Source organism: Ciconia boyciana, chromosome 1 (genome assembly GCF_034638445.1).
Source record: "Ciconia boyciana chromosome 1, ASM3463844v1, whole genome shotgun sequence".
NCBI classification, from domain to species: Eukaryota; Metazoa; Chordata; class Aves; order Ciconiiformes; family Ciconiidae; genus Ciconia; species Ciconia boyciana.
Genome location: NC_132934.1, coordinates 85,197,145 through 85,267,588, shown reverse-complemented (window position 1 = coordinate 85,267,588; position 70,444 = coordinate 85,197,145). Strand labels below are relative to the sequence as shown.

Sequence of the window (70,444 nt, the reverse complement as noted above, 5' to 3'; positions counted from 1 at the left end):
GGACACTGCGGAGGCATAGCATGGCTTGTGGTTCATCATCCCCTTATGTTGCCTGGCATGGAAGGGCAAGGTGGTGCAAGAAGGGCACAAGGGAAGGGGGTTGTACTGTCCCTGGTGCCAGTGCAAAGGGCTGCAGGAGGTGCTGGGGTGATTGCGAAGGTCTGGGAGCCAAAGGTGATGTGTTCCCTGCTCCCAGGCTCTCAGAACTGGGTGCTCCTGGGAAGGTTTTGGAGTGTAGCCATAATGATCACATATCTGATGTGTGATCTTTGGGTGTGAGCACTTTGGTCACACACATAGAGTATGCTTGATTCTCCCCAGGCGTGTAATGAAAATGTGCAAAGTGTCCACACAGCCAGCCAGCTCTAGGGAGGCCTGCTGAGACCTGTGATCACAGCTTACAGATCTGCATCCTCCTTTCTCCTGCAGGGGATAGTAAGGCAAAAGCTGAATCACTGTAATCATACAGCCATGCACACATGCCCAGCTTTGCAGCAGAGAGAATCAAGGTTTTTGCCCAGCTCCAGTGATGACCTAGCCCAGACACCACACCCTGGGGGTCTCTGTGGCAAGGGGGCCACAAAATTGCTGCCGAGCCTGCGGTTCACCTCTGATGTACGTGGTGACTTGCAGGAAGAGTGCAATGCAGCGCCAAACTCTCTTCCAGCAGCAGCCAGAGACCTGCGATTGTGTCTTTCCATGTGGAAGCTTCTATTACCAGAGTTGAAAGGACCACACGCTCCTTGCTAACACTGTCTTAGGTTATTTATTTGTCTCCATCAGGGGCCTGGCTACCACAGAAAAAAGGGGCGAAACAGCACAGTGAGGGTGGTGGAGGCTCTCCTTCCATTCAGTGGAGCAGGATCTTTTTTCCAACTCCGAAAGCACCACCGGAGTCACTATAAGCTGAACATGATGTACGCTCCTTTGCATCAATAGGGCCCTTCCTCTCCTTTCCATGATCTCCCAGGGCCTTGGAAGTAGCTAGAATTTCGCTAACCTCCTCTCCTCCTTCCAGCTCATAGTGGCTCTTCTTCCTCCTCACAGGCTCTCTGATATATCTGTCTCTGAACCTGCTTATGCATGACTAGAACTAGGGACCAATACATCTTTGGGGTGATCACTGCCCGCTTTCACCAGGCTGACGTCTCTCAGCCTTAGTAAGGGCAGAGATGAGTAGACTGAAAGTGTGGATGGAGATGGGTTTGCATTATCTGGCCAGCTCTGGACTCTCTCTCATACCTCAAGGCCTTTCTTGTGCCCCTGAACCTTGCTTGGTCCTTCCTTCTACCACATGACATTTTCCCACTGCTTTCTGATGGCCCCATTTCTCCTGTAGCTCCTTCTGTCTTGTGCCATGTGTTGGAGGGTCTGCCTGTATACAGAGCTGAGGGTGACCTGGTGTTACACTCCTTCGCACTTTTGGGATTCTCTGTATTTTCTCTGATGTTTCAGCCCATTCCTCCTGCTCTCCCCCACTTTTCTGCTTCACCTTTGCTCCTCCCCATCTCCCCTTAAAGAGCCACTCTTTAAGCCCCGCTTCATGCTGCTGTGCTTCCTCTGCCTCTGGTTTTCTTCAAGATGTATAGCCCTGTGGACAAAGCTTTGGGGGAGGATGTGGAGGTTTGAGGCACATTATCCTGGGCAGTGACTAAACTTGCATTAATCCCATCCCAAACTCTGCATGACACAGGGGACCTGCTGAGCTTAAATCCAAGCCAAAGCCTTGTCTCACAGGGACCATGGCCTGGTGGATGCTCCTACTGCCATCCTTGCATACTTCAAGTCCTGCCCTGATGCAAGGAAACCTCACGATGGCTTCTGCCGTGCTGGAGAGGGAAATGCCTGGCGGGGATGCTGGTAGGGCTGCCGCTGGAGTTGGAGGTGTATGCTGTGCTGGCCCCGCAGCTCATTGCGTGGCCATGCCACCCAGGTGGCTCTGCAGCCCGCAGCTCCTCTGGCACCTCTCCAGTAACGTCCCCGAGCCTGGGGCCGGGAGAAACCTGAGGGCTCTGCTTTCTGTGGTGAGCCCAGACAACTTTTGCCACACGCCTCTTCTGCTGTGAGCAAAAGCTATTTCTTCACCTGGGTTCCAAAAGAATATCACAACCTTTTAAAAACTCTCTCCTTTTTTTCATGCTGAGATTGCCACAGGCCACCAGCCTCCCACCCTCTCTGTTGTCTTCCCAATGACTTAACATTACCTCTCCAAAACTGATTACCTTTGGGCCATGAATTGCTTCCTTGCTCCTGAGGTCTCTCATTCCTGCTATAGCACAGCACCCAGAGGGAAACACAAGCTGCCAAGTGCAGCCTCACTGGAGGGTGCTGACTCTGTGTTACCCTATCTGTAGCACGGAAATATGCCTGATTATGTGGCAACACACTAGCAGCATGTATGTTTCCCATCTGCCTCACTATTTGCTAATAGTCCATACAGATGTTTGTCATGGACACTCCCCCCCCCCCAATTCTCCTTGCAAAGCTTAGATTCATCTGCAATATAATTATCAGTAACAATTGTTTAGAGCAACCGGTAGCTCAAAGAGGTAAATCTTGACATGTCAAAGCACAGGGCTACTCTGAAACATGAATGCCATGCCACCACCCCACAAAACATACAACCCTTTCCATCCCCCCTCCCCCCCCAAACCCCCAAACTCCAAACCACAACTCAAACCAGAATATGGCTCAGCAGCACTTCTGTGGCTCCTGGTGTGCACCTGAGCCAGAGCTACGGGCTTCGGAGATCAACAGATTTGTCTACAGAGTCTAGCTCCTGTTTGCCCTGCAGAGCTAACACAGCTCACGGGGCGGAAGCAGACCCATTAACAACATTGCTTATTAAGGTCCAGCAATGATGTGACTGATGCCTCAGTAAAGCCTGCTGGAGGATCATCCAACATGACTGTTACTAATGGTGATGAGGCAGAGGACCAGACCTGGCTTGGCCCTCCGGCTCATCTCTGTTACAGAGTGGGCTGGCACACAGGTGAGATGATTGTGAAGAAGTGGCAGAGCTGAAGTGACACACAACCGTATTTACTTTCATCACAGCCCTGTCTCTGGCATTGTGTCTGACAGTTCAGCCCTTTCCACCTGTCCTCACCTGCTTTGTGGGGAGGGCAACCTGAGTGGAGCTGGCAGCCAGAATGCCTTCAGACAAAACAGATCTCCCCCTATGTGTACACAGAGATTAGATTCACAGATTGCTGAGAAGCAGAGAGAATGAGATGTTGCAGTTCTGGTTTGATACTCGCTTGGCAGAGAGAAGCTGTGTTTTATAACACTCCTGTGCCTGCTGCTCTTCCCTGGGGCCTCCCTCTCCCCGTCATCTCCCTCATTTTTCAGGGCACACAAACCAGAATGTAACCTTCTTCATGTAATCTCACCATAACTGTACATAATACTGCCCTTTAGCTCTAAGACAAAAGTTTTCTGCATTGACAACGTGGTGTTCCTGCCCAGCCAAGATGTGGCCAGTGCTGCGCAATAACAGGCCCTTTACTGAGCCCATGTGGTGCCTCAGTTTCCCCATCCATGAAAAAGACATTATATGGATGTTTGTCAAGTGCTTGCATGCCTGCAAAATAGTATTGCTGTTGCTTGAATTTGGTATACTTCAGCTGGCAAACATGCATCTCTTTTGCCTGTCCTTTTTTTTTTTTATGCTGTGCTTTCTAGACATCTCCCTTTGATTACTTACCTTTGGGATTCTTTTTCCCCAGGTGCATGACTAGCCCCCATCTTTCCTTCTTCCTCCCTGCCCAAGCAAGATAGGTTCCTTTTGCATTACTTCTTTGTTCTCTGTGGTATTTGCAACACCCTCCCAGCCTTGTATCACCTGTGAATTCCATTCCTCCTAGTTGTGTTTTCCCTGTCTTTGCAGCACCTAGAATGACGAAGCCTTTTGTGCTGCTGTTGCTGCAATTGAACCTGATACTTGAAAGGAGGAGAAAAGGTTGGAATAAACTGCTCTGATGATTCATCCCCGGGGCTGAGAGATTTGCTCCTTTGATATCAGTCCCTTGATCAGAGCTCTGCTATGTTATCTCTGTTTGTCTGGGGAGACTTAATTCCTGGCACATTTGGGCTGGTGGAATCCCAGATACCAGAGCTGGTGACTGGAAAAGGAGCACACTGCATTCTTCTCCCACTCTTAGATATGTCAAAGAGTCTGTAAGGCTTGATGCTCCAGGGCCTACAAGCCCCTTAAGACAGCTTTTGTCTGCATGTAATGCAACTGAGAAACCTCTAACTTTCTTCCACCTGCCAAAATCCATCACTTGCTCTCTCTGTATCTTGTACCCCTGTAGAGGTGTTCCAACACAGTTTCCTTTTCCTCCTGCCTTGTTCTGTGGGAAGAGTTCTCTGACAGCTCATCCTCTACTTATGTGCAACATTCTCACAAGATATTGAGGACCCTTTCACCATTCCATTATGAAACTGTGCACTGATCCACTGGTCATGAAGCAGGATGAGTGAAAAGCATGAAAGGAGCATGGAAAGCCTAGCTTGAGCCTAGCCTACCTCAAATATCTTGGTCACAAGCCTATCAAAGGGCTGGATGAATGGGATGGATTCCCAGGTCTTGACAGCTGAGCTGAAAGAGGGGCTGTGGAGACCCACAGTTTTGCAAACTGGGCTTAAGTGGGAATTCTTTGGAAGATTTGCCTAGGAATAAGTTGGGGGGGGTCACACAGGGACCACATCTCCATAGGATCAGATGGGGGTTCCAATGGTGGGACAGTGTTTCCTCTATGTACACATTTCAATTAAAATGCTCTGCATTACACAAAATGGTTAAACAAGATTAGAGATTTCAAGACCTCAGACAGCTTGGTGCCATGGCAATAACCACCATTAAAAATCTTTATAGTTTTTGTTAAAGAGAAGGGGAAACAGTTCAAGTACTAAAAAAATGTAAGTAGTAGAAAAATCCCTCATCTCCTTTCTTTTTAGGGAGAAAATATACCACAGATAACATTAACAACAGTTAAGATCCATTATTCTAGGGGAGTTAGTCATGGTGGACCTGGAGCATAACCTTGCTGTTACTTTATATACAAACTTCTTTCTTCAAAGACAAAACACGCATTGAGTAGGGAAAGGAAGACCAAAGAAGGAGGAAAGTGCACCTTCCTTTTCTGGTGGTGGACTCTCAAACCACTTTCTGCTGGTGGCACACACGTAGTATGGACAGGCACTTTGGGAAGTGGGAAACACACAGCAGCACCAGGCTGCCTGAGAATTTGCTGTGCTTGCACACTGCCCATAAGCTTGTAGCCATATAGCAAGAGAAATTGCTTTGGCCAGTTACCACAGATGCCTTTTAAACATGAAGTCAAGAGACAGAAGGTAGACAGAAAAAGCTTTGTGAACGATTGGTGAGAGCAGAGGAATCATCCACTACCTTTCAAGAGATGTTGGAATGAGGCTAAAAGTGGTAGACATGGTGACACTGTCCAGGGCCTTCTTTTCAGCCTACTCTCATCACAATTTTTTTAGCAGATCAGGGAAGTAAAATCCTAAAGGTGAGACCCAGGAGACTGTGGGAGTGCTGGCAACACTGGCAGAGTTATTTTCTTCCAGTTTCACCTTCCTCTTGGCATCAGGGTCAAGTTACACTTCTCTTGGAGGGCCTCACTGTATGAAGGACTTCAGGAAGGACATACGAGCAGAAAAATCCATCTCATGCTTGTCCTAAACTACTTAGTTGAAAACTGAGCCCATTCATTTCTTGGCCCTTACATTTTTTTCCCCTGGGCAGATTTAAAAAGAGAGAGAGAGAGAAAGAGAGAGGACTTAAATATATATATGTGTGTGTGGCACAGGTTTTCACTTTTAACTTTTGTTGATTTTACTCAAAAATTTTGCACAGCAAAATAAGTTGGGCTTTTGTTACTCTGCATAATTTAAGAGAAGGGGCCTCTGCAGACTGCTCCCTTTCTTCATGAACCAAACCCACTTAACATGGGAAGCTGACTCCTAAATTACATTTACAGAAGGAAAAATGGAAGGCAGCTAGGAAATACTGATGAATGTTATTTAAGGTTTGCAGACTTCCTAGCCCCTCCTCCAGTCTTTTTTTAGGTAGATGTTACCATAGCTCCCCTTACATCTTCCAGCCCTGAGAGGTCTTCACTTACTTTTTGGTGGCTCTGGATCGCGGCTATGTATAGTGAAATACCAGCTCTGACCCTATTTAGCTCTAGGCCCAGAATAGCCTAAGAAGAGAAAGAGAATCCTTTTCCTTTTTCTTTTTTATTACCCAGCTGAAACTTGGTTATATTCTCTCACTGGGAATATATTTTACCCCTTTCAGAAATTTTTCAGCCCAGCATGACACACATTAAACAAACAAAAAAAAAAAGCAGGAGCATGTTTATGATTTTTCCTTTCCACTGCCTATCCTCAGTACAGTGAAACAGTATGTGTTAGGGGGAAAAAACCCTCCTTTTCTGGTACAGACTAATTAACAGTATTTGCAAGGAGGACAAGGCCATTGTGAGAACAGGCCAAAACATCAATCTGACTAGATTACAGCACAGTCTCACACAAAGCAAAGAAAAAATGTAGAAAATGATCAATCACCAAAAAAGAAAAGTCTTTGGAGAAAAATATGGTGCTTTAAGAGAAATAAATTCAAGTTACAATTAAATAATTAACATGCCGAACTAAGTAGTTAAAAGGGGGACAGAGCGGGAATGTTGTAATGTGGGAATGTTTTAGCTACCTTGCTTCCTATAATTCAAACTGTATTACTTTTCCACTTTTTTGCTTTTAAAAATGTCTTTAGATCAAGCCATTACTATCAATGTCAATGACAAAAGCCCTGCACGTCTTCAAACAAAGCAGGGCATTTGTTTAAGGTTTCAAAGAAAGGAGAAATACTATAAAACAAGACTGTCAAAGCCTTTTTCTTAAAACAACTGCATTAACTATCTGTGAATACTTAACCAAAACCACATTCAACAAGTTCAAGGACCGAAAAGCATACTTTTTAGAAAAGGCAACTTGGACAGAAAAAAATGCTTGTTTGCCAATATTACTACTCGCAGAAAGCGACTGTTTGGCCCAGAAAGCCTCTGGAGGGTTGCCGGGTGCTCACCTGCTGCTAGCTGCAAGTGAGCCTGCAGCACAGGTCCCTCTGGGGAGAGGTTCTCCCCATGCACCCCCTGAGTGGGGTCTGGTGAGACCAAGCCTGCAAGAAACTTGGCATTTTCCTGCGATAGTGGTAGCAGTAAGGACTTCTAAACTGTCGCAGCCCAAACTGCCACAGCTCTGCAGCTAAACCCGCATGCAGATGTAGCAATACTCCTTTTGGTGGCATCAGCTGTATCTTCACTGAAGAGGCTGTTGGGCAGAGCTGCACTGACAAGAGGTGAACCACAAGGGCTCAAGCTGTGACTGAACGTCTGAGCCTAGTCAGGGTGCTGTCAGCTTTAACTTTCAGCTCATGCTCTGTTACATCCACGCCGTACACGTCAAGCATTGTTTGTATGTTAGCTGTTGTGGGACACTTTGCTGGAAGACAGACTTCTCAGAGTCAGGTCTGTCCAGTGTCTTTATCCAGATCTGAGCGTTCCCATTTGACTCTGTCTGATTCCTCTTTTAGGAGAAAAGAACAGCAACTGACAAAGGAAGAGGTCTGAAAGGTAATTTATTACCTAAAACCCCAGTGAAAAGCAGAAGCAGAACAAAAAGACCCAAACAAATCAAAACTTGTTGCCTGGAAGGATGATTTTGCTGAGATCACCTACAAAAGGTGTAGAAGACATTGGGACAGTGACAAAACATGGCTAGGCAGGGACTGTTATAGGAAAATCAGGTTGTCACAACCATATAGACTGTGCCAGTGAAAGGAGCTTGTTACAGAAACCATTTCCTTGAGCATGTCACCATCTTCTGCTCTGCTCGTGCATTTTCTGAATGATGTCCATAATCCCAGCCTAGTTTTCAAGGTTGTTTTTGCAGTCTCTCCTGCCTTCCATGTCACTGGAGTTACCCTGTCAGTAGCACCTGCATTCACTAGTTTGTGGCTATCTTGGGCAAGTCAGCATGAGCTACAACCACGTTGTGGAGGGCATGAGGACAAAGAATTAGGACTTTTCCTCTTTCCTCCTGGTCTCTCTAACTACTAGTCTTCCTACTCACTGCCTTTACGGAGGAAACCTGGTCATTTACAAGCTACTGTTTAATTTATTGTGACTGTTCCACAGTTCAGTGCCATCTCAGAGAAAGCAAAGGACTTAGCTGTTGATGAAAGATCATGTTACTAACATGCCTGTGAAGAATTTACCCTCTTTTTATTGGAGTGTGCTTTCAACTTCATGGTACAGAAGAGCAGACAAAGGTTAAGATACTAGAAAGCCCTGTGAGCCAAGAGCGTGAGCCTGGGAAGGCTCTCATGGCGATCGTTGTGGGATAATAGTGAGTAGCTGGGCCCAGCCTGGAATAACAGTACCAAACCAACCAGGGTCTGGCTCAGTTTGATGCCAAGCCACATCTGTCAGCTGCCTGCAGAGCTGGTTTTAGGGAGCTGGTCCCTGCGCCACAGGCTGTGTCACATGCTGCGCGGGGGAGATAAGCTGCTCCGTGAGAGGTGGTGCCGCTCTGAAACCACGGGGGGGGTGAGGCTCTGAGGTTCCTTCAGCTCCTCTGCCTCTCAGTCCACCTCCCGCCCCCGGGGAGGTGACTCCCTCCGTCACCCACTCACTGGTCCAGTCCGGTGGGTGGCTCTGCTCCCAGGGGCAGCGTCACCCTCCTCCTTGGCTTCTGCCCAGCGGGACTTTGTAGTGCAGGTGACTATGCTAGTTTATTATGGCCTCTGGGCACTTTGCAAGAAAGATGCCAGACACCTTCAGAAGTAGCTGAAATCAAGGAGATCAAGTGCAAAGTGCTCAGCCAGTGAGACTCCCAACAAGTACGGTGAAGCCACAGATACCCACTGCCACTAATGTCAGCACCCCAGGTCTTTGCCATGTTTTCTGCCAGGTCTTCAGATTGAACAGTCTTAGAAGATATGTTGATATTCTCCAGGTCTACTACCTTGTTTTCATTTTCTAACTAAGGCTATGAAAATTTGAACACCAACATACGGTAACAGGCCAGACATGAATGGGAAGGCGCACAAGTCATTCTCCTTGACTGGTGGCACTGGAGCTGCCCCATGGGGTCCCAAGCTCTGTACAGCTCATGTCATTGGTGTCTCTCCCTTTGCTTGATTAGCTAGGGACTGAGGGTGTATATGAGGGACTGTGATCTGAGCTCTTGTGGCACTGCAGCTCTGAAAGGTGGAATGATTCAGAAGTGAGGCACAAGCCAAAACCACCATGTAGAGGCTGTTGCAGAGTATTTGCCATATTCAGGGTGTTCTTGGGATTCTATTGGGGCAGATGTGCTCAAAAGCCCCTTTTTGCTTTAAGTTTTTCAAGTTAATTTCGTATTTAAAACTGCATTTCTTGTGCAGAGAGATGTCAATCCCTGCAGTTTGTAGGCACAGAAAAGTGTTTCATGCAAACGGAAAACATAGTACTGAATGTCAAGTCAAAGACACCCTAGTCAAGCCCTTAGTTCCCTCCAGTCTGCACATCATGGGAAAGTTAGATGGTCCCAAGGCAGCAGAATCATGCTGTGATGTGGCAAGTGCGTTGAATAGTCTGCCCATGATGGCTCAAGAGCAGCTGCATTGATTTTCAGGTTCACTCATAGGCCATGAAGTTCCTTTAGGCTTCCCATGGAGGGTTCTCAGAACCCTCCCAAGTTGCCTCTGCTCTACAGACAGGGAAGCCGGGACTAGTAACCTGCCACGGGACACAGAGCAGCAGCAGAAGTGCTGGTAGAAGTGGTGTGCTATGTCCTTTTAAACTGATCTAAATGCTATTTCTTATGGTCTTGCTCACCCCCACTTGTCTGTTTCTTCTCCCTGCTGATACTTGAACACTCTCACAGCAAGCAGGTTCCCCTCTCTGACCTGTTGGGCAGGTACTGGGTCCTAGCACAGGCTTGGGAAGAAGGCAGCGACAAGCACCTGTGGAGCAATGAGGCACAGAGGGATGCAGGGACAGTCCAGATTAAATCATTTTACACTTCTGTGGATCTGCACCCTCAGCTCTGAGCTTCTGACATGAGACATGCACATGTCCTGGTGCCAAGGCAGGGCTGGTTCTAGCAATAAATATTTGAATTAATTCTGGGGCTTCTGTCTGTCCATTGAGAAATACAGGCATTAGCTAGAAATTTGCAATGTCTCTCAAGATGAAACAACTAAAATCTTCCTAAACGCAGGCAGAGCAAAACCTCCTGAGGGGAAGAAACTGGAGCAAGCCCATAGAGCAGACCAACCTGCAGGACCATAGCTGAATTCTGTTGCTTACTCACTTACCTCTAGTTATTTAATGCACAGCTCTGCAGGTGCCTGTCCCCCTTGGGTGGGCCATACATCAGCAAACATCAGCTAACCCTACCTTAAAGGAAACACTTCATCTTCTTTGTTCCAAACGGCCTGGGACAGCCTGGCAAAGGCCGCAGCCAAGACTATGCAAATGAAATGTGTCTTTGAAAGGCCATGGGGGAGCAAATCTGTTAGCTGTGGACCTCATCTGCACTAAGTCTTTTCCTACCTCCATAGTGAAAAAGTCTCTGCTGATTGTCCCTCTGTAGAACAGTCAGCTGAGATTTTTGAGTCTGCTCTGCAAAATGAGATCTGGTGTTGCATGTGACTTGCCCAGTGTTTCTGAGCTTGCTCTGGCACAGACATGTGGAAGATGGGCCAGACACATTTTCAGCTGGCTCCCTCAAATGTCTGTGAAGGAAATTCCTTCTCAGTTTCAAAAAAACATAGTTTCTAGCCCCCAGGTCCCCCTTGCTCCATCTCAGACATCTGCACCAAGAGTGTGGGAAGTGCTGCCAGGTTGGGAGGGTGTGTGCATGTGTGTGGGGGTCTTGTAAGGGGTGTCAATGTGACACAAGCCACAAAGCAAAGGTCTCAGAACCCTTCCCATAACCTGGAGCCAGGGCTTGGGTTTGGTACTCGGCATGGTACTGTGCAGCTCAGCACCAGATCTACCTCCTGTCCGCTCTCATGTGGTGGAGATTGATTGGGGTTTGTTCTCCCAATGCAGTGAACAGTTGTCTTCTACTGGACATCTGTGCTCATGGGATTATTTTGTGGCAAGACAATTTGAGCTGAGTCCAAAGAAGCAAGCAGGAGAAGGTTTCCTGAGGCTGTGGATCAGACCCCTTCTCAGGTGTGACTGAGGAACCTGCAGAATGGGAAGAATTCAGAGGGGACATACTTTAGCCCTGATGCCATGTGTGGCTTTCTCCCCCCCTCCACCCTGCTCTGTCCCCACCCCTCCAATCAGCCTCTTTAACATGACAAAGAGCCTCAAGGAGCGGACGATGGTGGATATTGCAGTCCCAGGCAGGGTATAGCCAGCTATAAAGGTAACTACCTGTCTACACTTCGTGGCTACCTCAGCTTGCTGGTGAGACCTGCCCCCCCCAAGTGGAGGTGGAAGGTGGGGAACCACCTCTTCATCTGCCCCCTCATGTGTGCACACTTGGCTCTGCCCCCCTACCAGGCTTACCCCAGCGGGACTGGCATGGGGTACCTGGAGTTTTACTGGAACTCGATGGGGGAGGCAGGACATGCCCCCGCTTCAGCCGGGCCAGCGGGAGCCACCAGTGCCAGTCAGTCTCCGGAGGCAGGAGGGAAGAGGCAGATGGCAGGTAAGGCGTTTCAGCTAAGTCCTAGAGCTGATCCCCAGGATACCTGTGGTCCCAGGTCAGCCACTCGTTTAACGACCTTGAGCAAATTTTTCTCTCTCCCTGCCTTGGTTTCCTAATGTGTGAGCTGGGCAAAGTGCGATGTGGTAGGCAAGGAGGATGGGTGACCTTGGGCAGTCAAACCACCTTTCCATGCTACTTTTCTTTTGTGACCGTGAACCGGTTTCCTAAACCTCAACAGAGCCTGCGAGAGTCCAGGCGCTGGCAGGTCTGTGCTCCGGGCTGAAGGGCAGTGTGACAGCATGGTCTTATGGAAGTTCATGGTTCTCGGGGCAGGAATGTCTGGGCCTCCTTTTAGTCAAATGCTGTCATGTGTGCTATGGAGAGAAACAAATCGTGAAGGTAATTCTGCTCGTGGCATCCCTTATCCCCTTACAAACTCCTCGCACCCTTCACGTGCTCATTAAACTTGAGCCTGAATCACTATGCTGGGAAGTCTGTGCCCTTTAAATGCAGCGTTGTTACTCAGTGCTTCTTTTAGTTTACCGTTTTCCTCTCTCTATTTCCCTCTCCTTTCCGTGCTCTTGTTGCCTTGCCTTTCCCTCTTTGCAAAAAAGTCCCAGGCCCCTCCGCAGTGGCATTTTCTGTTCCTGCCATTCCTCTCCCACTCCAGTGAGTGGCAATAGAATAGCTGATGAAAGCAGGTTTTCACCCAGCCCCAGCAGGGTAATGCTCTTGTAAGGTTAATGGGTGGGAGGAGAGTGAGCTTTTGGAGTGCCACTTTCAAGCTGTCAGATGCTATAGAGAGCTACAGGCTTGGGCAAAGTGACTAGTGGCTACTTGGCACGTGGCTACTTGCTATATAATTTGGAGAAAGGCTTAGGTTCCCTGCCAGCTGCCTGCTCCACAAAGGCAGCAGGCAGATTGACTCATTCGTGCCCGCAACGGGCCTGGTATATAGACTTAAAACCCATCTTCAAACACTCTCTTCTGGTGCCTCTCTCTACAGAGAAAGCCAAGTCGTGGAAGCAAAGGCCTACAGATGTCAAGGGCTTGTGGGAGTGGGTCTGTCTTAGGTTTTCATGTTTATGTCTGTTGCATTGCTGTTTGTGTTTCTTGCTTCCTCTTTCCTTCACTCTCTTCTCATGGGAGAGGGAGCGCCTTTGTCTTGAGCTCAAGCTGCAGGTCATAAATTACATGGGGGTTTGGGATGACAGGCTGAGCAGGAACATGTGGGAGCTTTAGCTCTACGTTGTCTTGCTGTGGTTCCTGTCTAACAGAAGACTTTCCTGTTTTCCAAGCCCACATTCTCAGCATGGTCATTTCCTACCTATAAGGTTTTTACTGCACAGCCTGCAGGAGCCAAGCATCCTGTGGTCCTGCAAGAAATTTTAGCTTCCTGTGCATCCTGGTCACAGATGTTCAGCTTTTTCTCAGGCTCTGCAGTCTACGCCCATGCACATAACAACTCAGGCCCTTGCACCTCTTCTGGTGAGAGCTCCTTTCTCCTTGTAGGCAGAATCCCTTTGTAATCCTCATGGCCCTGCTCCCCAGCACCAGAAACCTGCCCCACTACACACCTGCTTCTCCACACGGCCCGTGCTCTGGGTGGTTATAATCTCCTAGGGATAGGAAATAGCCAAGAGCAGGCCTATAAGAGCAGGCAACCCTAGAGTGGCAGGCAACACAAAGACAAGTGTGTCTCTGTCAAGAGAATAACAAGGGAAAAGATACTGCAGACATGGCCACCTTTCTGAGACTCAGCAACACCTCAAGGCTTTTAAGTGATTGCTTAGTAGCCTCTCAGCTTAGGACAGAAGAAGGAAGGGTTTGGTCGGGTGGAAGGGGAGCCCATTCCTCAGGAGGGCGTCAGTACTTTGTGTTGGACATACATTCGGGAGGTTGAGGAGGGTGTCTCAGTGAGCTTCAGAGCCACAGCTCTCAGGGTGACTAGGAAGGAGATTGGGAGCTATTGGTTGGGCTCAGTAGTCAGAAGGTGTGTGCTGAAAACGACACTGCCCCAGTCACTGCACCCCTCTCTCCTGAAATGTCAGTAGGAGGAGAGGGGATGGACCATGCCGAAGGGTTTGCAGAGGAGTAGCTGGAAGAAGAAGGGATGGACAGATTTATCATTGTAGTTATGGGGAAGGGGGGAGACTGGTATTGCAGCCCTTCAGTCAGGGCTGGCCTGAGAAGGTCTCAGCCTCTCACAGATGCCAGCAACCAGGCACCTGACAGAGAGATGCTGGGGTAATCTCTCTTCTTAGCATTTTCCTATTCAGGCAGCCTGAATGACTTTGCATCTTGGCAGCTTTTGTCTGGACCAGTAGCCCAGATTGTTTAGGAAGTTTTTCCTTTAGATCTTTATCTCAACTTTGTCCTCAACAGAGAGCCCCTGAGACATGTACCAGGACAAATGAGAAGGGGCGTGGACACCTTCCTCTGCACTACTGAATTTTGTCCCCCATGCCCCTGGTACAGGATTACTGGCTCTTCTCACCTGTCCCACACATCCACCTTTCCTCTCTCCCTCCCCACTTCCAAGTCAAATGTCTCTCCTTCATTCTTCTCTTGCCAGAAGCCCCCCTCAGTCAAATAGGTCTCTCCATCTGTACACGTGTTTCCAGCAGTGGGATGGTCTATGGTGGCAGCCACAGGCAAACAGGAGTGAGCCAATATCCAAGGCCTGACTGATGCTCTCCACCTGCTGCCCCATCATTGTGAGCACTGACTGCTCTGCCCCACCATACACCCTGGTCAGAGGTTGCTTTGCCTCTGTCTATCAAGTGCCTTGAGATTGCTGGGCAGGCAGTTTTGGGGATCCCAGTCACCAACCCAAAGCTATGCTTGCAGTCATGACCAGCCCTCTTTACACCACACTGAGACCGCAATATTACCGGGATCTTTTGGAGGAAGATAGTAACACTCTAAGCCAATGTGCACCATTCTCCCCTCCCTGCCCTGACTTTTCCACCTTGCGAAAGTGAGCTGCGTGCATCCAAGAGGGCTGAGCTGGGAATCTGCTCGCTGTCAGTGGGCTTATCTGTGCTCACAGATCCATGAGGGAAGAAGGGTGACACAAGCCTTTGCTTCAAGAAAGCCCCTGTCTGGTAGGCAAGGAGCTCTACAGCAGGCAGGGAGCATGCTCATACCCATACAGCTGTGCATTATGTCTTGTATACATTTTCCCATTGTCTTTTTATTTCTAGAAGTATCCCCAGCTTCGTCCAGTTCTGGAAATTTCAGCCAATTCACACCAGATTCAGCCACCAGTCCACATTCGGCATCCTCATCCCCACAGCCTACAGCTAAGTCTCAGAAGGGCAGAGAAGATGGCATGGAGGGGGTGAGGAAGGCCAAGAGCCGCACGGCTTTCTCCAAGGAGCAGCTGCAAACCCTGCACCAGCGATTCCAGAGCCAGAAGTACCTCAGCCCCCAGCAGATCCGGGAGCTGGCTGCTGCCCTCGGACTCACCTACAAGCAGGTGAACACAGAGACTTTGACCCATGGTGTATCTGTCACATGGTGGCTGAATGGTCACGTAAGGCAGTGACAGTATGGAAAGAGGAGTCCTCAGCAGAGAGTGGAGGCAAAGGTGCCAGCTAACAGTTGCTCCCCTGCCTTTTCATGCCCAGAGATCAGAAGCACTTCTGGGGCACAGGAGAATCAGTGGCACCTCATTGGGGCCTCCCCAGTGAGGGGTCAGTTAAGGGTACTGTTGCCAACACTTGTAGCAGAATTGCAAACACAGTGATGAATATGTTGTTTGCCACAAACAGCCTCTACCCTGGGCTTGGCAGCACTTCACAGACTTTTTCCATGCACTGGTGAACTTCACAGAAACCCTGGTATGCATCAGTTCTCTGAATCCCAGGGCTGCAACGTGCCGAAAGCTCTGGCTAACGTTTCCCAGGGCTGATCTTGTCCAATATGTAATAATGTGCCACACACAGCACTGCCTGGCTGCTTGACACCCACTCCCCCCTCCATGTGGGTACTGCTAGGTTCATACATTGCAGCCCTTCAGGGTCTCTGCTGATCCCCAGGTAGGTTGTGTGTAGTGAACTGGTGCTGGCTGAAATGATGCCTTCCTAAAGCAGAGGGGACTGGGCAATGGGGCACAAGTGCTTGCAGTTACAAGTCCAAAATCTGTCTGGAATTTGGATCTCAGAGCTGGGTATGATGGCCTGGATGCACCCGGATGCCCTGGGATTAAAAAAGTTGTATATGCATTGTAGGTGCACACATATGCACGCACACACTGAACTGGTTCTGTCAGGAACAAGATGGGTGGGACAATCTGCTCTTTCCTTCAATCCACATCCCTGCAAAGACTGCTCTCACAGCGCAGACACAGCCCTGGGGGGAAACAGCTCTGGAATTCACCCCAGCAAGGAGCTTTGAATTTGGGAACTGCTGGGTACAAGGAGCAAGCCTCTCCCTTCTCCGCACACAAGCGTGCAGAAACAGTGTCTTAGAAGTTTGTCTGTAGCGCAGGGGGCTTGTAGAGACCTGGGTGGGTCTAACTTGCACCAGTCATTCGTCTCCATGCTTTAAATGAGTCCATTTGTCACAGCTATAACTGTCCCGTGGACATAATGCCGCTCCCTCCCCCCACCATACAGATGCACTAGCCACCTGCTGAGGCTGCTAGACAGACATCTCCCCTTCACAACAACCCCAGGGAGCTCTTAAAGGGCTTTATCTGCTGCTGCCCATGTATCTATGCCATCTGGTCACTCTTTGCTGCTTGTGAATCTGATAACATTTGCTCTTCCCTCTCCTTTGCTGATGTTTTCTCTGCTCTCCTTTCCCCACCCAGGTGAAGACTTGGTTCCAGAACCGGAGGATGAAGCTGAAAAGGTGCCAGAAGCATAGCCTGTGGACTGAGCGGGCTCAGTGCCTCACGCAAGTAAGAATATAGCACATGGCTCAGCATGGCCCTTCTATCTGGGGACATAAGTTCTGTGATATATTTCCTCCGTGGGGGTAACTTAAGCATACAAGTATCAGCATACCCTGCCTTCTGGTTTGTTCAGCGCAGAGGCACAGAGTTGGCACGACTCTCCATGTTCTGTAGGTAGGCTAGCAATGGGCTGACTATGCCACTGAAATGCTTCCAGAGAAAAGCTGTTTTCCTCATATATATATATATATATGACTGTGTATCCACTCCTGACCTATGGGGATGGATATGGTTCCTCTTGCCCTCCCATGCCATTGCTGCTGATCAAGAGACAACATGAAATGTGAAGGGACAGAGCCCCAGTACGTGTCAGGCCTGTGGACACCAGTGGAGAAGCTATGTGTTCTGACTCACTGTCTTTCCCTTTCAGAGTGGCTTCCAGCCAAGTACTTACCTGGACGTGCACCCCAAATTCCACCAGGGCTACCCAATCACCGCAGCCAGCAACATCCAAACTCTGCCTCCCCCCTGTCAGCACTACGGAGCAGGGCAGAATGCTTACACAATTGTGACCAGTGAGGATGGAGGAGTCTTTGGAAAAGGCGGGGGCACCTGCAGCGTCCAGCAGACAGTAGGCTTCATTGCCCAGCACAAAGTAGACTTTTACCACAGCTGTCCTGGCAGTGTGGAATATCCGGGCACAAAGACAGGTGATGGTTGTAACTTTCACCACTCAGCCACCATGGGGGCTCCTTTCCCAACCACTGCTGGCCACCATCTCTATCATTCCTAAGCACTGTGGATGTGGGGTACCTGGGCACCCAGAAATCAAATCTTATTCTCATCTCTCCCTTTGTTATTCATGTGCTCTCCAACTCAGGGGCATCATGTAACGAGAACCTGTTTTGGCATCCAAATATGTGCCTGCAATCATGCACAGACACACAGACATGCAGATACCTGTTTGCCCATATATGTACATACAGCCCTTCATTTGTATGCCCTTACACATGCACACACACACCCCCTTCTTTATTGGCACAGACAACTAAGTTCCCTTATAGCAAGACCCAAGATCTGGCTACCTAGATTATCCCCTGGCTCTTCTAAATTACTGTAACTTGTCTCAGAGGAGGCACAGATTCCTTTGGGGATCTCATTTATACCTATCGCCGTACAGTTGTGTATACATAACACATGAAGCCATGGGCTGTATGGAGAGGTGCTGGTCACAAACCTTTCACTGAAGTTGGAGAAGTTATTGTCACACACCAGGCATCCATCTGATGGTTAGACCACCAGTTCTGTAGGTCAGCCACAAAGCATATAATTCATGAAGTGTGTAGTGAAGAAAGATGTGACAAGTAGCTTGCAGAAAAGCTGGTAAGATGATCTTATAAGCATCAAAATTATAAATAAGCCCTTTGTTCTAGTCTATATCTTTCTGTGCCTCCCCTCAAGAAAACCAAACAGTGCATTCAATTTGGCAAATAATAAAATATTTTTTAAGATGGATTATGTATTTTTCTGTATCTTTTTTCCACTGTAATAGAGCATTGCAATATGAAATCCAGATGGAGCATAAATAGCCATAGCAACCATATGCCATTGTTATTACTGATTTGACGCTGAAACTATAAACAGAGATTTTTCTGTGTTATTAGTGGATCAGCTTCATGACTCTTGGCAGTGGCAGATATCTAGAGTCAAAGGACAAGGGGAGTAACTACCACCCACCTTAAGAATTTCCCCTACCCAGCAATATTTGATACTGGGGCTGGCTAAAACACAGAGGTACCATATTTTCTAAACTTAATACTATATAAGTGTCTAAGTACCTAAAACCAGATGTGTGTATCAAAGTATATTTAATAACAGAGCCCCAGTTCCCTGAGTCACAGGTTTTCTATCACTCTTTGATGATGACAATGACTTTAGCTTAATACAATGAAGTAGCTGTCATGGTTAAAAAAAAAGAGCATAAAATGAAGGCAGCTGATGCTTGCAACTGGCATTAATAAGTGGCATGGTCTTCTATTGGCAAAGCTGGTTTATGTCCCTGTGCCTCACAGATGGTTTGTTCCCACCCCCGTTCCCTCGTGCAGCCACTCTTTGACCCTTTGGTTGTTCAGCTACACTGTTTATAGAGCTGTAGTGTAAACTGTATGACCAGCATGATTTGGGGAAAAATAAGGCCTTTTGGAGGGCAAATTTCTGAGTCATATAATTTTGGAGATCCATTTTAAAGCACAGCCCAAAGACACGTGTCCTACACCCAGCAAGTGCCTAAGCTTGGGGAAGACATGTTCTTGCAACCACTGCACCATCAGAGGGGTGGGGATGGATTGAGTTAGCTTAACTGAAAGGTGCTGGTTAACCTCTGAAGGTGGACTACAATAGCAGCAATTGTCAGGGCTCTCACATGAGTGGGAGGAGTTTTTTCAGCTCCTTTGGAGGCAACAGTGCTGCTACTAACCTGAATATCATCTGGAACCTTTCCATGCCACCCCATCAAAGGCTGCTGTAGGTGAAAAAGTTGAGCTTGTGACTGCTCCTCACTAATAATTCTCTGTTATGCCCTGTTCCTTCAGGGATGCTTTAGGACAGGCAGGATCTTAGTGTGAAGTCTCTGGGACTGGCTTGCAGAAGGATGCTGGCTATAAAAGCAACAGTTGTGAGCTCCCTACTATTGACCTTCAGCAAAGCTGTGCTAACAAACACTACCAAATCTTGCAGTTTCCTCAAGAGACCCATAACATTTTTCAATCATTCAAAGACAGAGCTTATTTCCACTGGTGGTTCTGGAGATCTTTTGCCTGCAGCAATTCAAACAGGCAAGTAAGCAGCTTCCAGGAAGGGAGTTCATTGGTGTCTGCTGTATCAGGAGCTGCATTCCCAACGCTCTGTGTAATAACAGCAGGAATGCAGCTGCTGTTACAGGCAGTCCCTTAGCCACTGCCAGCCAGAGAGGGACACTGGGAACTTGCTTTCTCTTCTGGCCTTTCCCTAGTATCTAGCAATGACTTGGATGGAACTTGGGGCTCTCCCAAAGCAGCAGTCCCGATGATGTAATTTGTAAAAGATTTAGTGATTCAGGCAGCCCAGCTGCTAGAGACACACCCTGTCTGTGAGCAGATGGACTTCCATTAAACGTGAGAAATTAATTCTAGCCTCCTTATGAAAGAGATGTAGAGATATGACCTGAGGGTTCTCTTCAAAACTTTGGACAGCAGAAGATAACATGGTCCTCACAGGAAAGGAAAACTTTTTTTTTTTGTCTAAGACCAGTGCCATGATTTTGGGTCCTTCATGCCTCTTGACTGCTCAGTATCAGCAAGATGCTGCTGGCCGCTGATGATGGGCCAAGCCAGAGATGTGTGGCAATGCTTTACTGAAAATTTCCAAAACCCTGTTCGCTCAGCATTTGAGTCATGCAGTGTAGTTAGGTAACTAAATCTAATGTTGACACATGCCTGTAGGGAAGAGCCTATTAAAGAAAAGATCATGCCTTTTATCTGCACTGGAGAGACAACTGGGGCTGTGAGCCCTTGCTCATGGGCCACTCAGAAGAAACTTGTAGCTTGTAAAACATCGCTGCCGGCCACATTGAAACAGAGATCAGGGAATGAGGTTGCTTGCACCACTGTACTTGCTTGGTATTTTGCCTATGGGACAGCAAAGGCTAGAACCCAGTAAACTAGAGAATAAACCCTGGTCTACATAATCTGTACTAGATCTAATTTATTCTGTTTGGGTGGGCTTCTCTGCACCACTGGAGCTACATCTGCAGTGTTGACAAACTGGAGTGTGACACTGCAGAGATACTGTGGAAGTGCTGTGTATTCTCACAAGCTATAACACATATAAAAAGCTCCATATGAGTTTACAGCTTGATCCTAAAACGATTGACTGGCAAGGGAAATCATGTTTGCAGTGTGCAGAAATCACTGTTACATAGCAGAGTCACAAGAAGCAGCAGTCCTAACAGAGATGTAATGTATCCCAGCAGAAAGGGCTTTTGCTGACATGCACTTACTTCCTCTGAGGAACGGATATAAACCCTTTTGGGAGTATGACTCTGGAGGGATTAGTTGCAGCTCCACCATTTTGGTGTAGTGCTGCAATTACCTGTCCAGCTGTTTCACATGGTGAGGTGACTCAGGCATGTCAAGGTAACAGAGGAGATCTCTAGCACTGTGGAAAGGAAGAGTCCTACTTCATTCCACAGCTTCTAGAAACTCTTCCTGATCTACTAGCAGTCCTTTCCAGCCCACCCACCAAAATTCCAACAACAGCCACTCTGCATGTTCCGTCCAGCTCTGCAGCTACGTGTGCCTGCCAAACCTGCGTGCAACCCAGGCTCAGCAACCAGGGGAATAACGCACCTGTGAAGGAACACTCAATTTCTGCAGAACGGTGCCATGGTAAGTGCAGTAACACAAACCACAGCATGCAGAGCAAGTAATCTCAGTCGCAGGACTATTTTAGCAACAATATCTGTTTCTGCAGGAGGACATCTGCCATCAGAGCTCTGGCTACCTCCTTACCCTTGTGGCAGAAATATGGAAGAGAAACACACCCAAGCAACACAGGTAATCTGTATCAAGCATCCTCTGCAATCATTCTGCAAAGACCTGCACACCTTGTGTATTTCTTTAGAGCTTGTTTGCACCTTAAAAAAAAATAAAACCTGGAAGCTTCTAATTTTAAAGCTGAAAGGCAAGGCTTTAGTATCTATGAGTTTTATAGGTATATGGTTCAGCTTTGTTTTTTCAAGGGAACTGTTGAAATCAACACTAGTACTAGAGCATTACCCAGAATTCATCTAAACTGATTTTGGGACATGAGACTCAAGTGAGGAGGAGAAAGGATCTCTGTTTTGTAATACAGGAAACTGTGAACCTGTCATTTCCCCCTCTTCCAAGCCAGTTTTACATTTTTCTACTGTTGAAGGTTGGCAACCCACACATGGACAACTCAGCCTTTCTTCCTCCTCTACAGGCTCAAACTTCCACCCCTCTCCTTCCTGCACATATTCCACCTCACCCTAAGAAGCAGAGCATTACAGTATTGCAAAAGGAAAGTGGACATGCTTTGGCACCCACGCAAGCAGGTTCTAGTCAGCAAAGGACCTGTGGCAGTTTGAGCCCGAGCAGTCAGCTATCAGTTAGCTAACTGTGCTCAGTGGGAGTACCTATTGAGCTACTCCTTTCAGACAGATGAAAAGCTTTGGTGGTGTATTGTAGTTTAAGGAACCTGAGATTAAACCCAAACAGATGATTTTTGCTAGTTTAAACTATGGCTGTTAACAGGAGCTTGGCTCTGCTGACACAGCAGTAGCATCAGCCATTGAACACAGACAGCTGCTTTGTTCCATTAGTGCTGCTGCCCATGGACACTTGCAGCCCTTGGCTGCATGCAAGTTGCACAGGTGCTCAAGCTGAGAGGTATATAAGGAAAGCAAGGCTCTGATGAACCAAAGCTCATTGAGCAGAAAGAGGTTCATTGAGTCTCTAAATTGGTGGCTGCTGATGTACTGCTTCAATCCCAGTGTGTCGGTCTCATGTTTCAGTACCTTTTAAATGTTGCTCCCAGCTGCTAAGAGGAGATAAATGCAGTCTTGGGGCAAAGCAGGAAAATAAATAAATTTTTGTTTCAGTGCTGGAGGCAGCATTCAGTTACTTACACACAAACTTGTGCTAACCTCAAATGGCAGCAGAAGAACCCCAAGACACCTGCAGCCTCGATGAGGCAGGACTTCCAGCCCTCTAACTGTGACCTTCTGGAGCAGCAGCAGGCAGCCACACAATCTCAAAAGACACTTTCTTTTGCTCCTACCCTCACACTTAATTATTTTGAAGCATTGCAGTTTAAGGACTAAAACAAGCATGTTACAGGGCTGCACATTACTGCAAGCCAGCAGCTAGCAGCCCAGTTGCCTACCCCTGGAGCCCCCTGCCTTGCACTAGGGGACACATCTATGTTAAAAACAAGGCTGGTGGACTTTTGTGACCTACTCCTTTTAAACAGTTGCTTGATCCTACTTCCGCAAGAAACACAGTAGGGTTACTTTTTTCCTCCTTTCCTCAGACTGCTGGTCTAACCTGTGCAGAATAACCACTCTCATGGCAGGCTGTTCCAATGCAAGCTGACGACACTGTTTCAACATTAAAATAAAGTAATTTATTTTCAATTCAAACAAGTTTGTAAGAACATTAAGCAGAGACAGAGTAATAAAAGACAACATGCGCATAACATAAAACATGCTCAAGATCACTGCAAGAAAATACACTTTAAGAAAAATTATTCTTGAACAACAAATGTTCACCTCCTCTGCAGTGAAAGTTTAACTACAACACACAACTCTTGTGCAGACATTTGAAGACCGGGTTGCAGTAAAAATTGTGCACTAACCACAAAAAAACCTCTACCACAGAAACATTTATGCTTTTACCATTTCATTTACTCTTGCCAGCTCATGCCATTTTGTATTCTTGGGCAGTGGCTGACTGGACTCTACAATTCCACATCTTGTAAAGAAGGTCAGTTTCACATAGGTTAGAGCTGACTTCCATTTTCTCCATACTGGAAAGGATAATTCAGTTATTTTAAAAAAGAAACTGAAAATTTTAATCAGTATTTTCCTCATTTTGTTTAACTAGGTTTCTCTAAACTTCCTGCCTCCCCCAGAGCTTGGGTACTTATGTCAGATGAAGCATCCAGTGCCTTTTTCAGCAGAATAATACAGAAGAGATCCAACTAAGCCCTGGGAGAGGGACAAAAATCCTACTAGCTTACACTCTTAAAACTGGGATTAGACAAGAGAGTGGGGAACCATCCTGCTCTAGCCCCTCGGATGAGAGCTCCACTGGGACCCAACAGGATTCCCTGCACCCAACATCCAGGTTCCAGGATAAGCGACATTAAACATCACCTTTAAAATAAGAGTCCTTTACCTAGCTGCCTGCCTCTACCCCAGAGAAAGCTGCACTGTAGTTGTGCGGTGTTTGTGAAGTGCTAGGGGACCATCATGTACAGATAAGCAGACTGTTCTCATCACTCCAAAGATGACTACACACAGCCACTCCTCACACTTCCAACAATGGCACTTTGGGCTACCCTCTGCTGCAATTTGCAGGTTGGGACAAGCCAACAGTCTCTCAGTAGAGACATGTAGAAAGGCAAGACCTAAACTGGGTGGGAACAGTCCCAGAGACACCATCCTGAATGAGCTAACAGGCACAAGTAAGTTAGCAGCTTTGGAAACCAAAGTTTCCATGTGAGATATGGGCAATACTCTACCTCACTTTCTCTCCTCTGCTCCTCCTCTCAACTGCCCTAATGTACACAGGAGGGCAGCAGGCAAGGGGTAGGCAGGTGCTGACCCCTCCAGGAGGAGTTGCTGAGACTAACTGGATCAAGTCATCTGAAATCAGATGATCTCATGTAGCTTTTTAGTGAGGGAGAGGATGCAGATGAAGAACCTATTAGCAGTTAGCTGGCTGAGGTAGCAACAGAAATAGGCAAGAAAGCAGGAAAGATTCTGGGCTACAACAGGGTATTTCTAGCAAAAATATGCTGAAGTACAGGGTTTTCTTCTCCAGCAAAGCTCTGCTGCAAGACACAGAGGGCAAGGATCAGAGATCACCTGCTAAAGAGGCAGCAGAGGAAGGTGAGACTTGGACAGCAAACACAGACCTTTACCACCTCTGCTGCTCCTGGCTGTGGCATTGCACATTCCCCTCCATGAAATTTAATCTGTCCACACATGAAACACCCTTGCCAAAGGTTAGCTATGAACTGACAGGTGCCTTTAAAGAGAAAACTAGCCCAAGGCAGCAGGGTGCTGAGCCCCACTAATGCTTAAAACAGGAATAGGGGAGGAGAGGGCAAGAGAAAGGAATAGAAACTGGATCCCTGAGTCAAGACCCTAGAAACCCCATGATAGAAAACAGAAGGGAGAAAAAAATACTTAGACCTAAGACTCATAACTGCTCTGGGTCCCCAGGGGATGCCAAGGGGCCTGGTACTGATGCCGTACAGGAGAGCTCGAGAACGGTGTGACACTGTCAGAGGTGCTCTGGAAGCCGTAGGTGTCTTCTGACTCCAGGCTGACATAATCCATATCGGCAGGGTAGCCGTGATAGAAGTTCATCTGCTGGCTTAATAAACCCATCGCTTGCTGGGTATTGCAGCTTGTCCCACCTTTTCCAAAGAGCCCTTCATCCTCCACAGCCATGAACGAGTACAGGCTCTGCCCATTCCCATAAGTCTGGCCACTGCTGTAAGCCTGGTGCATGTTGGTCACAGCCTGAAGGTTTCTACTGGCACCGACAGGGAAGCCCTGGTGAAATGTGGGGGTTATATCCAGGTATGCAGCTTGATGAAACCCATTCTAGGAGAAAAAGAAGGCTGTTCAGTAATGCAGAGCACCATAGCCAACTGTGTTCATTCTTTTGGATGGGTCCTCTTTTCTCCCTTGCCCTCTCTCCCAAGACAAACAATAGTGTCTTTTTCATACTCATTGTCCTCACTATAGACTAATAATAGCAGAAATAGCAAGATCTTAAGTTAGTAACCTCCAACTCAACATGTCTGGGAGCACCATGCTGGGGAGAAAAACAGCATGAGTAGCCTTGCTGGCCCTCTTTGGCTGTTTTGTTTTCTAACTAGTCTCAACTGGGAGATAAGTGGACTGGAAACAAAGCTCTTTCAGTGCTAGGGCAGGCTTAAAATAGATGTCACTGTAAGCCCTATTATGAGAAATACAACTGGCTTGGTAATATCAAGTCCTGTGCATTGTATGAGTTAGCAGGTTGGACATGATGCACTTCTCCCCACAGACTGGAGGAACTGACTGGTGGTGATGGGTGAAGGAGAAATTCTCTCACCTGTGGCAGATACACCCCTTTTTCCACCCACTGGCTCTCCTTCTGGCAACGTTTAAATTTCATCCGTTGATTCTGAAACCATGTTTTCACCTAGAAGTGATGGGGAGAGGACATAAGGGCATTAGAAATTCATTCTCAGAGCTTACTACACATCCTAAAGATATTTTGCCTTCTACTACAATCCAGTTTGTGCTTGGCTTCTAATACTGTATGTAATTTCAGCAGCTAACAATATGCAGCAGACCCAGGTAGCCATAGAATCACAGAGCTGAGACCTGAAAACTAACACTCTTACTCCACAGATCACCATGGGATCTTTCATGACATCAAAACCCGTACCTGAAAGACAGGCCAAGATAACTGCAGAAACACAGCTTGTACAGCAGCAGCATCTCACTGCTGCTGCCAAGATCAGTGCTGACTCAGGAGTGAGTCAAGACACGAGTAGCTGGTGGGGCAAGGACCCTCTCTCTAGGGAGAGACCCAGGTGCCGCTCTGACTAAGAAAGGCGACTGGCATAGCAGCGCAACTATCTGACTTTTCGTATTCAGAGACAACACATGTCCACGCAGAACAGTAACCTGACTCTGCATAACCCTGCTCTGTATGCACTTTCAAACACCTGCACGGAGTGGGTGGATAGTGCTGGAACCAAACATAAGAGGAAGGCTGAGTCATAAGTTTTCACACCCTCTGCTCTCTCACATAAGCAATAGCATAAACAAGGCTATGAAAAAACCTCATCTCTGGGGTCTAAGAAAAAAGAAAAACCACCAAAACACCTCTTCGCAAGATCGCTTCACGGCAGGGATGCGACTCAGCTGCTCAGAGCAAGATATTCACCTGCTTGTAGGTGAGCCCCAGGGCAGCAGCCAGCTCCCGAATCTGCTGGGGGCTGAGGTACTTCTGGCTCTGGAACCGCTGGTGCAGGATTTGCAGTTGCTCCTGGGAGAACGCTGTGCGGCTCTTGGCCTTCTTCACCACACCCTCACCTTCCTCCTTGACCTTCTGGAAAGAGGGATGGGGAGATGGGCGCTCTGCAGTGGGGCTGGTGGCAGAGTCGGGGGTGTACTGGATGAGTGTCCCAGAGCTGGAGGAAGCCGGGGAGACATCTGAGGAGAAAAGAGAGAACTGGGCTGAGCGGGGTCAGGTGGTGAAGACTCAAAGACTTTCAAGTCTAGCCTCTCGGGAGAACTGAAGATGGCGGGTGCTCTGGGGACTTGCAGGGGCTCCGCAGCCGCAGGCCACGCAGCGCGGAGAAGTGGGCTCAGGCACCCTCGGGCAGCGGAACCGAGGCGCCTCTCTGCTCGCACTTCTGCCCCGTCCCGTCTGGACACAGGGGCCGCTGGCAGCCGCGCCCGGCTCCCGCCGCCGCTTCCAACGGGGCAGCCGGCGGAGCAGCGCCCGTCCATCGCATCCTCGCCGGGGCGGGCGGCCGCCGGCAGCACCGGCATCGCCCCCCGCCCCCGGGGCAGGAGGGACACAAGGGACACAACCACCCCCAGCCGAGGGCAGCCCGATCGCTCCCCCGGGGTCAGCCGGGCCGGGGCGCGTACCTGGGTGGCTGGGCGTCTTCTCCGCCGCGGGGAAGGCGAGGGCGTCCGGCGCCGGAGCCTCCTGGGCGGGCACGCTGTCCATGCTCCCTGGAGAGAGCCAGTAATAGTCCCCATACCTGACCGCACCGGAGTAGGGCAGGTAGGGCGGCATGGCCAGGTGGGCGCTCATGGCCGGGCCGGGAGCCCCAGCCCCGAGCAGGCGGCGAGCGGGCGGTGGAGGCTGCAGGCAGCCCGCGGGCAGGTACCCCATTAGGCGGAGGTAGGGGGATGCTTTATGTCCTCCCCAGCCTGGCCTTGGCTAGAAGGGATCGTCATGGCCATTGTCATGTTAAAAGTCGGTTGATTGGAGGGGAGGGGCTCTGGGGTGTTCAGGGAGCGGGGGAGGGCAGGGACACCGGGCCCCGCTTCCCAACGCGGCTCCTAGGCGCTGCGGTGGGGGTCAGGGGGCTGCTGCCAGCACACCCCTCCCTGCGGGGGGGTGGGAGGAAGAGCCTTGTTTCCCCCTCGGGGCCAGAAGGCCTGAGCAGAGCCGCCTGGTGAGTTGGACAGGGCTTGGCAGACACCCCCCACATTTAACACCCTTTCTCCCCACCTCCGCCTCCTCACCGGTCCCCACCCAAACGCAAAGAATGGAGGGGAACCCAGAGCCTGCCCCGGGGCATGGGGGGACCGTGCGTGTCTGCATTGCAGATCGCAACCATCGCTGCAAACAGATAAGCCCTCCACCTCCCCGCAAGTGGGGGCAGGGAGGACAGCGCTACAGAGCAGTCAGTGTCTGTATTGCAGGGAAGAGGGCTCAAAGACGAGCTGCTTCTCCAGCGGCTAGCCCAAGTCTGAGACAGGCAGGCCTGTTTTGCAGGGGCACTGAGAAATAGCACTTCACCTTATTCAAGCTTCTTTCCTTAGCCATTTGACGCTAATTTTTTTTGCTTTTGAAAGAAGTGGTAGCTTAAAAAAAAATAGTTTATTTTTGCTACATACTAGGGAGAGGTAGGAATCACCCGGTCAGATCCCAAAGGAAATGAGAGCAGTGCAGCTATAAACGAGGGTTAGTTATAGATCTTAAGGATTTGAAGTCAGCGTCTATAGCCTGCTTGGTGAAAATAAACTCCTTCCCCCCTCCCTCCCCCCAACCATTACTGCTTCCTTTAGGGAAATTAAAAGCTTATTGGGAGGACCTCACAGCCCGGGAGTTACAAAACCTGGAAAACCACCTGGAAGAAGTACAAACGAAGGCACGTGACACATCAAGCAAATTCCCCACCTCCCCCAGTGCAAGGAAACAGGACACAGGCACCTACCTGTACACAAAGGCGGGGAGTAGCTACTAACCTGTTGCACTGTTAAAAAACTTTTGGAGGTGACAGAGAGGGGCCTCCCTTGACTTCCATATATCTCCTCCTCCCCTCTTGAGTCATCATCAAAACGAGCTCCAGCTGGAGCCCTGAGCCCACCGCCGCAAGGCAACGCTGCTCGCCTGGAGGGGTCCTTGTGGGGCCCACCTTTGATCACCTCCTAATTAACGGTGATTTCGTTTCTCAGTTAGAATCCGGACAGGATCCAGACGGGGAGACGATTAGGAACGCGGGGGTTCCTAAGGGATTATAACGGGGCAAGAGGGATGAAATACAGAGCCAGAGCCCGATCCCGCTTCTCGCCCTGAAGCAAGGAGTGCCAGCCGGGGGTTGCCTGCCGCCCCGGGCCGCTCCCCCTGCCCTCGCAGCCCCGGGCTGTGGGTTTCGGGCAGGTCGCTTGCCTGTGGCCCTCAGCCCCGCTGATGCACGCACGGGAAGGGATTCCCGCTCGGACGCGAAGCCACCGCGCTGCCCCTTGTGGGGGCAAGGGCCGCCGGTCCCTGCGGTCCCCTGCGGACAGGGCTGCCCCGGGACACGCGTGCTCCCCGCGGGGACTCTCCGAGTTCACCCAAACCAGCCTGTTGCAAAGACGGAGAAAAAGGCAGGGTTGCAGGGTCGGGGCGCGGGGGGTTGTGGGGCTGTGTCGACAAACCAAAGCCCTTGCGCTTGGTTGTCTCTCGGCAATGACAGCTGAAGGGGCGCCCAAAAAAATAATTTTCTGTACTGATACCGTACGATGGGCAAGGGCGCCCGGCTGGAGACCCTGCCGCCCGGCGCCGGAGGGCTGCGGGAGGCGCTGCCGGCCGCCTCGCAGGCTGCGGGAACCACCGAGTCATCGGAGGGGACACGGCTTGCGAGGGACACCCGCGGCAAAGGGATTAGCATTTTACAGCCGGAGTAACACCGCCTCCGCCAGCAAATCCTCCCTCGGGGAATTTTGTGTGTGTGTGTTTGGAAACGCAGCAGAACTGCTCATAATTTGCAGTTTTCATATATAGATCAGTTTTCACGCACAGATCAGATTCCCTCCCAGAGACGGACCTGCATTGTAGTGTGCATGGAACTGATTTCATTTCCCCTCTCCTTTTTCTTTTTTTTTTTTTCTTTGTTCATCTTTTGATTTTCTCATCCCACTTGTCTTCTGTTCCCTTTGTTTTTATGCTTTAACCACCAAATGTCTTGTCTTTTCCACATATCCCCTTCTAGTGAGGATAATTTGCTCCCTCTCCCCAACCATACCTCTAATCAGGTGACCAAACATATCTTCTTTAATGTCTTTGTGAGAGAAACAAGACTTGCGTGAGTGCATAAAACCATACCATCTAAAGTCAGAATTTATTTAGGAAAAGAAATCCAGTTATTTCCCCCTAAATAAATGATACACATAAAAACATCTTGGGAAGGTAAATTCAGAGGTCATACAGGCACAGAGGATGCTATGGGAAGCATGAGGTGGATGTTTGAGAGGCTCCCCAGGGTGCTAGGTCTGGGACATCTGCCCTGTGGCACCATCAGCCTGCGAACTGGATATACTGCCCATGAATGTCTAGAGCTGATGTGCTTTTAAAAAAATACCTGTTGGGAATGACTCATAGAGCAGATGCAAATATCCGCTCATGTTTCTTTTGGAGCTGTTTTCAGCTGGAACAGCAACACAGTTCAGATCTAGTTTAGTCTTGCTCTTCCCAACAGGATCAAATAGCAGCAACAATTTGGTTTTCCACCCAAGGTTGTGTCCCCCCCTCCCTTCATTCTGTGGCCACCCCCTCTTTTGCAGTTCTCAATACGTTACGTGCCTAATACTGTGGAACATTAGTCAGGTGAGTAAGCATAAGTTGGCTCATTAAGAATATGGAAGTGAATGTAGCCACTTGCTGGGCTGAAGCATGACCTAACAAGCCTTTTCTGTAGTTCTTCAGCACCAAAGATAGAAGCTCAGGTCTAAAAGCAGTCTTGGCCTCTTGGCCTAAGCACAGGTGAGACAGGACTGTGGCTGGAAGATGTTTTAATCCAGCAAGTTCCCCCTACAATGGTTCCCCCATTAGTGTCAGTAGGATCACTACCTTCAGAGGGCTGGAGCTCAACCTCGCGCTGAAGTGATGCAAACACACCAGTTTATGTAAACTGGAGCTCAACCTCGTGCTGAAGTGATGCAAACACACCAGTTTATGTAAACTGGAGCTGGGGAAGCAGCAGCTGGCTGATACTGTAAATCTGGTTCTGAAGCTCATGCCACTGGATCAGAAATGCTATTGGGTTTCTACCTCAGAGCATTGCTAAACTCATTTTCATCAGCAGGTTAATGTTATAGCTGTAGAGGTCTCAAATTTTATGTAGATTAGGTGCTCTTCTGTCCTCCTCTAGCTAGCTCAAATGTGGGTCATCTGTGTTTTGGTGAATATTGTAAAGTGTCAGTGAGTGTCGCTGTGTCATTCTGCTTATGTTCATGGGGCTCAGTGAGGTGGCAGGGTGCAGGCTTGGTATTAGTGAACAGGGAACCATGGCCTGAGCCCCCCCGCCCCTCAGAGGTTTCCTTGGGAGCCATCATACTCTGTCAGGGATGTGCATGGTTGGGGAAGGCAGGTAGAAATCCCTTCCTTGTATTCTGTTGAGCTTGTCTGGCTTTTCTTCCAAGCAGGCACCTTTGGTTTTGTTTTGTTTTGTTTTTTTTAAACTGAACACTCCTCAAGTTAGGTGTATGAAAACACTCCTGCCCTGCAGCCCTCAGTACTCGCCCAGCACTTGGCTCCGGACAGCCTGCCCCCTGTAGCTTGGTCACAGCTCACAGTCTGGACCCAAGATGTCATGTTTGTGGAAGGAAGGCGGTCAAGAAAGAATAACAAAAATTAGACCCTCATTCATATTAAAATACAGTTTTCCTTTCTCTTGACTCTTTAGGGGAGCAGGTCGAGAAAAGGACAAAGCTTCTCCCTCCCGTTAACAACCCAGTCTCTCAATCACTTGAGAATTACTGGATGATGTGGCCCTTTGTTAGCAGCGAAGAGGCAGACTGGGACAGAGAAGCCGTGGCAAAAAACCAAGAGACTCCGTAAAAAGGCAGGAAAGCTGAGTGTCAAAAGACAGGTGGGAAGCAGGCTAGCGAGCCAACCCAAATTTCTAGGGTTTGATGGGTCTGTTCTTTCTTTACCAACACTTCATCCATGCCTGCCACGCACATGATGCTGGAGTGCTATAGTTGTAAGCACTCATCTCAAGAAGCATTCCCTACCACTGCCCATCAGCTGGAATATGGAATATTCCAAGGGAAGACTTGTGAGCAGCACAGCTTGGAGCCAGGGTTGTGCAAAGTCCTGGGGAACACGGAGAGATTGTGCATATTGGGCAAAAACCTTACAAGCGTCCTCTCTGCTTGAATTCTCCCCTCTTCCCTTTAGCCATAATGTGGTTGTTCCTACAGGCTCAGTTAGGTGTCCTCTTATTAAAAGCAAAGAGCATAGACGTAGCTGTGTTCAAATGCTTTCTGCCGTTTCCACCACCAGAGGGGAATAGTAAGTCCTGTGTTTCTCAGTGTATGAAGGCCCTATGTAGCCTCAAAACGTGAATCACCTCCCACACCCTCCTCTGAAAGGATGCTCTGTATCAGGCAGTTTGCTTTTTGTTCCCCAAACACACACTGCTTGTGAACTTTGAAATGAAACAGAAGCTTTTCTTTCCTGAGGCTTCTTTGCTCATCTTCCCCTTCCTGGTGGGGACCGTTTCCTACAACTCAACCAGTAGGAAAAGTCTCTGCAAAATCCATAGCTGCCAGAGCCTTCGGTTCGAGCAGGGCACTGAAGTGGTAGCTGGATTCTATGCATGTTGAATGCTCTCTCGAGTTCACTGTATTGTGGCACCTGCTTTCTTCCACATCTCTCATCTGAGGCTGATCCTGTGTATTTCACCATTGCTAATGCATATCAGCACAGAACTAATGAGGATTATGTGCCAAGTGGATGACTGTAATTACACTTGTGCAGGTTGTAAGTGGGCACAGAGTCTGCAAGTGCTGCTAATACATCCCACTAACCAAGCTCTTCCAAGTTGGCACATACTTTTCAGGCAGGTCACTGTGCCCATTCTGTGCCACCTGGATTTTTTAAGCCCCAGAAAGTCCCCATAAGAGCAGATCACCTGTGAGGCAAGTGTCTAATTACAGGGAAGGCTGGGATTAGGGAAAAGGGTGCTCATCTTTCAAATCTGTCAGGGGTTGAGACAGGGATCCCCACATTGCCTGGCCCTTACCCCCACATCTCCACCCTTTCCTTTTCTCCAAGACTGGCTCTTGCACATGCATTCATGAGCGATTAGCAAGTGTTAGAGCGTGAGGCTCCCTGGCTGGCACCTGCTCTACATCTGAATGGTAGAGCCAGTGGAGCCCAGGGCTGTGGAATGGGATCTGCAAGTGGATGTTGTCTGGGACTGACGGAAGAAAAAGATTTACTTGCTTTTGTCTAACAATATTTAGATGGCCGACTTGGCTGAGGTGGAAAGAAAAAGAGACAAAGAAGAGATGAACAGTGAGAGGCTGTAGCTTTTCCAACTGGATGTCATTTGCCTAGGAATTGCATACAGTGAAGGGTGGAGGCAGGGGAGGGGAATATAGCATTGACATCAGCTAGTGGCGTAAAGGTAAAAGTTATCTGTACTTCATCTCCTTCAGATTGTCCATGGAGAACCAGCTCATACTAGGCTGTGAAAGCACATCTTTTGGGGCAGCAAAGAAAGGATCAAAGAGACTGTATTATAGACTGTATCTCTTCCCAGGCTGCAAGGTCAGAAAAAGCCACAGAATCATACAGTGAAAGAACTCCAGACCCTAGGACTCTGCTGTGACAAAATAAAAATTATTCCCAGCACTGCTTAGTCATGAAGGGAGGAGGAGCAGCCATGACTATCTGTGTTGGGAACAACATCTTGCTAAAAATTCCTGTTCTAACCCCTGTTGTGTCATCCATGAAAACTCTGGGGCTACGACAGGCCTGAGAACACCTTCTCTTAGCCCCACTCATGACTAAGTTGCTTTACTATAGTTGTAAACAGCCTAATAATAGTGTCAAAGTGCCTGCAGACGCAGAGTGTTGCATGGCTTTGGTGCAAAGATGCAGGTGTCGACTTGTGATCCAGCAGGGCCCTCTGACATGGTAACACCTCAGCGGTCTCTCTTCACTTACTGCACCCACCAGACTTCCCCACCTCTGCAGCAGAAATGGTCAAGCCAGATGTAGTTCATCTCTCCTCAGCCACTGCAGTTCACAGACAGCACGTTGACACAAACCGCTGAAGATTTCAGTTTCTATCAGTACCCATCTGCTCTGCGAAGCCATGTGCTGGCCCCAGCTGGAGGTCTGATCTCTGATCTGTCCACCAGCTGCACCCAGTATGGGGACAAGGCAGCAGCGTTGCCCTGCAGTCAGAGCGGGCTATTGAGCAGCATGTTCACAGCTCACTGATGAAGGCCAGCCCCTGTTGCACTCCTCTTCTGTGATGTGATCCCCAGAGAATAGGTGTACACAAGTCATAGGATTCAACGCCCGTCCCCTGCATGTGTCGTTCATGTACTGACATTCCAGTGGCTTGAGAGAGTTGCTTGGATCACCTGAACCTGTCCCTTGCAGCGCTGAATGATGCAGTCATGGAAATGCCAAGAGCTGCTGGCAGCCTGCTTAACAGCAACCTGCTGTAGCATCAGGAAACAGGAGGAAAAGAAAATGCTCATAATCAGGCTGTTCTATGTAACATCCTCTTCCTAGCTTTAAAACCTCCCCTACGGTGAAACACAGGAACATCTGGTTTCAACCTCCTGAAGTTAAGGCCAAAAGAGAGGGAATTAGCCCAGTGGGCCAGGTGCTGATTTCAGTTCCCGCTGTGTAACCAGGATAATTCCTCAGCAGAGATGGATTCTGGCACCATGACAGTCAAAGACAGTTTCACATTGGCTTGGGCAGCACTGAGGTTTGAAATTTTTCTGTGCTTGTAACAGCGTACCTGAGTGCGTAATCTGACCCCTTATTTAAATGTGGCAATACATGCATTCCCGGACAAAGAAATAAAGTTAAACATAGTGAGAAAAAGATGGGCCACATTAAGTAGAGGGGAGGAAAGAGAAAAAGAGAACAGAAAACCAGTCTATTCCATCTAAGTTCCTAGATTGCCTTCATCGTTATGGTGTCTGAGCACTTTCCGGTGGAGTTTTCAGGGCCCTGACTCAGATCTGCCACATGCGGTTCTTTGTCTCTTTCTCATCCTCTCCGCAGGGAGTGAACTGCACATGTTGTGGAAGATTTCACTTTGGGTCAGCTGGCTTGGTTTAGGGCTTGTTCATAATGTGCTTACAGCTGTTTGTATTTGAGGTGTGTGTTGGAGAAGTGCACCTTCTACTTGGAAAGCAAAGCAGTGAGATTGGGGTATGTTGTAGCACAGCCTTACTATGACCCTAGAGACAACTCTGCCTCCTGCTTAGACTAGATTTTCACAGGGTTAGAGATCTCTCCTGTACCAGTTGAGGCTGCTGGGTACGTCGAGGAGACAGTGAACTGGGCAGTTTGGTAAGTAGGGGGCAGCCTCAGCTAGAAAACATGGGTCAGATACAAAAAAAAGCAGGTCAACAGGGGTGGGGGGAAGGAAGCCCCATCCTTGTGCTGTAGTCAATTGACTTTGAAGGCTGCCAACACTGTTTGCTAACTGATGTTGGGATGGGAAGAGACTTTCTCTTCGTACGAGTTGTCAGAAGGATAACTAGCTAGCTGGGCTGATCCAGTATTTTAGGAAATGATGTACTTAGAATACAGTAAATGTCCAGGCTAACTGAGGGATCTCCACCATCCCACTGTGCTGGGTCCATCACAAACCCATGTTCATCAGCAGACTCAGCTCCAGGCAGCTTTTCATATCAGGGAAAGACCTTACCTTACCACAGGGACTGCTCTTCTAGGGTACATCTCCAAGCAGGCACTTAACTCTGTGGCTTGGTTATGGATAATGATGGAGTTTGAACAGTTTGAAGCTAAGAAGCTGCAAAACCCAGCTGAGACACTGGTTAGATACTCTGGCAGTGACCTGAAGGAGTGGTGTCCAAACTGCAAGGAAATGCGATGCAACTATATTGGGTAGTTTTGTGGCAAAATGATCTACCCATGGCCTGGCTTGGTGTGACCTAAATTATCAGGTTAGCGGAAGGATTGAAGATAACACAACATAATCTCCTCAGTATAGCTGACAAAAGGAAAATACAGTCCTAATTAATCACTTCCCACAAACAGGTCACTGCCCACCTCCCTATGCCACCTTCAGCAGCGCGCATAGCAGCGGGTAACTGCTATTGCTATTTTTTTTGTTTTCCCCACATGGCAGGAAACTGAGGCACAAGGCTTTGTGGTGGCCAGGCGGCCCTGCCAGGCCTGGAGCCAGCATCAGGTGATTCATGTGTCTTTGACACCTTGCATTCTTAGGCTGAGAAAAGGTGAAGATCTGGCCTGAGGACCACAGGCTCGCAATGCCTCCTGCCCAGACTGCTGTTTGTATTTAGGGAAAGAGTATACAGGCTGTGACACTGCTGCTTTCTGGGCCCCTGCCATAGGCACTGCGCAGAGCGGGGCAGGACGCTGTTTGGGTTCATCACATACAAGATGGCTTCTCCCACAGACCTTTGCTGGGATGGATGCCCCCTGCCAGGAGGGCAGTGTGGAAGCTGGCTACTCCCTAGCCCAAAAAACAGCCTCAGGGAGCTGTGGCACTTCCCTCGTGTGCTCCTGCCTTGTGCTGCTGCCCAGGGAAAGGGGCACCCTGGCCTTACCTGGGCTGGGGCACTGTGGCACTCGAATCCCCTCAAACCTCCGAGGGAGTGCTATTTCAGGCAGTAAGTCGCTTCAAGTTAGTCCAAACAATTGCATTGACCCAAGTAAGCAGCTCCTCAGGGGTTTCTGCTTTATGCAATCAGCTCCATCTCACACCTGAAAAGAATAAGGTGTAACCCTGTCCGCAGACCAGCCCCGTGGCTTGGAGCCCGCCCTGACTCGGTGACTGTGGCCTTGATGTGAGGGAGAGCCGGTCCTGGGACACAGGGATGGGGAAGGGTGGAGAAGGTCCCCGCGGCCAGCGTTTTGCAGACAGGTCGCTTCTGGGAAGCCAGAGCTTCCTCCGGCCCGGGACGGCAGGTTGCTGGGACAGATCGCGGGGAGACTGAACTCGGGGAGCCGGGGCCGGGGCAGGGGGGATGCCCGGCCCTCCCCTGCTTCACCCCAGGCGGCCACCGAGGGGCAGCAGACAGCCACGGCGGCAGCGGGAGCGGCGGGGGACGCTGCCGTCCCCGTCCCCTCTCCGGCCCTTCCCGCCGCCGGCCCGCTGAGCCGCGGGGCGCTGGGCGTGTCCGCCCGCCGGGCTGCCCCAGCCCCCAGAGCCTCAGGGGTGGCGAGGGCGTTTTTAGCCTCTAGTCATCGCTGAGTATATGGCGAGTGAGGTGGGCAGGGGCTGGAAGCAAAGGCGGTGCGGGGACTGGGAGCTGGCGGTCTCCCGTGGGGGGAGAAGGACTGGGCAAGGCAGGGGCAGTGAGCTGAGACGGGGTGGGTTACCCCCTAACTACTGCCCTGCCTGGGCAGGGCAAGGTGGTACCGAGTGAGAGTGGATGCAGAGAGCTGGGTGTGACAGTGGGCTCGCCCTGGGTGCCCCAGCACCTTTTGAGACACAGGGCTGAGATACGCTGGGAGCATTTGTCCTGCCTCCCTTCTTCCCATCTCTCAATGACAGTCTCCAGGAGATCTCAAGCTGGCAGCTTCATGAAGGACAACTACTCCCTGCCTCAGCGACTGAGAAATTCCTCTTGGGCACCGGCTCGCTATGAACACTGCAGCAAGGCACCAAGGACACAGATCTCCCTAACGGCTGCTCCATACATAGGGTGAGACAGGCTTGAACTGCAGAGGTCTTTTACAAACTTGGGTGTCTCTTCCCACATACAAACAACTCTTCCCAGGCCTCAAAACAAGAGCTGAGCTGCAGCTGAGCGACAGGACAAATGGGGAAACATCATCCAGATGAAGAAGTCCCTCTCCTCAGAAGGGGGAATGCTGTGCATTTTCCCTCATAACATTGTCCACTCCTATCACATGAGTAAAATCTTGGAGAATTTAGTGGCATAAGCTTTCTTCCTTTATTCTCCTCTTGTTTTGCCTATTCATTCATTACATGATTGGCTCCTGAAGGCTATTCCTGAGACGACAATTTCAGGTACCTTCACAAGATATTCAGCGAGTGTTGTGGACCTGAACAAGATATGCAGGGATATCAGCTGTGACAGCACATAAATCCAGAAAATTCTATTTACTCGTTTTGCATCCAAAATAAAAGCTTGAAAACATAGCTTCCCCCCCTGCACAATGGTTCTTTTACCTTTCTGCTCTTCCCTGGTTTGGTTTCTCTTCTTCAGGCTCACAGCACTCACCTGCACCTGTGTTTTGGACACGATTTCTGTTGCTGGAAGCAAGTCCCAGACACAACCTCTATAAACGTATTTGCATTGGCATCAACTTAACTGGCTGCAAGCTGGGCCTAGCTTAATTGGTGCAAAATGCACATCTTTGCGTGCTTGCACAGGGACGGACTAGCATCCTTTCTAGGGTGACATGCCAGACTATAACTGTCTTTTTGCAAAGGAAAGACTGAAAGTGCCACTAGAAATCTTGTAGAGGTGTTGACTCAGCTGTTCTGTTATCAGTGGCAGTTGAGACTTGCTACTCTTTACTTGTGTTTCTTTCAGCATGACACAGTTACCAGCTCCTGGCTTAGCTGCAGGCCATTCAAATTCTCTGGGTGCTGTTTTTGCTACCTGTGCTGCAGCTGACTCACGCACTAGAGTTTCCACTAGACAGATACCTGTAAGATAAAGGCCACAACTGGGGGAAATTTCCTGTGCAAATAAGCCCTTCAGCTAAAATGGGTTCCGAAGATCTTAATCTGTAGGGTGTAAATCGTGAGGGTATGTGGCCTGAGCTCCTGGAGGGCTCATTAGCCTGGGAATCAAGTAGGCTATTTGAAATGAGGCTGAACTTCCTCTGCTTTAGGATGATGTTGTTGCTAACAGTGTTCCCAGCAAGGCTGGGGCGTATGCCAGAAGCCAAGCTGGCAAAGATTAAAGGCTTCAGCTGAGCTAGGAGAAGGATTTCCTTCCCCTCTACCACCTGTCTTGCTTTTCTGGTCTGTCTTCTCTGCGCATGGGATGAGTGAGCCCTGTAGAATGGGGTATCCAGCATTTTCTTCCCCTCGCACAGACAGGATGGAAATGTGGTGTTCCAGGGGAGCCTCCTGTGCCTGGCACATCTCTGATCTCCCCTCAGGTTTTTCTGCTTATTCTTGTTCTCTCTCTTATTTGCCTTTATTTCTCTCATGCATTTTTTCCTGTTCATTTTGTTCTCCAGATGGCCTGCCATCTTAAATTCTCATCTCCCTCTATTTTTTTCCTTCATGTCTCTGTGTCTCCTCGCTCTGTTTCCTTGCTTCTGTGTGACGTGCAGCAGTCTCTGGCCAGTAACCAAAGCAAACTTCATTTGAAGACAAACATAGGTGCTGATAGAGTTGATTTTGATGCACCTGTTGCTTGCAGCAATATGACTGCAACAGTAGCTGCCATCAGCTACAAGAATGCAGGCACCATACCAGTGTAGAACAGACCTCTGCTTTCCCCCTTTCTGCTGTTTTCTTTTTATTAATGCTTTTTTTTTGAATGGAGAGAGAGATTTTTCTTGTTCTGTTTTATGATCCTCCCTCATTTTTGTCCATTTATATTGTGGGGATAGTTAGGTGCTCTCAGTGTGCATGGTATTGGCACCGCTGAGGGCACTGTCAAGAACATCAGTGCTGAGAACTTTCCACCAACCATGCTGCTGTGACAGCCTCTCTGGCATGGTGGCAATCTCTCCAAGCAAACCAGAGGATGGTATCAACCTGGCAGCTTCATCTGCTTTCCAACTCTGCCTCCTAAATCACAGTCAGATTGCATCAGGCTTCTTTGCATGCTTACAGGAGCCAAAGTAACAATAGTTTTTTAATCTCCAACTTCCAGCTGTTTCAATGTTTGCATGTGTGCAGATGCTCTTTATTTGTGTCAAAATATGCTTTGTCTTAGGCGGATAGGGCTTTCTTCTATCTAGTGTGCTGCCGCACAACCTCACAGGTACTCCTTTCCTGCCTGACGGTAAGGATGACAGGATCCCAGACTGGAGGAGATAAGAGTATCCGTTAGCACCAATAAAGCAAACGTTCTATGGCTGTAGCACAGTGAGGTTTAGGAGTTCATGGCCATTCACTGTTGAGGGCAGGAGGACTTTCCCACACTATCATGTTGAATATCCATACTATTTTCAGTGTGCCATGGACACTAACCATCTCAGCAGTCCCTTTGGCTTTGACAGTGCTCACCCCTTATTTAAAACTCAGAGACTCACCTCAGGGAACTGTGCCCTCCTGCCCCCGTAGTAGCAACAGACAGTATGGGTGGGGGACAGCAGGACAAGAAAAGGTAGGAGCTGTACTTGCTACAGCAGCAGAGTCCGATACTATGTTTAAGAAAAGCCTCAGCCTTCTGAGGATGAATCTGTCAAAACGTAAATCCCACCCGTGTGTGCTTGGTCCTAGCTTTGGTTCTCCTCAGTTAAGGACAATCTGTTTCTGCAGCCCTGTGAGTTGGTTTCTATCTTGGAGACACAAGCAGTGCATGCAGGAATGAGAGCTGAGCTGGCCAGGATTGTTTGGCTTTCATAGGGAAAGGTTGGTTGGACAGAACCAAAAGGTTTCAAGTTTTGGTTTTCAATTTTTTTTTTTTTTTTTTTTTTCCCCTTTGGGAAGGGTTCTCTGGGCTGAAAAGAAGGAGATTACTTGGGTAACCACTCCTGGGTGAGACTCAGGTTCATACCCCTTTTTAAACCTGGCTCTGTGGCATCCCAGCTGCATGCCACAGGCTATCAGCTGTTTCAAAAGACAACACAGTATGTGGGTGAGAAGGCAGTGAGACTGGGAAGGAAGGGAAGGAGGGACTCTGTTTGCGTTGCGAGTCAGAATAAAAATGCCTCATCAGTGTAATGCTTTTTAGGAAACAGAACTGCTGATTTCTGGCTAGCTGTCTTCAAGCTTGGCTGAAGTCAGTCAGGAAAGGTATTTCTGGGAAAATGGAATTTCCCAAGTTTGTGACACCTTGTTTCACGTCACAATGCAGCTTTCCATTTTGGTTTGCTTGCGTGCCTGGTTATTTTTGGCCAAAATTCATCTGTTCCTTTGCAGAGCTGCTCTCCAAGCTCTTTTACTACCTCTTGCAGAACTGACTGGATTAGAATAAAACATTAAAAAGTCTACAGAGGAGACCGTTCATCCTGTCCTTCCCAATAACAGAACTGCAAGGGTGGTAACTGGCAGCAGAACAGCAATAACAAACAGCCAGGGGTAGTCCTGCTGTAGCCCTATGAACAATTTGTGCTGTAGTAAGTGGAGCTATCCCGCTTCAAACCATCTGCAAAGATATGATGCAAGCCCAATAAAGCAACTTTGACTGTTGTTTTGGGATTTGGATTTGAGCCCATTTCACAGCTCACCCTGCTCCTTCTCCTTTAGGCATGACTACAAAGTCCCAGTATAGACACAGTCTGTTGCTTGAAGTCAAGATAAAGCTGTCCTGGCTCATGTTGTATCTTTCTAAGGCTAAAGATCCAGGACAAACCAGGGCCAGAGAACAGAAAATGAAGTTTCCCTCATTCCCTATCTCACAGTAGATTTCACCTGAATTGGGATTTTTTTTCCCTTGCCATGGACTTTTGCCAAAACCCTTGGCCCTACCACCCACTGCACAGCCACCATGCCCTTGGAGAATCTCTTTATCCCCACCTCTCCTTTCAGTCATCTACTACCCACTGCTGCAGCTTGAATTTTCCTTCTGGAGATACACAGATTCAAGAGAGGCGATGGACACAGGGCTGACTTGGGGACAGAGATCAGAGACAAATTCCACTGCCTAGCTACATTGCCTCTGCGATTCTCGTGTATTTGCGTCGTGACAAGAAGCCTGCAGACATTAGGGTTGAGCCACAGGGTAGGGCAGGGTTTCCCCAGAGCTATTGGTGCTGGTGCAGTAAAGGACTATCCATTTGGAATGGGATGGAACATTTTCAGGCTGGGGATAGGAGCAGCGATGGCCCCAGCAGGCGGAGGCAGATTCCCCATCGGCTGTGCCTAGTGCAGGCTATCCCACAGGCAATAGCAGGAGCCAGTCTTGCCCCAGTCTCCTCAGCTCTGCTGGCCCATCCCTCATACTGCTGTGCCATGGATGTGTAGGCAGCTGCCTGCTGCCTCTGGGGTGGCGTGGAGGAAGCTGGGTAGTGCTGAGGGGTGGACTAGCTTCTGTTACCACAAATGTCTCCAAGAAATTCCTCTGGTAATGGAAGGGCCTTGCAAATGGACAACTAGAGCTGCACAGAGATGTGTGGTATCCCAGCCTGGCTCTCTTTGCCTCTGTCTGACTCATGTTCCCTCTTTACGGGAAGAGTTTCCTTGACCAGCTAATTGAGGTGGAGTAACCAAAGGGTAATGTCACCATTCAGGGCAGTCTCTTGGCAGTGAGGAGAGAAGCATTTGGATGGCACATAGATGATGCAGAAAAGAGAGATCTCCTTTAAAGAGAGAGGGAAATCCTTTATGCTATTGCACTGCTCAGGCCTGAAATCAGGAAATTACTTTTCCCATTCCCTTTTTCTTTCTTCAAACACCAGCTTTCAAAACAGAAGCTACTTCACTGTCTGCTCCCGTTATCATCCAGTTCGAACTCTTTGAAAATCATCAGGGCAGCATGTGCCTTATAAAACAAGGAAACAAGCTTAATAACAGGGATCAGTAATTTTCCTAGGGTATTTATTTGCCTCTTGTTTTTTGAGCTCTGAACTGCCCCTCATGTTCTTTGTCCCAGGGGTCTGGACATATATATAGTGTCAGATGAGTGGCTGTGACGCAGGTCTGAGGCTAGAGGGGCTGAGCTGCAAGGCAAGACTTCAGAACCTGACAGCAAAGGTCAACAACATCCAAGAGGCTGCAGAGAGATGTGCTAGGGCATGCTGTAGTTTTGTGATACACTGGTTTTGGTGACAGTTGTTTCCTCTAAAGCTCCTGGCTTGTACAGTTTCTCCTATCCTATCCAACTCCAGGAGGTGATAAAGGCTCCTTAACAAGATCACAAACAGATGTGGGGGGCAGAAAGGCCCAGCTGGTGGGGCACCAGCATCCAGTATGTGCACAGAAAATATTCCCTGATACTCTGCAAGCTTTTAAAAGAGGAAAATGAATCACAAAAATGTGATGTTATGTTATGTTATGGTTTCTATTTCATTGAGTAATAAAGAGCAGCATACCGAATAAGATAAATCGAACTAAAACATTGTGACTCATACGTCCCCATGACTGAGCTGTCAGAACAAGATGTTTTGTATTCCTGGTTGAGTTACTTACCTTCCGATGATCTCACATCATGTTTTTCATCGTGGTATCCAACCTTTCACTGAAATAACAAATATGGCCAGAGTGCTCAAAAGGCAAAATGACTGTGCACACATCAGTCAAAGCCATCGGTTTTCTTCTTTTCTTTATTAGGTGTCTATCAATCTAGTTACCTAACCTGCTTCCTCTATAACCCTGTCAGGACCCTGTAATTAATGATACTTATTTATTACCCGGCAGACCCCTGACCATTAATGCCAGACTCAGGCAGTGCTGTTGGTCATCAGTGGGTGCTGCAGATTTGTTCTAGCTCAGGTGTGGGCCCACAGCAACATTCTGACAGGGCTCTGCTGACTCCCTCCAGCTGTGATTTTGTGCCAGCGTATGCCCTGCATATCTGAAGCTGGTGCTCCAGGTGGTACCCAGCATGGCTCGAGCTGTGCATTGCAAGGATGCACTCCTGTTGCACAGAGCAGATGTTTGGGCAGCTTCCCAGGAAGGGTCTGGCTTTTTCTGAGGGGCACCACCATCCCATGACATGACCTTAAGTAAAGACATCCCACTCTGTGGTGGGAGGGCTAACATGTTATCTCAGCAGTGCAGCATGTCATTTTCATCCAGTCCTAGGACACTGCAGCAGCAAGAGGAGGCAGTTTAAGTCCTGGGTGTTTGGAAACTGGAAGCCGGTTCACTCAGAGAAGGTTAACCTGTGGCTTGACAACATGATGTGAAGCTGTCACAGCACAGCAAAAGCATCTCTTTCCCTCAGCTGCGGGAAATCCAGATCAGCATGCCATGTTGCAGTTGCAGTACACAGGAGATGATGAAGCCTGGAGCTGGAAAAGCAGGCTCCGGAAGACTGAAAGAGAACCTGACCTAGGAAATGCTATGTTCTTGTATCTCAAGCTGTGTTAGTTTTTTACCCGTGTCATTCGCTAATGTTGGTTGCATGATGGAGAGTATGTGAGTGAGAATTACAGGTAAATTTGCTAATCCTGAGAAATTATAGCTGTTGCAATGAGTGTGTGTCTGTCCACTATGGGCTTTCAGTGGTCACAGATACAAGTGATATGGTTTGTGGAGCTAGAGGTGAAGTAATATGTAGAATGGGAAATGGCTTCTGGAGAAGAGATATAGGCATTGCTTAGTGTCAGCCTGTCATATACTGCTTACATCTTTGGAGGAAGTTGTTGACAGGCACCTTCTGGTGAACAGAGCTGCTGCAGTTTAGGAAAGAGAGCAGACATGCTGTGTTTGAGATCACCAGCTCCTTGAATGCCATGTCTTCTGCAAGGCTCCCAATACACGGTCCCCTCTCTTCCTCCATAGGAGGAATCTGGGTTTGGCAGGGAAGGTGAGTAAGCTTTGCTGATACCTCGTGAGTGAAGTCCCTCATCAGAGGTATTTGTGAGCACTTTATCCTCGACAAAGCTCTGACAGCATGGAAAGACCTCACGACATGTGAGGCCAAACCACCATGCTTTCCACAGAGCTGAGCTTCGGGTGCTTCGGAGGAAAGGCCTGCGTGCCACACAGAACAGCTGCACGACTGGGAGGAGTTTCCTGCACAGAAGAATAAATCTCATTTTTCTGCCAACGAAGCGTTATCACCCCTTTCAAACTTACAAACAGGCTTCAAAGAGGTTGTCTAATTATTATGTTTTTAACCGGCAACTTGTATCAGCACCCAGCTAAGGGGTGAGGAAAGAGTGCTGCTGAGGGCAGGCTTGTAAAGACGTGTCATTATGTGGTAGGAACCGCAGTCAAACCATTTTTTTCCCTTTCCTCTTACATCAGCCGGAGCCAGCGGAACCTGGGGGTGTACTCCTTCACTGGCCGCGCACGGAGCTCCCATCTGCAGAACAGAAAGGAGGACAGCACCAGACAAAAAGAGCGGTACCGGAGCGTTCACAGGGAGAGAGGAAGCCATGTACAAGAAAAAGCTGAGAGGGTAAAAAAAAATTGCTGACCAAAAAAACCACCCCAGCTTCAGCTCTGTGTTGTCGTTGCTCCAACCCAAGGGGACCCCTCGCTTTGTTGCCCCAGGGGTGTGCTTTCTGTCTGTGCAAAGTCTCTGCCTTGCTTGGGGAAGGGCGAGGGCAATACTGGTGCCAGCGTACCCGAGCGGGAGCCCTGGTCCCCGGTGTAACTGCAGCGGGCAAGGGGCTGCACTGAAGTCTGAGTCTGTTGGGCAAGTTCCTGCCAGCATAAAACGTTAGTGGGAGCCATAAAACGGTGGGGAACAAAAGGCGCCAATAAAAATGAGTGGAAGATGGGAGTGGGCTGGGGAAGGGCTAAGGCAGGAGCTGGCTCACCCCAGCACTGAGCAGCAAGAGAATCAGAAGTGCCTCTTCCCTGCTAGACTGTTTCGAGGTCTTGAAACGGCTGTTGTGCCACAAAATAAACAGGAAGTGTCAGACCAGACATTTTCTGTCCAATAGAGAAAAAAAAAAGTTTTAATGCAAAGTTTAGTAAAGAAGTGCATCGGTTCTGCAAAGCATTAGCAATGGAGGAAAAACACTGATTAAAGAAGTTTTGACACATCTATGCTCATACATTTTTAGATTTTATCATTATTACTATTATTATCTTGCAATGAGCAGAATTTTAAATAGTTTCTAATAAAAAAGTGTTAGAGGAAGGAAGGAAAACTATTAAATATCTATAATGGTGCAGTTCATTACACAAAGTTTTAATAAGAGAGATACTAGTTTTAGGAGCTGTTTTCATAAAATTAGTACATTTTAAAATAAACTCATTGCATTCCCGTTAAAGTTACGGATAATGGGACAATAGAAAAGGTATAAATAACACATTTTAAAAGATATTTGTAATCAGTCAATACGTTTTCAAGGTTTAATGCACATTTACATAGCAGCTGCATATTAATGGAAAAGAAAATAAAGCCTAGCAGACAGTTATGTTGGCTGTCATCCCTGTGCCATTTTCTCCCCTAACTTCTCTAAACATTTTTGGGTGCAATTCACCTTTCAAATACTCAGTCAGTCTTTACAGGTGGTGTATTTCTCTCCAGCTCTTAAATTCTGAAAGGGTTACAAGTTCACCTTCATAAGATTGATGAACCAAATTTAGAAAGAAAACTAAAAAAGTTTTAGGACTTTTAAAAATTATTTGCTAACTCTTAATTTTGTCTCATATTTGTAGCAAGGAACCAGCTATTAAGTGCTTGATTTTTTTGAGTTAGGCTCCATGTGTATGTATGTACCATACATCACAATGCTGAACAGCAAGGACTGTTTGAGATAGCTATAAAAATAAAAAAACCCTAAAGTGATTGCATGGCTTTGGGCAATTTATCTGTAAACTCACAACTTATTTTAAGTATTTTCTTATCTGGTTTGGGGAGAAAAGGGAATAGGTGCTGGAATTCTGTATATATTCTATAGCGTGGGAATGTTTTATGATGTTTTTTAAATTTATTCTCTGTCCTGTTAGAGCTGTTTAAATTTACATTAATCCATTATTTAAAAAATAGCAAGTTATATATGTAGCAGATATTTATAAGAATGCAGACTTTTGTTTATATTGCATTAAGTTGATTACACAATAAATTTAACTTGGCTTAACACATCTTTAAGGTGGCTATATCTTGAAGATTAGTGTGTTGCAAGATTGTTCTAAAGAAATGGTGTTACGTCCCTGAAACTACACACAGAACACCCACTGCAATAGCTTATCCAAAGTGCAATATTTTATGGTCAAGATACAGACAAGAGGGTGCTTAAGACCAGTTTAAGTAAGACGTGGAAATTTTAACTTGTCTGTGCGTTATAATCAGATGGCAACAACTACAGATACCTTTGAACAAATCACATCTCCCTAATCTGTTGTAACACTGCTTTCCAAAACCTTAAAGGTACCTTCTGTAAGAATTAGATGAACTGATTTGGCTTGAGTATTGGGAGTTCAGTGTATTTTCTTTGGTGAACTTCAACCACTGTCACTATGTTCCCTGTATACACACACACACACACACACACACACTATATATATATTATGTACATATTATATACTTATTTTTTATATATATGTTCCCTAATCATCAAGTTTTAAAGACATTTAAGCTAAGAGGCACTAACTTCCAAATAACATAATAGAAATAGAAAAAATACATCTCTTTTAGCACCTCAAATGAGAAAAAAGAAAAATTAAGCCTGTGCTTCACTTTTGTCTCTCTCTGTTGGGTTTTTTAATGACATACTAAAAGAATTAAATATAATTTTAAAAAGTTATTCCTGTACCAGAATTAAACATTTAGTGACATTTACATTTGATACATTTACATAAATTCAATACAAATTCTGATAAAGAAATCTGCATGCATACTTTCTGTGGTTTATATACACAGAGTTTACATGCAGAAAATAAACAGAGATACACTCTATGGTTTATAAACTGGTTTATGTACATACATATTTTAATGTGTAGGAGGCTGGGATGAGGAAGGAGACAGAGTAAGAAGGCAAAGCCTTCTGACTGACTCAGATAAATGAGATGCTTTTTTACATAGGTGATGAGCCCTGCAGCTAGAGAATATGTGACAGGTGCTTGATCTGCAAGATTTCATTTGTCCTTATTTCAGATAGTGGGTTTTTTTGTTATTGGTGGGTGCTAATCTATAAAACAATCTACAGGCTTATTGCTGCTCTGTTAAGAGTCTGTCCAGTTGTCTACTAGATTTATTCTGAATTACTCTAATGTGGAAAAATATATATCTGAAGTGCACTCTCATATAAATCTCTATATAAAGCAATTGTACAAAGGCTACAAAGTGCTAATGGTGACTTCATATATTATTTATGTATCATGGATAATTACTGATATAAAGGATACATTCACGACCAACACTGGCAGTCTTTGTATAGTTAATTGCACTTAATTGACAATATTTAGAGGTCTGTTTTGAACTGAATAGATCTGGATCTAAGAGATGGGCTATCTGTCAGACAATGTCATTCTTGGGAGCTGCATCTTCTTGTATAGAGCACTTCTTTTTCCTTCTCTCATGTAGGATTGTGCTGACTGTGCTAATCCTTATGAAAATACAAACAGCAAGAGAATCCAATAAGGAGAAATACTCAGCTTCATAATTTATCAGTGGTTTTATTTTCTTTCTTTTATTTTTTTAGATTTTGAAAAATTCACAATGGCTCCCTACATCAAAAAGGGCTACATAGGAGCCCTGGAAAAATGTCTGACACATAAAAAGATATAGAAAGCTTTTAGAAATACTCATGCTGATGAGGAAGAGGACAGCCATAGGGAGGGGTGAGGAGGTGGAAGTTCTACATGCAGTTGCAGACAAAGGGAGGATTAGGTGGTTCAGGGTTTAGTTCCTTTACCCTGCCGTGGTGCCTGCCTCTCCATTTTCCTTGTATTACTCTCTCACGTTTTGCCCTTCTCAGTTCTCCTCTCGTTTCCTCCACCCTCCCCTTTTGTGTACTGGAGAACTACTGAATACAAAGTTGTAACCAGTGATTCCCTGAAGTTTCTCTTCTTTTTCAGCATGTATATATCTAAGAAGGTGTTAAAGTATCATTTTGACCCCCATGAGGCTCCACGGGACACATATCTACTATGCAAACTGCAGTGGGGTGAGACTGGCACACCTTGGATACACTGGGTCAAAAATTACCGTTACCATGCTGAAGTAAAAAATTACTATTACCATGCTGAAGCCTACTTCCTGGAGAAGATCTTTAAGATGAGAAGATCCAATAATTATGTCAACTGTTCCATCACCTGGTACTTGTCCTGGAGCCCCTGTGAGGAATGCTGCTGTAAAATACAGAATTTCTTAAGGAAGCACTCACATGTGAACATAGACATACATGTATCACGGCTTTATTACATAGAAAATGAAAAAAACCGCCAAGGTCTGAGGAACCTCATGAGCTTGGAGAAAGTAACCATTGCTGTCATGGAAATTGAAGGCAAGGTTTCCCGTGCTTTGTGGGACTGGGAAGGAGTGAACTGGTGAAATTTGTGCATGGATGAATCTGGTATAGGCTTGCTTCTGTGCCCAGTGTCCTGCTCAGCTTCTTTGGGGGCACATCCATAACCCTTCAGTGACTGTCACATCCAAAAAAAGATGTTCAAATATTGCAGGAGAAGGAGGACAGGACTTTTAGCAACCAGACCTGTATGAAAATTCTCCCTTGTTTAGAGACACCGTCTTTCTGTCACTCCTGAGGGAATGGGAGATAGGGTACTTCTTCCTTGTCCTAGGGGACTAAATGCAGCTGCTGGGATAAGGCTGGCTGAAGGGGGAGGAAAAAGGGAGAGAAAAAGAGAGGGAAAAAAAAATTTCCCCGAGAGTATGGCATTGGTTCCAAATACGGAGTGGACAGCATCCATCAGCTGGCCTGCCCACGGCCAAGCTGTCTCTGTGTCATGGGCACAAGAAAGAGGTTAAAAAGTCTTGTTCCCTGAGCTTGTCTGGTATCTGAATAAACTCAGGTTAGTCATCTTGCTTCCATTTCTCCAGACTATACTCACTGTTGGAAAACCTTTATCCAAGGAGATGTTGATGATGATTCCTGGACTGTGGACTTTCCATCAGAGATAGCTAAGAATCGTTCAATTCTCAAGGACATCTTTGAGGTTAGTAGACTCCGAGGGATAGGGGGAACCACATGAAATGATTTGCAGTCTGGGGTCACTAAGCTGTAAAGAGCAGGAAAGAAGCTGTTCATATCTAGTTGGAGTTTAAAGAGTGCTGCACCATGCTTTTGGAAAAAGTAATAGAGTAAAATCATAGGAACTATCGCATCCCATTGGGAGAGTAGCACTGTGGATTTTCTTCCATCATATTACAAAGCAGAGGCTAAGAGTGCAGCTTTTCTCCTTCAGGCTCCAGAGTGGGAAATCCCTTGATTATGAGCTGAAACTCCAGTCTCATCCCAGAAACACTCCACCAGATTCCTTTTTAATCTGGATCTGAGCGTGGGTTTCTGTTCACCAAATGATGCTACTCAGCCACTCTCTGTCAACATCTGCAGTGGTCTGACACCCCCTCCCAGTCACTGGGCCCCTACATACTTCTTCAAAGTCCCTTCCAGATTTGATTCAGCAACTTTCCTGACTGGTCCGAAGGGTACAGTTTCTGCAAGATGAGAAAAGCTGTCCAAAAGAGAATGACTGTCCCCTGGGAAAATCCAACCTTTGTTTTTGTTTTGTGCCAGACCTCCTGAAAGGCAGGAGAGAGAAGAGAGAGTGTATTCACCAACAATGCTGAAAGTTTGTGCCCCTGAAGACAAGAGACCCTGCTTGAATGAATAGGTCCACATCTTTGGCCTGGAAGAACTGTGTACAAAAAAAATCTAGCAAAACTAATATAAGTTCTGCAGCATTTTGATTTCAATGTATTAAAGTTTTCTGACAAATGCTATTTTCAGTGAAGCAGAGTGAAAGAAATCTATGGCTAAGTAGGTGTTGTGGTTTAACCCCACCCGGCAGCTAAGCACCACACAGCCACTTGCTCACTCCCCACAGTGGGATGGGGGAGAGAATCAGAAGAGTAAAAGTGAGAAAAATCATGAGTTGAGTATAAAGACAGTTTAATAGGTAAAGCAAAAGCTGCACGCACAAGCAAAGCAGAACAAGGAACTCAGTCACTACTTCCCATGGGGAGGCAGGTGTTCAGCCATCTCCAGGAAAGCAGGGCTCCATACGCGTAATGGTTACTTGGGAAGACAAAATGCCATCACTCCGAACATCCCCTCTTCCTTCTTCTTCCCCCAGCTTTATATGCTGAGCATGGCATCATATGGTATGGGATATCCCTTTGGTCATTTGGGGTCAGCTGTCCCAGCTGTGTCCCCTCCCAGCTTCTTGTGCAACCCCAGCCTACTCGCTGGTGGGGTGGGGTGAGAAACAGAAAAGGCCTTGACTCTGTGTAAGTACTGCTCAGCAATAGCTAAAACATCCCTGTGTTATCATCAACATTGTTTCCAGCACAAATCCAAAGCATAGCCCTATACTAGCTGCTATGAAGAAAATTAACTCTCTCCCAGCCAAAACCAGCACATCATTGAACATCTGGGAAATCCATTTCATATGGCATCTGTGGGAAAAGAAATATTCTGGGCTACTACAAGTAATAGACTTCTGCTACGTCCATTTGAAATCACAGCAAGTCAAAGTGCAATTGTTAAAGGATCTAAATGTCATATTTTTATTTTCATTTCAGGATCTTCCATTAATAGAATCATAGAATTATCAAATATCTCAAGTTGGAAGGGACCCATAAGGATCATCGAGTCCAACTCCCTGCTCCTCGCAAGACTACCTAAAACTAAACCATATGACTAAGACCGTCGTCCAGACACTCCTTGAACTCTGACAGGCTTGGTGCTGTGACCACTTCCCTGGGGAGGCTGTTCCAGTGACCGACCACCCTCTCAGTGAAGAACCTTTTCCTAATGTCCAAGCTGAACTTCCCCTGATGCAGCTTCATTCCATTTCCTCCTGTCCTATCGCTGGTCACCAGAGAGAGGAGATCAGCACCAGGATTACCTTGTCCCAGGTGGAGGATCTGGAACTTGCTCTTGTTAAATTTCATACCGTTGGTGATTGCCCAGCTCTCGAGTCTATCCAGATCTCTCTGTAAGGCCTCTCTACCCTCGAGGGAGTCCGCAGCTCCTCCTAGTTTATTATTGTTGGCAAACTTACTTAATGTTCATTCGATTTCTGTGTCCAGATAATTTATAAAAACATTAGAGCACTGACCCTAAAATTGAGCCCTGGGGAACCCCACTGGTGACTGGCCGCTAGCCTGATGTAACCCCATTTACCATAACTCTTTGAGCCCGACCTGTCAGCCAATTGCTCACCCAATGTATTATGGACTTGCCTAGCTGTGTGCTGGACATCTTATCCAGAAAGATACTGTGAGAGACAGTATCAAAAGCTTTGCTAAAATCCAAAACCACCACATCTACTGGCTTTCCTTGGTCAGCTAGATGGGTGACCTTGTCATAAAAAGAAATTAAGTTGGTTGAGCAGGACTTTCCCCTCATGAACCTGTGCTGGCTATGACCAATGATTGCTTTGTCTCTCTAGTGTTTTTCAATAATTCACAGAGTAACCTTCTCCATAATTTTACCAGGCACTGAATTGAGACTGTCAGGCCTGTAATTACCAGGGTCTTCCTTCTTACCCTTCTTGAAAATTGGGGCAACATTTTCCAGCTTCCAGTCGACTGGGACCTCTCCAGACTCCCCAGACCATTGAAAAATAATGGAGAGAGGTCCCGTGATGACATCAGCCAGCTCTTTCAGTACCCTGGGATGAATCCCATCGGGCTCCATAGATTTATATGCATCCAGCTGCAGCAGCAAGTCTTGAACAAGTTCAGGGTCAGGTGGGAGTTTATCATCCCCCAGTCATGGTCTTCCAACACAGGGCTCCAGGGGTCCCAGGGCCCATCATCGGTGTTAAAGACAGAGGTGATGAAAGTATTAAATGTCTCTGCTTTGTCTACATCCCTATTTGTGAGGTGACCGACCTCATCAAGTGATGGACCGATGTTATCTCTGATCCTCTACTAAGAGATTTCACCCACAGAAGATGGTCAGCTGCCTTACTGCTTGCATGTAGAAGATAACTATCATACAATGTTGCTAACATTCCCCAGTTTCTAAAAGCCACCAATATCCTGGACAGACAGCTTGTCACTAGGAGTCTTGAGTATACTGGACAGTGCTAAATATCCCTGATGAGAAACTTCTGGATGTGGAAATGGAGGCAGGTAGCAGCCAGAACAGGGAACAGTGTCCCAGGCCCAATACTCTGCTAACATCGTTCTTCCTCTGATGTGGCCCAGTGGTGCACAGGTTGATGGGAAAAGGGTACTTAAAGAGGATTGCTAAATTAGCACCTGAACAGTTGATTAATTCACTGTAACTTACTTCAGCTGAGGCATTTTGATGAAAACAGGCTATTTCCTTGACTCTTGAAAAATGAATCTCTGGAAAGAGAAGGTCAGGGTGCCAAAAGGAACATCTCTGGAGACTTGCTGTCCTCTCAGCTAGCCTTGTCTCCTACCTCATGCTCCAAGAGGAACAAAAGTGAACCTAAAAACACAGAAAATGCCCCATCGGGGCAGAGAGCATAGTCCAGACACTGTATCTAGTAGTGGCAGGAGAAGATGCTTTTTAGGGAGAGCAGACAAGCCTGGCCACTATCTGTCGTTCATTATGATCCAGTCACACTACCTCAACACCCACAATGACTGTGGTTGGGAATCCTGCATCTTCCCTTTAGTGTCTGTTTATAGACTTGTTACATTAATTTCTCAGATCTCTTTTGTCCCTGTCCTGCCATCTGCATCCACAGTTTACTGGGACAGCAGATTCCAGAATTTCACAGCTTGCCATGTAAATAAGTACTTGTCTCTGTTTTAAACTGATCAACTAATCATAATAAGTGCCAGTTCTTACTATACTAATGTCTCATAATTAATCACTGAAACACTTGTCTGCATTTGAAAGATTGTGCTAGCTTAGAGAATTTTCCACTGGTTCAGTGGGAGCTATAACATGTAACTGACAGCAGCACTTGATCTTAAAAGAGCAACTTAAAAAATCCACAGATGCTCCATTCAACAGAAGCAAATCCTCCATCCACCAAGTGTTGTTACTGTGGAATGATAATTACAGTATCCATGATCATTGCATTTCAGCAGCTCCACTCAACTGGCTGAAAGAAGTAAGAAAGTATTTTTATCCACAAGCCCGTCCTGGAACTGGACCACTAGATGTATCCACTGGAAACTCCTTGAAAAGTAAGGCACATTAGGCTGCACAAAGAACTGTAGGAATGCAGCTGTATCCCTTGCAGTAGTCAAGCTGGGTTGTTTGCTCCTCTGTCCGGTTGTTTGCTCCTCTGTACTGTGCAGATGTACAAGCCCTGCTGTCAGTACTGAGTGCTTGGGAATAGAACTTCTCTCCATCCCCTATTCCTGATGCTAGGTTATTTTTGCAAGACCAGGATAAATACTCATGGACTTATACCCATTTTAGTCATTAAACTCTAAAGCAATGATTGGGCCTGATTCTTCTCTCATTTGTATTGCTAATCTTTTAGCATAGTCAATAGAATTACTCAGCGTTTTGGACCAGTCTAGTCTAAAAAGAATCTGGCTTATGGAAACTAAGAGATGACAACCTGTAAATCACAAAATGGCAGCACTCCTCAATTAAGTAGTGTCCACTTTGGTAGATGTGTCCTCTTGTTTAGATATGGGTCTTTACATCTCACAAGTTCAGGAGCTGATGCTTTCAAGCTGGTCTTAAAGAGGCAGAGAAAATTGATCACACAAGTTGTTATGGGGGGAAGAGAAACACAGACAATGTGAAACTGCTGAGCTCAATTTATGAAGTGGACCAAGTGTTCCTCCTCAGTCTCTACTGCTGAAGGTCTTGTAGCTAGCTGTTGGCACAGGCTGCCAATCAAATGATATTACAGTATACCTTCCCAGCAGCTTTGGGGATGGTTCTGTCACTTGTTGATCCACCATCCATGCCAAGGCTAATTATGCTTAGTTCTTTTTTACACTGTTCTGTTGGCCTTGGCTTACCACACTCATCCCCTGTTTGCATTGTAACCAGCTCTTGGCCAAAGCAAGGCTGTGACATTCCTATGTCACAAGCAAGCAAGAACCCCAAATTATTTTCACAATAAAAATTGAAGGCAATTATTACGATCTGTGTGTCTCAGGGCCCTGAGGGCATTAAAAAAACCTTAGTTGCCTTGACCACCCTCACTTGGGGCTTCCACTGACACACTGCCCATAGATGGCCCAGGAGCTCCATTTAAGCTCAGTTTTGTGCTATTAGTCCCTGCCTGAGCTATGGCGTAGGTGTGCTTATCTCCATCTCTCACACCCATGCCTATGTCCATGCCCGTGGCCAGCCACAGATCCTGTTGATCTGTTTCCTGGCCTGTGAACTGATTTTCTGGGTTGACCTCAGACCTGTCTCATCTCTATGGACCAGCCCGGTGATCACTATATCTGTATGTGACCTTAGTTGCCATCACAGGACCTGCTCCTGACCAGAGAATTGACTTCCCAGCTTGACCTATGCCCTAAGACCTGCCTTGTCAGCATGAACCTGCCTAAAAATCTGGGCTCTTGGTTGATCCTGGCTGCTAGCCCTGGGCCTGCCCTGCTGTCCTCTTCTGGGTACACAGGGACGGCCCCTGGCTAGCAAGGGTCCTTCCTTGCTGTCTGCTTTATCTTGCTTGACTTGACTCCTCATCCCTCACGGAGTAGCTGTCCCTTGCTGCGCCCTGCCAGTGTCTGGCAAGAGCTGTTGTGACTTGGTCACAGAAAACAGTGGCTCTGGACACCTGGTCAGTTGTCTAGATTCTGCTTATCTATAATGCTATGATGAAATTTTTATTTCAAGCCATTCTTTTTGAGTCACATTTGCCTAGCAATTCAGTCTGTGGACAAACAGTAAGCACGAAGAGACCTCACATTTGTCTTGGTTCTCCCAAGGGTGCGTGTGTAGGAGAACAAGGAAATGAAATACAGAATGCTGTATCTAATGTAATAGTAAAAACATATCAAATGAGACCTGATATGCCAAATATCAGTGATGCAGCTGAGCAATATTTCTCAATAGTAACTTAGAAATCAGAAGCCGTCTCTCTTGAACTGGCAGAGACAAAAGCCAAGTCATGAAACAGGAGAATACTCTTGTTGCTGCCATAGCTGGCTGGAGCACTGCCATTTAACCACGTGGCACATGCATATGAGGCTGGGAAAAAGATCTGGGCACTGAGGGGTGATGTTCTGTACTTGAAAGTCTTGTAATTCTCATGTACAGAGAAACAGAAGGGCCTGAATCCAGTCCCAAGTGGCACTGCTATGGTCACTGCCAGTCCCTTATGCACTGTGGCCTTTCTGTTCCCTGCTTGAGGCATGTGACATTTTAGTCTCCTCCGGACTGAAATTTGTGCTTAAACTCAGTCATTTAGAGATTATGGATGATATGTAGAGTAAGGCCTCATACAGCACCCCATTCTGGCTACCTAGTCTGTTCACATATTCTCCAGCTCCAGCCCAAGCCCATGTCCTGTCACACAACGTGATGACTGCTCTCCTCACAGTCTGTTTCCTGACTGGACAAAGGTGCTGCAAGCTGTTGTCCCTCTCCTTGCAGCATCCCTGCTGAGGCTCAGACCTCTCAGGCACTGAAAGGATTGGAGCTTCATCACTGTTTTGGCCCGGACTTTTCCTTCAGCAGATCAGAGCTGGCTCCTACGCCAGCATGCTCTGTATGTGCCACCCCACCTGTGCATGTGGATGGTCACTTGGTGGCATCTCAGAGCTCTGAACAGACCCAAGGAGCAGCCAGAGCTTTATCTCCCCAAAGTGGCTTTGGGAGCCTGGTTCAGCTCTGCTTCCTGATCTGCAGCATCTCTTCCAGAGATGTGATGCAGAGCCACAGTGCTTTGCACCAGCATTGCCTTGTGGCAACGGGTACCATGGGTCTGGTTAAACCAAGAGCAGATATCCTGCTAAATGAACTGTCTGTTCATCCTTGAACTTTAGCCATGGTGGTGGGAGGCAGAGTGTCTCAGTTTAAGTGTCTCTGATTGAGGTGGATTGTGGACTGGGCAGTAGGCTGTGGCAAAGGAGGTGCAGATTGATATGTTCCCCATCCTGCAGCCCTGCCTGTCTTACAAGATGAGCAGTAACTGTATTGGCCTCCAAATTTGCAATCTGTGTTAACTGTAGTAGTGAGATCTGTCAGGGCTTCCCTGTCAGCATCATGCATGACTTCTATAAGATAAGACAGGAAAATGGTGACAGGGCAAATTGCTGAGACATGGTATCATAATTCCTTCTACTTCCAACTACCATCTGGACTATTGGGTCTACCCCATAGTGAGGTCTTTCCATAGCAGCATCCTGATTAGTGAATGCCTAATCCATAGCACCAGGGCCAAGACTATTTGGGTACTTGGAGATGATTTTCAGGCCACTTTCATAGCTGGATCTGATGAGTATTTACAGTTGACCCCATTGGGTGTACTCAGATGAGTGAACCTTGACAGCTCAGCTGGATTTTTGGATATAAGGGCTGCCCTTCCACCCTCACAGTTCCCTGCTACATCTTGATTTCCATCTAATTTGTTTTCCACTTCTGCTATCTGCTGCTCACAAACACTGATTAGCTCCATATCCACCTTTTAATCCCTCACTTCTCTTAAGATCTACTCAGATGCAATGAACACAATCCATAACCATCACTGTGGCAGGTGTGGCTCCTCCTTGTGCTGCTGACTGGCCTAAGCAATGCAGCTTCAACCTGGGAAAAGGTAGCTGGGACCCACCGCTTCAGCTGCATTCCCTAAATCTCTTCCCTTGAAAGGATATCTCACAGCTGTACCAGGTGTCCCCTGGACCTGCACCACAAGCCATGACTATTCAAGTTCAAAGCTATCAAGACTATTGATAGATGGTCCCCTGAAGATTGTCCTGCCTCTGGAATATCATAAAGCACTTACTGCTGCTTAAATACACAGGTTCCTATTTCACAGTCCTGCTCCATGCCAGTGTGACAGGAGAGGGAGTGTTAACTGTGATGAAGAGACTATTTACATAGTAACATAGGGCCTGAATCATGAAGATCCTGGCAGAGAAACCCCATATCTCTGGAGTCTTCTGAAGACTTCTTACAAGACCTTTTTAGCAGCTTACCTGTGGATACTCAAGTAGGGTGGATTTCTAGCCTACCTGTGGACATGAGATAGTGAGGTGGGTTAACCCTGACAGGCAGATAAGCACCACACAGCTGCTTGCTCTCCCCTCTTCCTGCCCCATGGGATGGGGGTGAGAATCGGAAAGGCAAAAGCAAGAAAACTCATGCATCAAGATAAAGACAGTTTAATAAGTGAAGGGGAAAAAAAGAAAAGACACCCCAAATGATGCCGAGGCATTCACTCATCACCAGCAGACTGATGACCAGCCAGTCCTCAAACAACAGCAACTTCAGAAAAAAATCCCCCCAAGTTTTATTGTTGAGTGTACCGTTAGATGACATGAAAGGTCCTTCTGGTCAGTTCAGGTCAGTTGTCCCAGCTGTGTTCCCTCACAGCATCTTGCCCACCCCCAGCCTACTCACCTGGGGGCAAAGTCAGAAACAGAGAAGGCCTTGATGCTGTGCAAGCACTGTTCACCAATAGCTAAAATATTGGTGTGTTATCAACACCGTTTTGGTCACCAGGCTAAACCACAGCACTATACGGGCTGCTATGAAGAAAATTAACTCCATCCTTGATGGTGCCCAATGGTTGTAATGCCTGGTTCTGGCAGACGTTTCTGCTTCTGATGGAGGTTTTATCTCCCATGGGAGCTACAGCTTACAGGTGAATTTTGGGGAGAGTTTAACCATATGGTTGCCATTGAGCAATTCCCGAGTGCTTTGGAAAAGAAAAGCTCAGCACTGAAAGTTCCTAGAGCTGCTCTGAACACTCCCTCTGGTATGACTGATAGGAAAGGAACAGGTGAATCATTGCTTTCTCTCAAGTGAAGTCCACCTGGTTTTGTTATCCCCCTTGCTATTTAAAACCCTGCCAGTTGTGTGATGACTGTATGCCAGATTCAGCCTCTCAAAGGGAGTATGGACACTCTGATGTCCACTGGGTTTGGGGTACTTATTGTTGTGCCAAGTGCTTTGACACAGCACGTACATTGAAGAAAAGAGGTAGAAATGAGACAAAATCAGAAAGATAAATATATAGAACTTCTGTGATGCAAAGTAGTGTGAGATGACTGTAGAAGGACTGCTTAGAGTAAAAAATCATAGTCCAAAATACAGATATGTTCACTTGCAGCTTTTCTTTTATCACACTGACTCTTCATGAAATACATTTGATCCGCTTCTCTGATGTCTATAGCCTTACCAGTTAATGTGAAAGAATTATATTACAAGCATACTGGGATGTTTTGTTTAGCTAAGAAAAATTAATACTGAAGTAAGCACACAGACAGGTCCTTCCCACTACCACCTTTTCTCCACCTTGACTGGGTCAGGTCTCTGCCCACACGCCCTCGTGGCTGGCTGCCGTTCCACTTAGTTGTTTGGAGTCAGACTCATAAACTTCACCCAGTAGTAGCAGGGCATCATCAGTTATCTTAATCTCTTACGTTTCAGTTTCCACATATGGAAAGTAAAGTATGATGATGCTGTGTAACCTGCAGAGGAAAGGAAAGCAAAGGTGCTGGGAATGATAAAAAGGCCATGGGTGGGTGTCCTTATCGGTCAGAGTTGTAAACTCATATGCTGCTAAGGATGTATATCTGTGTATCTACAAGCTTGTTTTTATATGCATTATTATGCATATGTATATATGTAAATATCTGTGAGTGTGTACTCATACATATATACTCATACACACACAGACATGTTTTAGCCCTTTTTTAAATTTGAAGTTCACTGAGTAAATCTCAAAAGGCTCGGTGTGTTTTTTCTTTCCATAAAAATGTAGATATCTACTGAGAAAATTCCATTAAATCCAAACAAACATACAGTGGCCTTTCCTTTCACTGTCAAATGTGCCAGCAGCAGAACACTCGATCTAACACAAAATTTACCATTACAAATTAAGTCAAGGAGGCAGCTTGTAAGTGGAGATTGAGAACTAAGCCTCTGTGGCATGAGCCCCAAGCTTTTAGTCACAGTTAAGTTTTGCCTTCCCCCTTGCTTCCAGGCTTCCAGCGGGTGATTCTCACCTCTTTCCAATAGATCATTCAGTCAGAGAAAAGAAAGCTCAGTACCTGTAAAATCCTCAGAGATTTGCAAATTGGGATCTTGGCTGATTCAAACCTTGTCCGTTTTTGTCTTCTATGATGTCTGATCTAAGTTTCCTTCTTCTGTGCTCCTGTTTCGTCTCTCTAACCTGCCTGTTTTCCCTAATTTCTTCCATATGTTTCCATTTCTATGACTTCTACCTCAGTCCAAATTTGTGTTTTATGCTGAATAAAATTGTTCAGTGTGACGCTGGAGTTGGTGTTACCAGATATATGTCTTGGGTTTCAAGTGTTAGATAAGCCAAAAAACATTAGAGAAAAATTGCAAACTATGTACCTGTCCTCTCGAGACGCAGCTGGCTCAGTGAGATAAATTAGAGGAGCGGTACGTCCAGTAGACACTACTACTGTAATACTGTCATGCTGCAGGACTGATGCTGAAATCTGTTTCCTGGGAGACTTCTGTAGGGACCTAGCTCCCTGTTGCTCTGTCCACCTCTCTATCACCTAGTGTATATCCTGGAGTCCCTCTGCAAAGTGTTCTGAAGAAACTGTGAAGTTTCTAGATTATTACCCCCGGTGAATCTGGTCATATGTATACAGCATGGCTCTACTACCACCAAAGGGAATATTACCATGAAGGTCTAAGGAACCTGGTGGCTAAAGGAGTCATGGATGAGTGTATGTCCACCATTCTGTGTGCCCTTTACTGTGTATATTCCTCCAAAATGCATTTATGTTCAGGAGGTATGCATATGAGGGTGGTGGTTATTTTTAAAGAAAATCCATTTGCTGGAGTGGGTGAGATACATTCAGATGTTACCAATAGCTCAGCATTACAAACCACCTTCACATTTATCTCAAGGAACTTCTGTAAGGGGAGATAACTGACAGCATGAGAAATAGAAAAAAATGTTTTGGTCACAGTTGTTTGAGTAATATGAGGTCCCACTCATATATAGGACCCTTGATACAGACATGTAGCAACTTAAAGGCATACTGGATTACTGCTGTTTGCTCATAAAGGCCAAGAAAGAGTTTTCCCACCCAGATATATGACCCTTCTGGAGGTTATTATCATCCTCTGAAGCACTGAAGTTTGGTCCCCGTAGACAGGATGTGCAAGTTCTTCTAGAAGCATGAAAATTCACTTGTGTGGTAACCTTGTTTTTCTGATTTTGTTGGGGTTAAACCAACTGCTGGATTTGGAAGGGATTCCTCTCCTCACATTAGGCTGGCAGGAATGACAGAAGGATGTTTCCTTTTTTTTTTCCTTTTGGTTTTCCACCATCTCATAGAGCACATTCAGCTTCCTGGAGACACCTGGAAATGTTGCGTTGCAAATTCCATGCTTCTGCTTGGACTCATTTTTTCTCTCTGCTTTTTGTGGCACATTACTAGTTTTATACCAGGAACTACTGCTACTGAGCACTGCTGCTAATCAAGCCATTTCTTGCAGATCAGACTAAACATCTCAAAGCCTAATTTTGTGCATATTTGTAAATATCTACTGCAGAGAGAAAGAAATTAAGGGAACACCATAGTATCAATTGCATTTCTGGCCTTACTGAATATCATGTCCATTAACTCAAAAAACACGTAGTCAAACACGTTTTTGTTTCAAGAAGCCTCTGAGTGTCTGAGTTGATCCCATTCACTCTTCCTAAGGAATTAACTAATGCACCCACTAGGGAGGAATTCTGTGCTGTGAAGTGAGTGGTGACCTTGCAGCAGAAGAGGCCCTGAAGGCAGATGCTGTGTTGGCACTGTGCTGCCTGATAACCTGCCATGACTAGCCTTCTCCTCCACAGAGGGTCCTGCCAGTGCCTGAATCCCTCCTCCCCCTGTACTCCACCATTCATGTTCACTTCTGTTTGTTCTGCCCTTGCAGGAAACTGAGTATTTTTTGACAATAGAATATTGAGGGCTGGCCTCAGAGAATACAAATAAATCACGCCCCTAGCTTTACAATCCCAAGTCAAACTTGGCATTGAGGAAGGCAATGGCTTTGTCCTCAGGGAGTGCACATTACTGGACGATGGCTCACCAGGGATCCACTTCTGCAGCTTGCATCAGGCCACAAAATAACTGTGTCACAAAACCAGAGGAAACTGTAAGTGATAGAGACTGACTCAGCACAGTCACCTCTAGCTAACCCATATGAAGAATGCTTTTGTAATCCCTTTGCTCTGCAAGCCAGTTTTGTGTGTGTCAGTCAGAGGAAAGCTTCTCACTAGCAACTAGCATTGTCTCATTCATTTTTCAGATTAAATGGGAAATATTTTTTGCTGCATCTTGTGTGAGTTACAGAACAGATCACAGGAAGGTGATGCCCAGTTCATAACACTTAGCAGATTTCTCAGGGCACTGGAAAAAAAAACTTATTCTTTTTACATCAGGGAACTGATCTGTCATGATCAATAGCTTCTGCAGATAGATACTCACCATCTAGCTCAGGTCTTGCTCTCAGGGTGCCCACGTGAGTACAGAGCTCTTCTCAGTTGCAAAGTTTAATAAATATCTGGGTGTTCCTGCACAACAAGCTGTCCACTGCATAGCTCTCCTGGATGCTGGGCAGCTTGTTTAGAGTTAGCCTGAGAGTGTCTGCCCAGTCGCTGACCACAGCTGTAGATGTGTCCTCACACACATTGAGAGTCTTCCTTGCTTACATGAAGACCCAGGTTCAAGGGTGTACGAGTGGTCCTCGGAACTCCACAGAATTGTCCCATGAAGGGAAATGGCAGTAACCATCACCACCTGCTGGAGATCCATAAAATCACAAGCTTTTGCAGGTATCTTCTGTTTCCCTCTCTCCACCGGGTCCTGCTCAACTTTTTGATGATATCCGGGTGCCAGAAAAGTTATCTGCCATGCCTCAGCTATGTGACTTGGTGCCATTTGTGTAGATGCTCTTTCTCTCTTGGTGCATTGGGGTGGCTAAAGGAGAGTTGCTTTTCTATTCTGGGGCTAGTGGTAATAAAGAGATATCATTTATGTTCTGCGCTGCAAAAAAAATGGCTCACCTATTAACTCCAGCTTCTGGCAGGCAACCTGGTCTACACTCCCAGATCCACTTCTGAAAGGGACTCACCCTCTTTTACAGTCTTTTGCTGCCAGGAACTTGCTTTCAGTTTCACCCAGTGGCTGAATTTATTTGCGTAAGAGCAAGTCACCATGAGGAAATATTCAGCTGAGTAACATTACTAACGTTCAAAGCTCAGTCTTTGGGAATAGAAACTGAAACAAACATGAGACTAATAAAGGGACATCCATCACCCAAGAGGCAACAGACAAATCCAGCAATATCCATGGCTGCTGTCACTGATAGAGGTAAGTACATGTATGCGAAAAGCAGGTCTATTTCTCCATATTCAGTGTAGATATTTACTGTAGTTATATCTAAGAAGGAACTGATGGGTACAGACAAATGTGTGTGTTGGCACATGAAGATACACAGGAGACACTTGTGGATTTGTGTGTATTATCTCTTTGAATGTATTACCGTATCTTGAGTCTCAGGTCCAGCTTCAAAATATTAATATAATATTGTTAACCCTGATGTGGCATTAGGCAGGAAGAATTCAAATTCCAAAAGGCCTCTTAATGTGGAAAGAGATCTCAAAGACAATTAAGAATGGAGAAAATTAGTTGGCTTACCTTTTTACCTATTTTGTTTTCAATGCAATAAACAACTAGAAAATGCCTCTCAAAGAATCAGTGCAATAAGGCTGTGCAATGAGCTGATCAGGTCTCTGTTGATGTGGAAGACTATTTTATTCCTGCTGAAATGTAATTTCAGTGTGTATATTTCATAATTCTTCGTCTTAAAGAGCTATGGAAAAGTGTCTTTAGTATCTTAATTCTAAGTAAATTAATTATTTTCTTCAATAAAATGAGGGTTCTTAGATCCTTAAGTTTGCTATGGATGAACTTTTACAAAAGAAATAACTAGCCTTGATCACCTGCAATTGTTTTCATCTAGACCCTCAGCTGGGAATGAGTCATAGGGTCGAACTTCTTTGTCACCACAAGAGACAAAATTTATATAATCAGCCAGGTCTGTGCTGCCAACCCATAGATATTTGTTAGTCAGAAATCACCCTTCTTTCTGCACTGATATTTTTTCTTGGCACTGATATTTTTTCAGCTTTTGAAAGAGTTTCATACTAAGAAAAGAAAGAACCATTGGCTGTGAAAATGTTTTTGTCTAGCTTGACATTATGAGTACCAACAGGAAAATAGCTCAAGTTTTTCCTAGTAAAAGTGGTTTGGAAGGTATAAAGGGAGAAGAGATTAGATTCCGGTCTTCAATTAGTCAGGGAAAAGCAGATGCGGTACCACTGAAATCAGTGAAGTTAAACTTGAGTGAGATCACAGTCAATCCTAATGTGTTAAAGTGAGCAAGGGTTCATGTACAGCATAGTCTAAACAACCATCAAGTTTAGCTCCCAGAAATCCACCACTCCTGCATCCCAGAGTGGCTATCCTGCTGTGCAGGGTTTACTTATTAATCCCTTTTAGATAGAAGAGATTTGACGGGGAGTGTATAGACTGAAAGGGGCCAGGACAGGAGGTGTAGAGGAAATTTTGTTTTCTGATCTACTATCCTCAATGACTCGCAATTTTTTTCTATATAGATCCTGCACCCAGAGAGAACAACCAAGGGTAAGAGATACAGTTCTATCACCGTGTGCTGCCTGGGCCGCATGGCAATTTCCAGAGACAGGCAAAGCTAAGAAGCCTTGTGCCTTGTTTTCCTCTTACCATCACTTTCCCTGATCTTCCTTTCCAGTTGTCTCACTGCTTTGACCAGTGCTGATCTCAGAGTGACGATGCGGTTGCTTACCCTCCCAACACCTCTCAAGGAGGTGCTGTGGGTGTTTCACCAGGACCACTCTAGGGGAATAATTCTGAAGCCTTCATCAAATTCCAGATTTAGATCATTAGATTGCAACATCCTTCAAGCTGCTCATTGGTGATGGGAAAGGTTGAGAGTGGGAGGCTTGGCTGATGTTGAGAGCAGGCAATGCACAGTGGGACCAAATATCATTGAAGTGTTGGGATCATAGTACTGCTGGTACTTCTGTTGCAGGTGCAAGATACAGCCAATTGACTTCAAAAGAAATTTTTTGGCTGGCCAACATCCAAATGTGGTGTACCTGCTGTATGAAATCAGGTGGAGCAGAGGTACCATCTGGAGGAGCTGGTGCTCAAACAATTCTACCCAACATGCTGAAGTCAACTTCTTGGAAAATTGTTTCAAGGCCATGCCATCAGTTTCTTGCTCCATCACTTGGGTCCTATCTACTACCCCCTGTGGGAAATGCTCCAGAAAAATTCTGAAGTTCCTGAGGGCATATCCCAATGTGACCTTGAAAATATACGCGGCCAAGCTGTTCAAGCACCTGGATATCCGTAACCAGCAAGGTCTCAGGAACCTGGCAATGAACGGAGTCATAATACGTATCATGAATCTTGCAGGTAACCCAACTACTCTTTGGCTTTGTCTATGTGTGGACTGAAAATTCTGGGATTATGTGCACTCTCAGCAGTTGTGCTTTGTAACAGTGGTGATGACTGCCATTGGGGAGGACTAGTGACTGCAAAAATGCCACTTTCTTCTGCCTTATTTCTTCCCCAATCCCATACAGTAGCAGGACAAGCAGGGTCATTTCCTCTTGACAAATCTGAACAAGGAGAGTTAGGTCTTTCTCTAGCCATCCATGCCTCCTTTATATACAATGAAAAATCCTGAGCGTAAGATAGAACCTGTACCTCCTAGCATATATATGCAGATCACCTTGCCAACTGCAGCAAGTAATTGGTTTCCCTTGATAGCTGGAGAAGAGAAGGAGACATATCTAAAGGAGACTTTCAGATGATGCATCAGAAGACAATTGTGTCTTGCATGTGTGTCTTTTTGTATGTATATCTTGCTTGCCTGTTGATGTTTGGCTGTAAAAATGGTCCAGACAAGTAACTCACAGAAAGGAATGTACATTTGAAGAGATTAATCCCACATACCTGTCTAGATACTTACTACTGGAGTGTGCAGCTACAAAACCTATCAGGTCAAATGTAAACTTAAAGGGCATTGCTTATCTTGGGGAACCTGTCTCTGGGATTATACCACCAGAGCATTGACAGAAGCTCTCGCCATCCTATCAACACTAAGATCAATATGAAACTACTAAATGTTTGGGTGTTCACTCCAGGTTTTCCTTGATCATCGAGATAAGTCGGACAGATTAATGACTGAAGCAACAAGTTTACTGTCTTACCCAAAGCTGCTGTGATCAAGGACAAGGCTGCCAAAAGGTATGCCTGAACAGCCCTGATTGCACGTGCCACTTCCCTTTACAGTCACTCCCAAAGAAGCAGCCTGCCACTCACTGATTCTTTCTCCCTTGGCCAACCTGCTCTGGCTTTATGCCCTGATGTGCTATCTGTGATATGGGTTGCCCAAGCCACTGTAGTGATATCTCTCTCCCTGGCAATTCCCCTTTTTAGAGATATTGCTATTTGTGGAGTTTTGGTTCCCCTTTCCACTAACTTATTTGTGTAGTTGCAAGTCATTGTTGGTGCCTTGCATGAATACTCTCAGATGAATATCTTTCTCCTGCCCTTTACCGTTGTCTTACTGAGAAAGAAGTGACTCACTGACATATTCATGAAGAAAGAACTGGGTGTGCCTTTCATCAGGAGTGACTGGCTATCTCTCTTCTCAGATTACAGTTACTGTTGGAAAACATTTGTTGCATACCAACACGGAGAAGATGATTATTGGCCCTGGAGCTTCACTTCACACATCTTTCTGAATTGGATAGAGCTCCGTCATATCCTTTTGGTTAGTAGGCACTTGGAGAAAACGCTGAGAGTGAAAAGTAATGCAAAATCCTAGGAAAAGGAGGTTTGGAGGATCCTGGCAATGGTGTTAGCAGAAACGATAGTAGGAAAAATAAGCATGGGCTTGATGCTGCATGAACAGAGGGCCAAGCGGGCAAGATGCTGCTACATTGTGCTGCTACATTGTGCCTTTGTGGCCAGGAGTAAAGAAGACATTTAGCAATACTCTCAGTTTTTTACTAAGGAAAAGGTAAATTATTTCAACCCTTTACGTGGATCCCCTACAAGTTCCTTAGCTTGCAGCTTACTGGAGCTATTTGATCCCAAAAGTTCATTCAGCTGGGTAAACATGATTCAAGTATGCTCCTTTTGCCTTTCAGGACAGGGCCACTGATTTTAGTTAATTTCTGAGCAAGTTCAGAAGCCCAGATGGGTGGATTCAGTTTCAGGATCTGAGCTTACACATAAGAGTATCTTATGACTGAGATCTGCATTCCCTATTTCTTGCAATCCATACAACTGCAGAAGTTATTTGTATGGCCTGATATCCTACTATATGAGAAAGAGAAAGTGGTCTACTGAACAGGAGAGAAGATCAGGACCAGAGTTAACTTCCTGGCTCAGCTGCCCTTTGTGGGGCAAGCCAGGTCTTGCTTGAACTGGTCCCTATATGTAGAATGGGGCCTAGTAGAATGGATGGCAGGAGATAGAGGAAGGGATGCACAGAACTACGTAATACAGACAGGAACTTAAAGCCTAGAAGGAGAAAAACTAACCTGTTTGTAGGATGTTATGAATGCCTTGTTTTATTTCTGACTGAGGAAAAGATACACATTAGACTTCATTTCAGTTCCATCCACCCCAAACTTTACATAGGTCTTTTAATACCTCAGGACCGAACTTTTCTAATTCTGTCTGAATAAGACATTCAGGTGATAGGACACAGAGTCAGTGGCATTATCCAGTCAGTCAGCTGATTTAACAAAGTAGTTAATGCAATGTAACTGTTTAGGAGATATTTTTCCCTTGGCTTTCAGCCTTCCTGAGTCTCCTAATGTCTGAGATGATTAAATAATTTAGCAGCTTATGCACAATCATCAAATGCATAGTGTGATGCTTACCAGGAAGCTGAACAGAGCTGTCTGCTAAATACTTGTGAGTACCGACAAACTACAGCCGACTCAGCACAGTTCCCTGGGCAGCAGTATAAGGCAAATATGCCCTTCAGGTCTTGGTTTTAAAGAGCTGGCTAACAAATGACCTGTCCCTTCCTGTGCCCCTGGCAACTTTGTTGATTACTGCAGAGCCCTGGTGGCTAGGAAGCTTGCACTGGGACACTCATGCTGAAAGTCGGACACTTGCTCAACTGCTTTGCTGTCTCAGCCAAACTCAAGCCACCCCTAAAATGAAGGTGAATAGGGCCCATTATCAGTAGTTCTGACTAACCACCAACCCTCCACAGAGGACATGGGAAGGTCTATGTGCTCAGCCCTTGTGAACACCCAGCCCGATTGTACTAATTGTGCATGTTCAGGTAAGTCTCATTGACCATTGCCAGCTGACAATTCTTGGGGCAGACCAAGACCCCCTGAGCACAGAGGTGCAATGAGGAGAGTTCATTCCAGGCACATGCTCCAGAGAAATACAGACCATTGTGTCAAGTCCTGGCCTCCCTGGCACAAGAAAGACACTGAGGAACCGGAGAGGGTTTGGTGGAGTACCACTGCAATGGTCAGGGTGCTGAAGCACTTGCCCTACAAGGAGAGGCTGAGGGAACTGGCTTTGTTAGACCTAAAGAAAAGAAGGCTAAGTGGGATTTAACTGCAGTTTTCCATTACATAAAGGCAGCAAAGACAGAGCCAGACTCTCCTCAAAGCTGCACAGAGGGAAAATGAGGCAACAGGCACAAGCTGCAACAAGGGAAATTCCAACTGGACAGAAGGAAAAAGTCTCCCCCGACAGTGGTGCTGTACTGGAACAGGTGCCCAGAGAGGCTGTCAGACCTCCATCCCTGGAGACGCTGAGAACTTTCCTCTGAGCTGCCTGATCTAGCTTTGGAGTTAGCCATGCTGCAAACACGCGGTTGGACTAGAGACCTCTAGAGGGCCTTTCTTACCCCAAAAATTCTGCCTTTCCACAGGACCTAGCTCCACTTGCCCTGGATTCAGTCACACAATCTGCCACCTTTTAAATGCTTCTGTTTCTGAGTAGTCTGTCTTTCTAGGAGGAGTTTACACAGCACTGTAAATTCCAAGGTGCTACCCTGTTGTCTGGAAAGCTGTGTCCCAAGGGAGATTATCTGACATGCTGAAGGTGGATCAGACACTCTCGGCTCTGGCCAAGAGCTCTTGGACTAGATGCTCTATTTTCAAATTCTGGATCATGCTGAAGAGACAACTTCAGTTTTCGGCACCTAATTTTTAATGTTCATGTTTCTTTCTTCCTGCTAGGGGCTTCCTCCATTGCTGGCAAACTTTGAATACTAACAAGCATCAGAAGCACGCTTTCAAGCTCACTTTGTGCATCACAACATTATTTACAAGACTGGAAAAGCTAGTCCCTGGCAGGCTTCCCCACTACAGCCTTGAACTATGAGCTTCATACCGTCACCAGAGAAGACTTTTATCACTGTCTGGGCATTGCTAAGTACTGGACACAGCAGAAGGAGCACATGAGAAACTGTCAGGAAGTTTGGATGATGCAGCCAGGCAGCCAGGACACAGTGCTCTGGGTCTTTACAAGGCTTCCTGAGAGTCCAATGGGGATGGGGACCATGCCACAGGATCAGGCCTTTCATGTCTGCTGATTCTGCAAGTACCCTCTTGAGAGGCCAGCGAGTAACATTTTTCCTGCTCTGATTGTTCCAAAGAAGTAATCAGAGCAATGCTTTCTGGTTTTGAGAACTTCTTATGAAGATCACTTTTATGGCTATGTGTGTATGTTTCAGAAAATACTTCATGCTATTAGTATCTATGTAATATTATTATTATATTACTGCTTTTATTACAATATAATACAATTATATTACTAAAGATTATATTGCTTCATTTTAAGGTTTTATTCTCCCTGTTTTTATGACTGTAGAAACAACAGAATAAAAGGGAAAATGTCGACTCTGTGGAAACTTTGCTTTTCTTGATTAGTTCCTGGGCACACATCCTTCCCTTGTAATTCCACAGTCTGGAGTCCCAGCTGTTCATTGCAGACTGGGGGAGCACCGTAAAAAAATCTCTGCTTTTCCAGCTGGAAGCCCTGAGTGGAACGGTGAGGTAGGAGGTATTGAAAGCTCTGAGCTATCTCTACAGGCAGAAGTCAAAAAGAAGATATAGGTGTGTTGGGCCTTGCAGCAGTTTTCAGTTTGCACTGCAAATAATGCAAAACATCTGAATGAATCATGTTGGGTGCTCCATGTTTCATGATTTCCAGCCTCTCCAGGCAGGAGGCCCTTTGTGTAAATCCACTGGGGATGTGCTGCTGCTAGGATCTGCAACATGCAGGCACAAATGATTATGTGAAGAATAAGGCAGGGGCTGGTGGCAACCATGCCTATCTCTTCTAGTTGATTAATGCTTATAGCATCCTTTGGCCATGCCAAAGTCTCCAGATGTTTATCAGACAATCAAGACAGGCAGAAAAGTTGCAGGCTGAGGAAGCAGCTCCAGCCCCTGCTATCTGAGAGAGTATATAAAGCTGCGCGCAGCTGGCTGGGGAGTGTCTCCTATGTTAACCAGATAAAATTACTCCAAGCAATGAGTGGCTTGGAGTGGCAATAGAGTGGCTAAAGTTTTCTTTCCCCTGTCCAGGTCCTTAAGCTGGATGTCACATGCCTTCTTTCTGGCCATTCTGGTGTTAACTCTTTGTTTGCTTAGGGAGAAATCAAATCACTTGATCAACATGTAGCTGAG

General features: G+C 46.7%; 3 protein-coding genes across 3 annotated transcripts; 2 read left to right on the top strand and 1 right to left on the bottom strand.

Moving 5' to 3' along the window:
- Positions 1–11,555: 11,555 nt before the first annotated feature.
- Positions 11,556–17,432, top strand: LOC140646600 (homeobox protein NANOG-like). The gene is made up of 4 exons (XM_072850793.1): positions 11,556–11,736; positions 14,943–15,217; positions 16,556–16,645; positions 17,070–17,432. Exons 1-4 carry the CDS (start codon positions 11,556–11,558, stop codon positions 17,430–17,432), a joined length of 909 nt encoding a protein of 302 aa, XP_072706894.1.
- Positions 17,433–24,617: 7,185 nt separating this feature from the next.
- LOC140646596 (homeobox protein NANOG-like) lies at positions 24,618–27,255 on the bottom strand. The gene is made up of 4 exons (XM_072850780.1): positions 27,087–27,255; positions 26,374–26,642; positions 25,531–25,620; positions 24,618–25,034 (listed from the first exon to the last, which is right to left on the bottom strand). Exons 1-4 carry the CDS (start codon positions 27,253–27,255, stop codon positions 24,618–24,620), a joined length of 945 nt encoding a protein of 314 aa, XP_072706881.1.
- A 17,474-nt stretch (positions 27,256–44,729) lies between these two features.
- LOC140646334 (DNA dC->dU-editing enzyme APOBEC-3F-like) lies at positions 44,730–66,594 on the top strand. Its single transcript, XM_072850138.1, has 6 exons — positions 44,730–44,855; positions 48,431–48,858; positions 49,413–49,528; positions 51,117–51,137; positions 64,958–65,174; positions 66,422–66,594. Exons 1-6 carry the CDS (start codon positions 44,833–44,835, stop codon positions 66,592–66,594), a joined length of 978 nt encoding a protein of 325 aa, XP_072706239.1. The 5' UTR covers positions 44,730–44,832.
- The last annotated feature ends 3,850 nt before the right edge of the window (positions 66,595–70,444 follow it).

What these genes read in the sequence shown, in the direction of transcription:
- LOC140646600 (XM_072850793.1), top strand. Translation starts at nt 11,556, where the DNA reads ATGTGTGCACACTTGGCTCTGCCCCCCTACCAGGCTTACCCCAGCGGG. An exon ending in TCGGACTCACCTACAAGCAG is followed by an intron (nt 15,218 to 16,555) that starts GTGAACACAGAG and finishes TTCCCCACCCAG; the next exon opens with GTGAAGACTTGGTTCCAGAA. An exon ending in GGGCTCAGTGCCTCACGCAA is followed by an intron (nt 16,646 to 17,069) that starts GTAAGAATATAG and finishes TTTCCCTTTCAG; the next exon opens with AGTGGCTTCCAGCCAAGTAC.
- LOC140646596 (XM_072850780.1), bottom strand. Translation starts at nt 27,255, where the DNA reads ATGAGCGCCCACCTGGCCATGCCGCCCTACCTGCCCTACTCCGGTGCG. An exon ending in GAAGACGCCCAGCCACCCAG is followed by an intron (nt 26,643 to 27,086) that starts GTACGCGCCCCG and finishes TTTTCTCCTCAG; the next exon opens with ATGTCTCCCCGGCTTCCTCC. An exon ending in TGGGGCTCACCTACAAGCAG is followed by an intron (nt 25,621 to 26,373) that starts GTGAATATCTTG and finishes CATCACTTCTAG; the next exon opens with GTGAAAACATGGTTTCAGAA.
- LOC140646334 (XM_072850138.1), top strand. Translation starts at nt 44,833, where the DNA reads ATGTACAAGAAAAAGCTGAGAGG. An exon ending in TGCTGTCATGGAAATTGAAG is followed by an intron (nt 48,859 to 49,412) that starts GCAAGGTTTCCC and finishes CCATTTCTCCAG; the next exon opens with ACTATACTCACTGTTGGAAA. An exon ending in ATCTTCCATTAATAGAATCA is followed by an intron (nt 51,138 to 64,957) that starts TAGAATTATCAA and finishes AATTGTTTCAAG; the next exon opens with GCCATGCCATCAGTTTCTTG.